General features: G+C 35.7%; 4 protein-coding genes across 4 annotated transcripts in view; 1 reads left to right on the top strand and 3 right to left on the bottom strand.

Moving 5' to 3' along the window:
* Window positions 1-34,216: 34,216 nt before the first annotated feature.
* Window positions 34,217-36,163, bottom strand: LOC120580925 (putative pentatricopeptide repeat-containing protein At1g12700, mitochondrial). The gene has a single exon (XM_039835247.1). It carries the CDS (start codon window positions 36,090-36,092, stop codon window positions 34,458-34,460), a length of 1,635 nt encoding a protein of 544 aa, XP_039691181.1. The 5' UTR covers window positions 36,093-36,163; the 3' UTR covers window positions 34,217-34,457.
* Window positions 36,164-46,244: 10,081 nt separating this feature from the next.
* Window positions 46,245-52,584, bottom strand: LOC120576066 (protein Rf1, mitochondrial). Its single transcript, XM_039827031.1, has 2 exons — window positions 50,813-52,584; window positions 46,245-48,091 (listed from the first exon to the last, which is right to left on the bottom strand). The coding sequence occupies exons 1-2, from the start codon at window positions 52,444-52,446 to the stop codon at window positions 46,381-46,383; spliced, it is 3,345 nt and encodes a 1,114-aa protein (XP_039682965.1). The 5' UTR covers window positions 52,447-52,584; the 3' UTR covers window positions 46,245-46,380.
* Window positions 52,585-60,998: 8,414 nt separating this feature from the next.
* Window positions 60,999-69,010, bottom strand: LOC120576065 (uncharacterized). The gene is made up of 6 exons (XM_039827030.1): window positions 68,792-69,010; window positions 67,433-68,443; window positions 67,123-67,189; window positions 66,526-66,783; window positions 65,350-66,048; window positions 60,999-63,598 (listed from the first exon to the last, which is right to left on the bottom strand). The coding sequence occupies exons 1-6, from the start codon at window positions 69,008-69,010 to the stop codon at window positions 60,999-61,001; spliced, it is 4,854 nt and encodes a 1,617-aa protein (XP_039682964.1).
* Window positions 69,011-71,753: 2,743 nt separating this feature from the next.
* The window catches only part of LOC112418112 (uncharacterized), a 669-nt gene continuing 333 nt past the window's right edge, over window positions 71,754-72,089 (top strand). The window contains exon 1 of the mRNA XM_024774344.2: window positions 71,754-72,089. This exon is cut by the window's right edge and continues 333 nt beyond it. Within this exon, the coding sequence (XP_024630112.2) occupies window positions 71,754-72,089 (336 nt within the window).

Here is a 72,089-nt window from a genome sequence, read left to right as displayed (position 1 = left end):
TCCGATGAGAACTGAGCTTGGATCCGTCGTTGCCACCGCAGATCCGATCATAACACGTTTACAGGACTGAAAGAAGAAAAGGCGGCAGCAGTGACGACGGCGGTGATCGGTGAGAGAAGTTACAACGGCGGCGGTGGCTGGAGAACCGGCGTTGAACATAGAGAAGGATGGCCGAGAGAGATGGTGAGAGAAGGAAAGAAAATTAAAAAAATGAAAAAAAGATGTATAAAGCTACAGTGATATATGGTGTCTGTATTGTGTTTGGATTTTTGTGTACTTCTATCATTTATAATATGTTAAGGTTTTACCGTTTATACAGGCCCCTTTTTTTGGCCATTTGAAGTCTAGAAACAGAAACATAAAAAAGAATAATCCAATAGCTCATTTCAGAAGCAATCGTTTTTCCACCACTGCAGGTGCACTAATATTTGATAAAATAATAAATCATGATATGAAAATTGATAAGATTTTAGTTGTTCAATTTGCTTCATCAAACTCACTTTCTCGCGTAAAAAACAGTTTTGGAGGGCCCAGCTAGTCTTTTGGCTCTGTTTGGATAACTTAAAACTAACGGAGCGGAATGGAACGGAACGGGATGGAATGGAACGGAATAAAGATTCCATTCCACTGTTTGGATACTTTACGACGGAATCTAGTTAATTTCCCATTCCATTGTTTGGAAAATCAACGGAACGGAATGAGTTATAAATATTTTATTCCAATTTTACCCTTTATTTAAAAAATGTCAATAAATGGAATTTTCAACTCAATTCAATCAATATTTGGTTATTTTGACATGTTAGTAGTGCCAATATACATGGTTATTTTAAACGATTACCTTCATTCACAGTCAAAGTCACATGTTCATAACAACCATTTGAGAATATTCTAACATGAGATTTGTAAACAAGCCTATTTTTTTTTTTGAAAGATAAACAAGCCTAAATTGTTTTTTCAGAAGCTATTCATGGTTAGGTGCATTCAGGAAATAATTTGAGTAACAAACATATATTGTTTTGATTGAAACCACCAAAAATTATTGGGTGCATTTATGATATTTTTCTTTTAATGAAGCCAAAGTATTCTAATGAATAATATCATGTAACAATACTGTGTTGCCTGCTCGATTGACATGGCTAAAACTAAACTCCCCAAAATTGATAAGATTAATTACATGCCGTTAACTAAGCTACCAACATAAGTCACAGGTAACTCATCTTCGTTTAGGATTCCAACCAGGTTTTTGCATTCAGGATATAATGAAACAATGGAACCAAGCACGAGTAATGAAAAATAAAAAGAAAGAAACAAAAGGGGCAAAATTGTAATTGTCTTATTAATGTGTTCCATTTCATTGGATACACCCCAAATTGGGGGGAATGGAAAATTGGATGAATGAGTGGTATATGATGGAATGGGTTCCATCACATTCCATTCCATTCCATTATTTTTTTACAAAACCAAACAATGGAACATGGCTCCATCCCACTCCATTCCATTCCATTCCATCACATACCACCAATCCAAACATATAAGTTAAACACTATAGTTAATTATCTTTTTTGAATTATCATTTTTAAACTCATTTTGTTTTTTCTAATATGGATGACAAATATGCAATAGCTACTAGGAAATCATACATATATATACTTCAATTTGCCGTTTCTTTGGGTTATGAAATTTTCCTTCATCACTATATATGGAATATTCATTCATATGCTTACATCTCATGTCATTGCACTTGCACCTGTTCAGTTCTTTATTTTGATAGTATCATCTATAAAGAAAGTAATCTGAAGGATATATATGGTGAAGGAAATACTGGAATATTTTCAATTTCTTCGTGAATTTTTTGCCAATCTGTTTATTGTTTGTTGGCATCACTTGTTTACATATTTGTGTTCCTTAATGAAAATTTGTTTTAAGATACTCTCCGTTATATTTGTATCCCTTGTAATTAACATTGCAGCAGCTGGTGTGGCCACCACGGCTGCAGTCAATAAACAGTATGAGCATGGAAGTCAGAGGGATGGTGATACCGATATGTCAAGTTATGAAACAAAATATGCTGATAGAGAAAATAATACTTTAGGATCAAACTCAGAAGGTGAACGAAAATTTGATAGATCAGAAAATAATGATAGCACAAAATCTGGTTCTGCACTAGATGCTGTTGAATATGACAATCTATGGGAGAAAATCACAATGGATAAATTGGACTTGTATGAACTTTACATTTCTATAAGAATTGTATATATTATAAGTGGTGTTTTATTGCGCCCTTATGTTAGTTGTTGCTTTAACAGGGTCCTGTTTGTTCTTTTATCAATTTTCTTAGTTAGTTTAAATTAACAAATGGAAATTCTGGGTTCTTTGTTTATATTTATATTCGTCAGCTTAGAATATGCATTTGTTTTGGCCGGTTAATGTGACATCTTTGGTGGTCCGGGAGTTGAGGGGTGACTTAGTGATTTGTTTCTAGAGTCTGGTGAGCCGATCACATTTGATTCGAGGACGAAAGTCAGTTTCTTGACTTAAGTTTTTGGCTTGTTATAGTGTCTCCTACACATTGGGGTCAATTGGTGGTGGAATCCGGATAAGTGTTGGAATAAGTCAAATTTGGGTGTTTAATAGGGCTCATAGGCGGTGATGAGATGGAGAGTTTTTAGGGATTTTGGTGTGAGTAGCAGCGATGTGTGATTGAATTTTGTTTATGTGGTCATTTGCGATGAAGTTAGAGGTTATAACTCAGTTTGGTTTATGATGGTGTGTATGAGTTTAACTTTGCTTTGGCGTTGGTCTTGTTTTTGGAGGTTTCTTTTTATTGGTGTTAATGGTAGCAATCGATTGGTTTTGTCTTTATGGGTGATTATGATGTTGAGGTGTATGAATTTTCTTTTGGGTGTTCAGCCTATATACAATGTCATTTGCTTTGTTGTTTCTATATTGACGGTCTCTATTCGTCTTGTGCAGAGACTTGGTTATTATATATATTCGTGTTCACCGAGGCTTATGACTAATAATGTTGGTTCTGGATCTACCAAAATAAAAAATAAAAAAATAATGTTGGTTATGGAATTTTTGTTGTCTTCGTCTTTCATTATTTAGTTAAAACAAAAATATGTATTTATTAGACCATCCACAATGGTGGGTGCTTCACCTATTTAGCACCACATTAAGTAGCACCCCCATTGTGAAGTATAACATATGGGTGCTTATGGAGGAGGGTGGCTATGAAAGCATCATCTCTCTCTTTAGTTTTCATGGATCCCATTTAATAAATCTTAGTAAAATGAATAAATTTTGTTAAAAATGTAATGATATAAAATTATTGGTGGGACCTATTTAATAATTTCTTTTCAGGTGCTATGTTGGAGAAAATTGGTGCTTATTAAGTAGTACCGTAAAATTGGTGATGTAGACATAGGGGACCAACTTAGGCACTAATGTGGTGTGCTCTATTGTGGATATATCTTGAATGAGTGTTGCTAACCGGTGCCCCCGAGCACTCGTTAAGGAACAATAATAATATTAATGTATCTCATTTAATTTCATTCAATTAAAGTCTAAAGTTTATCAACTTAATCAAAATAGGAAAACGTTAAATTTAATACTCTTTAGAAAGATACGCTTCCTTTCATTTGTTTTTCTTGTGAACTTTTTAGAATCCTTTTTTTTTAGTTCCCTTGCTTCCTTTCATATCTTAACAATTTCTTCACTGAAAAGCCTATACTCAAACCAATTTTTTTCCATGATTTTTTTTACGGTGAAAAAAACTATTGTTTTTTTTTTTTTTTTAATTAAAAGTTGTAGAAATAGTTAAAATAAGACAAACATTATATAGTCCAAAATAAATTTGTAATTACAAAGATAAAACATATACAATTAAAGTATGAAATACAAAATCATATTGATGGAGTTTAATGAGTATTGAATACAACCATTCCTATTTTAATTAAGTTGACCAACTTTTCACTTTAATTAAAGTAAATTAAGTGGAACCAATTAATTTTATTGTTTCTTAACCAGTGCCCCGGGAGCACCGGATATCATTATTTATCTTGAATATATTTAAGATAAAAATATGAATAAAATTTACAATACACTAATTATAATTTATTTTAGAGTTAAATATATTTTAATGCCTATTGAAAGAGCAACTCTAGCCAATTGCAAATTTAATTAATGATTGAGTGGCTACGTTGCAGATCCTCAAAGATGTGAATTCCAGTCTCTTTGTTTTTTTTTTTTTCATATTATTTTTAGTCATTTTGTCCTTATAAACTATTAATTTAGATGTAGTGAGTTTCGTCGGAGATTTATCCTTTATATTTTTAGCGATGTTGAATATGTGATTCTATTTAACTAACATACTCTATCAATTTAAATGTGTAAATAACGTTTCTTTTGTCAACAAAAATAATATCAAGAAAACAATATGCAATAAAAGACACAAATCCAGGTAAAAGAAATTGGGTAAATAATCATAAAAAAATGACAAACCAGCCTTCTATTAACAAGCAATATTTAAAAACAACAGATTTTGTTGCACACAAAATAAGTATGATAACTATAATATTAACAGAACATAAAGTGTCGCGATGCATATGTAACACAAAATATTATTTATATATGAAAATTCAGTTCAAATGGTTCTCTCTTACTCTGATCTTAACTTGGCAGGGCACCCAAATAATTTGTGATACACGAACACGATGCACTTATTACACTCAAACTCGAATCTTTTTCTAAACTCGAATCTTTGGCATGATGCCGTTCCTGCATGACCTCTTCCTTTGTTTAACAAGGTATCGATAGAGATCGTCTAACAAATCTTCCGCCTCCAATAGTTTGGTGCACAGTTCTAGGGTATTGTCTTCTACATCCTCATAAAACCCTCCTGCAACGTCTAGAGTGGGTAACAATATGAGAATTAAACATGTAAATATTGAGTTCTCCAATTGAAATCATCAATAATATACTACCTCAACACAATGTTCTTCAATTTCATGTTTCAACATGAGAACATATTCACTACTAAATCGATAATATTTGAAGAAGCTAAGTTGCAAAATCTGTCCATGTCATTTGCACACCAACAACGCGAAAGAACAAATTTGCAACATGGTATGGCTCTCTACTTTTCACACAACCAGCTGAAGCAAACCAACAAGTTGTTTTTTCGGTAAATTCTTGCTATAAGTTACTAGGGAGGTTATTCTTGTAAGATGGTGAGGGTGGTAATGGGTGAGGAGGAAGTGTTTGGGTATATTGGAAGAGTCGGGCAACGTCTAATGTTTTAGCCTTTGCTTGGACTTCTTTATTTGACCGAATTCAAACAAGTATGAATCTTTCTACGAATGGAGTTTTCGATTTGAAAGCCTCAAGAAATTGTTTTTTTAGCAGAAGGATGGAGGAATCGGAGATGCATCTTTTTTTGCATTGTGAGATGGGTATGGCAAATATGGTGATGAGTTGACTACAAGTTAAATATATAACCCTTCATAACCTATTTGTGCATTTGGATTGTTGGTCAAATGAGACGACCTCTAAGAATCTAACTCATGACTTTTAGTTAAGTTGGAATGCTACGGTTTGGAAGGAGATGAATGATTTTTTCAACAATGGAACTATTCAGGTATATGAATTGGTGCAGAATATCAAGGTGCTTTCGTTGTATTGGAGCTTGAGTTGGTTAAAATTTCCCCGTTTTTCTTTTATGAGTGGTGTTGAAATCCTTAAATTGCTTAGCGAGGTAGGAGGTTGGGTGACTAGCTATTGGCGTTTACTTAGATTATTTCGGGTTTTTATATCGCGGTTATAGAGTTGATGGCCTGTTCCCAGCAGCTGCAGTGTTTTCTGCTTTCGGTGTGACCGTTTTTGGTGAATTAATGCCTTAGGCTAGCTGTGTTGTTTGTTTTAGTGGTGGTTTAATGCTTTCTCTTTTTTCTGTTTGGTGTGTTATCCCTGTATTGCCTCGGTGCTGAGGTTCTGTTTTGCATTCGTTGGCACCAACTTCATGTTCTTGAGGGCTTTGGAAACTTTCAATAATATTGGTTGTTAAAAAAAATTTAACATATTTTTAAAGGAGACCAGAAAACCATTACACATCTTTTTGAGTACATAACTAGAATCTCTCGTTTTTCCTGCAGATTTTCATGCGTTAAATATTCCGCAGGAATACGTCGAATTTTGATGAATTAGTTAAATGATTTGTTCTGCGAATTCATATACCGCAGGTAAATTTTATTTTGCTGAGGATTTTTCTACGGAACTGGTGACGAAATTTCAACGATTCCTTAGGAAATTCCGCAGGTATTGCTGCGGATTTTACTGCGGTTTTACATATGGTCTTTCCTGCAGTTTATTTATTTATTTTGTTTGTTTTTTTAATCATTGAATTTATATATTAATATGTTTTGTACAAAAAACAAATTATATATTAGTATTTAAATATTTATAATTTACTAATTTATTTTTTAATAAAAAAAGGATTTGTAATTTAAATTTATTAATTCCATATATCTTACGTATATTCTAATTACTAAAATATTTAGAGAAATTGTACCTTTTTTTATTTAAATAAATAGAATGCTTTGAGCTGCAGATTTACCAGCTATTTTTTTTGCTATTCTATAGATTTCCTGCTGATTTTCCTGCGTCATTTGCAGTGGAAGTACCTAGGGATTGTTTGCAGTAAACGGCAGGTTAACTCTTTAAAACGGACCAAACTTTAGCTGCGGATTTAATGGCATTTCGTGCGGATATATTCGCAGAAAGCTTTTGTGCGGATCCTAAAATCCTCAGGAATCAATTACACACGAAGGTATTACCTGGGAACCTGAATCCTTGGGAAAATCCGCATGAAACCGATTTCCTGCGGAATGTTGGCCGAAATCCGCAGAAAATGTCGCAGGAAAAATGTAGATTTCTTGTAGTCGTATGAATCTTCGGAAATAAGAATTAGTTTTCTGAGACTATTGGAAATTTTTTATGATACTATTCCGGATTCAATTTGATAATGATAAATCAATTTAGTGGAAAATAAAAACAAATTGGAAGTTTTACGAATTTACATTGGTTACAGGAAATGTAAATTATAGTTTTCGGGAAAATGCGTATTTGATATGGGAGTGAACTTGGTTCTAGAAATTTTGAAAGTGAGGGTGAATTTTTTTTCAGTTAAAATCCTCTCAATTTATTACTATCTCAATTTGTTATATTACCAAAGTTTTAGGGTATAAATACTCAATTTAATTTCCACGTGGGACTCGTTTCATTTCAAAATTCAAACTGCAATCTTTTTCTTGCTAATGATGTTTCAGTTGTGACACATAACTTTTACACAGAATAAAGTTTACATGCAATAAGACAACATAAGAAACAAGTTATGAAATAAACTATACACAAGACAAGACAATTGTTTGACTATTACTTTTTCCACTGTCTTAAGTTCTCGCGAGCGTATAAAATTACAAAATAGCCCTTATACATAGATTATTGAAACACCTAAAGCTATTTTATTAGAAATGTAAAGCTATACAATTGGTACAAGATGGGGGAGGGGGAGGGGGGAGGCCTTGATGGTCAACATTGCCCCCAAACAAACCAACCTTGCACCCAGACAGACCGTGCTTCTTTGCAGCGTGTTGCCCTCCCCGTTGATCGGTCTTATAAACCCTGAGTTTACAAAAATAGCCTCTTTTTATGAAAGGTCAGCGATGGAAACACATTGTGCATAGAAGAAAGAGAGGAGAGGGTGTGAAGAAGTGTGAAGGTTTGGAGGCTATTTATAGGATTTCTTTAAGCATAGGTTATATCTACACTTAATGCTAAGTCAAATTAAAAACGTGTTTCAAATGAGTTTTACCAGTCATTAATATTGGTAAAAACCTTTAAAAACGTGTTTCTTGTTGTGAAGACCACCGTCCAATCAAACAAACACATTCCGAATTATATAATCCGGAATACTCCCATGGTTTTTGGATTATGTAATCGGAATTTTTACAATATTGGGCCCAAGTGAAGGAAGCTGCACAACTTTTGTGGGGTGAGGGACACTCAGATTATACAATCTGAAACATGATTTTTTTCATGTGGTTAACATTGCACCGATAATTTCTGTGGTCCAGGACGCCCAAGGACCTCTATAAATAGGTTTCTCTATGTTCATAATCAAAACCACACAAAAAAAAAAAACCATGGAAAACTCTGTCTTTGATCCGAACACCAAGCTAGCCGTAGTTTACTACAATAGGGGAAACCATCCCCATCTATTCATGATTCGCAATGATGTCACCCTCTCCGGGTTGAAGAGTTAGCTGAATAAAATCAACCTCGAACTCAACTATAGAGACACACGGAGGGTAGATGGTGTTGTGTATCGTCGTTCATCGACCAACTCAGCTAGGGGTGTGCGGTTCACCCGGATGAAGCTCATGAATGACGACAACGTGAAAACTATGTTCATTTAAATGCTAATATAATCCGAAATTCAACTCAATTTTAAAACGTCTAAGTCAAGTTCGGATTATATAATCCGGATTCACATAGGGTGTAAGTGAAATTCGGATTACGTAATCCGAAATGCTTCAACATATGATTCTTTTGTATGGACCACAATGCACCAACAGTTTATATGCTCCACAATGTCCAGAGACCTCTATAAATAAGTGTTATACCCTGATTTTGGACCTAAAAATACTCATTCAAATTTATTTTCTACTACTGATAATTGTCAATTTACTGTTGTTTTACTCTGAACCTTTACTTTGTTTCATCTGCATCTTTTACTGTCTCTGTCTCAAAGTATTTTCAATTGTGATTTTGTCTGTGATTTTCTTGCATAAAACCATCCAAAGTGTCCTTTCTTGTGTTACAAGTCATTTGAAAACTCTCTGAATCATTGCTTTGTTTTCGTGCATTTTAATTCAAATATTTGCAAAAATCATACAAGAAGGGTATTTTGGTCATTTCCTGCAGTGGAACCCATTTTAGTCCCTGTGTTTGTCTCTGAGTCTTTTCAACTTGTTTTACAAATCACTGTTGAGTCTTTGTTTAAAAACCATTTCAAAAATTGCATTTGAGTCAGTTTAGACCCAAGGGGCATTTTGGTCTTTTCCCATCAAAATTTCAACAGAGAGGTATTTTAAAATACCTCATTTTTGTAATTGGTTCATTTTAGTCCTTTTGTTGGTTTTATTTTAGGTTTCACTTTACTTTTTTTCCAATTTACCAATTTTAATTCAATTTTATTTTTAATTGCATTCTGGTCCCTCAAACAAGTTTCCAGAATTGCACTTTAGTCTAAAACTTTTTAAAATTGCATTTTTAGTCCATTATTATTAATTGCAGTTTAGTCCTCAATTTTACTTTTTTGCAGAAAGGTCCCTAGGTTACAACAAGTCCAAGGCCGAGCCATACAAGCACAGGTGTCACCATTTCACTGGTCCAAAGGCACACTTGGCAGCTTATAAATAGTGCACAATGTCAGAGATCCATTCATTACGTGCCACATCACAAACAGAGAAGGATATTCTCTCTCTTGTCAGTTAGGATCAAAACAGAAAAATCACCAATAACTTTCCAGAACCAAATTTCATCAGAAATTGCATCAATTCTCAGAGATTCATGGTGATCTTCATCATTGAATCGTTTTCTGCAATTCAAGTGCGAATTCATCACCAAGTGGTGACAAACTCAAGCACGATCACAGAGCTTTTTTTGAAAAGAAGAAAGAAAAAAGATGAAGAATCTAAACCGGTAAAGAAGAAGAAATCAAATCATTGAAAGAATCACCGATTTATTTTCAGTTCCGGGCATCAAATCATCAAACAGAACGAGAATCAAGTGTTTCCGAAGAATCTTGCTCGAAATCTCCGATTGAAACTAGAGGTAACATACTCAAAATTTCTTTTTCTTCCTTTTCTTTCAAAACACATCAACACAGACAAATCAACGTAGATCTTGGAATTCCTAAAAAGTTTCATTCAAAAAAATAAAAACCTAAAATTTTCTTCGAAAAACCGTAAGGTTTTTTTTTCCAGATCTACGTTGATTTAAGCCTTGCCTGCAAATTTCAGTGGTGGATTCATACTCAGGGGTAGAAGGCGAGTGGATTGAAGTAGTTTTGGTTGAATTCTGGAATTTTTGAACGTCGGAATCTGCAGATCTCGCCGGAGAAGATGAAGATTTCGGTGGACCTTGAAGGTTCCGACCAGATCTTCATCCTCTCCGGCCGCCTTTCTCAGAAACCGGCGAGGGAGGGAGAAGAGAGAAGTGAGAGCTTCTCTCACTAGAATTAGTGAGGAGAGAGAGAGGGAAGTGAAAAATGAAGTTCGACTGGTCCCTCCCCATTTTATAAGCAACTGAACCGGACCGGTCCAGCTTTGGTTCACCATCCTTCATTCCTGGCCGTTGGATCTAGGGTTTGATCCAGGGGATCAATCCTGTGGTTCCCGTGCGTCCGGACCTTTTAGGCTTGGGCTTGGGCTTTTTCCTTTTGGTTTTCTTTGTTTTTTGCTATTTTCTTGCTATGCACACCCCTGTTTCTTGCTATGTGAACCTCCTGCTTGCTTTATTTTTTTCATAAAATTCCTAAAATTTTTCTATGTGTTTCTTGGTACATTTTTGATATTTTTGTGATATTTTTGCATGTTAAGAAATTGATAAAATGTGTGTGTTAGTTCTTGATTAGTTTTTTTTCTTTTTAAGTTGATTCTTGGGAATTTTTGCCACATTTTTGTTCATAATATTTTGATATATGATATGAGTGATTGATATACAATTTTGTGATGAATATGCCTCTGATCATGTGTTTGTTTTACTGTTTTAGATGTGATTTTTTAGTTTCTTGTGTTTCAAGTAATGTGTTTCCTTTTATATTTTGGTTATTGTCGTCATTTTGCCGTTTTATCTCATATTCAATTGCTTACTTTTTTTCTTACCATTTTATGCCTTATACTACTAACCATTCCATTTCATGTTTCATCCATTTCATGAGCACCTTATCACTTTATCTTCATTTTTGTAGTTTAGGGATTTTATCTTTTCAATTTCTATGTCAAATGGACATGTAATTTTAGGTAGTTTAATTTCCTTTTAATTTCTTGCAAGACCATAGCATGTAAACTAGGGCAATGTAAAGGACAATGGACTCTCTATAATGATGTACACCGACACGCACACACGTTGTATGTTTACCGCTTAGATGTATGTTTAGGAAGCGTAATACTTAGAAAAAATATCATTTTTCCGGAAATAACTCCATAACTCAAATCTTTCCTAATAAACCTTGGAGTCAAAACTCCATTGTATTTTCCTTTATTTTCTTAATCAAAATTCAAATGAATCTTAATTTCTACTTAGACATTTTTTCGTTAATAATTGAACCAACAATTCACTATCTTTTCCTCTCATGCCTTTATGGCCTCTTTCTCTTCAAAACCATTTTCAAAAACTAAAATCAATTGAAACACACCAAAAATACTTTTGATAGAGAACTACATTGAATTTTGATCCCTTAAAAGGGTATGTAGGCAAGAGGTCAAAACCTCTCCAAGTCCAATAAAATAAAATCTCAAAACATTTCCTCCCTCCATGCTTAACCTAAATAAACTCTCTTTTTCAATAAATAAGCATAAAAGTAAAGCGTAGACATAAAGCTAGGAAAGCGGTTCCTATAGAATACTATAGTCGTTACGGGTGCCTAACACCTTCCCGTAACGAAAACGACCCCCGAACTTAGAATTTCTAAGGGTTTTTCTTCTCAATTTCACCCTTCCCAAGAAAAAATAGAGAATATCAAAGATTGAAAGGTTCAAGCCTAATTAATGACTTAATACCCCCAAAATCGAGATAACAGAAATGGCGACTTCACTGGGGACGATTTGTAGCGGGTCACACCTAGTTTTTCCGTTTTATGTTTACGCTTTACCTTATTGTTTATACATGTGAATATTTGTTGTTTTCATTTAACGTGTGGGGTGAGAATATCAAAGTCCTATACCCGGGCTGAGTGAACTTATGAATAGGTAGAGATATAATCGACAATTCGATCCGAGGGTTGCCTCGTGTATTGGGTTATGCGATCAATCTCACATAGCTGAGGCATTTTGGAGGCGATGTTGTCGGCGTGTGTTGTCATGCTTAGGCACTTTGCTTTCAATTGTTCGACGATGCTATGGACCGTAGTTACAAACCCATCTCTGGCCTTTTTAGGACGTAGTGCAGTGGCTAAATTGAGTGTTGTCTCAAGTTTTAGTCGTCACGCGATACTACACTCAAGCTAGACCTTCTTGCGAATAATCATGGAACGGACGTTGTCATGTGCCACCATGATATACGTAAGAGAGGTTGCAGTTTGGGAACTTCATTAGAACCTTGGTTACTATTATCCAAAGCCTTAGTTTTTACCGGACACCGTGTCCACCCATGGCTCCTTGACCTTAAATCTCAACCCACCTTGTTTTCCCCATAATTGAAAAACAATCATGCATACATGCATTCATGCATAATTTTTTTTCATGCATTCATCGAAGGACTAGGCAAATTAAAAACTTTGTAAACATTACAGGTATGAAGAAGACTAAATCCTACAAATTCAAGGAGGTTAATTTGGTTAGTTTGAGAGAATTGGCACTCAAGGTTAAGAATCAAACAGGCTTCCGACTCCGATATGGTGGTTTGCTTACTATTCTCCGGACCAATCTTGAAGAGAAGCTAGTGCACACTCTAGTGCAATTCTATGACCCGAGTTTCCGTTGCTTCACTTTCCCGGATTTCCAGTTAGTCCCTACTCTTGAGGCTTATTCTTACTTGTTAGATTCACCTATAGCTGAGAAGACGCCTTTCACCGGTCCCGGGACTTCTCTTACTCCTTTGGTTATTGCTAAAGACCTCTATCTCAAGACTTCCGATGTCTCCAATCATCTTACTACCAAGTCACATCCGAGGGTTCACTTCAAAGTATCTACTTGAGCGGGATAATCTCAAAACCACTTGTCAAGACACACTCGAGGCTATTCTTGCATTACTTCTCTATGGGCTCATTCTCTTTCCGAATCTCGACAACTTTGTGGATATGAATGCTATTGAGATCTTCCATTCCAAGAATCCGGTTCCTACTTTGCTAGCTGACACATACCATGCTATCCATGACCGAGCTCTCAAGGGTCGTGGGTATATCCTTTGCTGCGTACCTCTCCTATATAGGTGGTTTATTTCTCACCTTCCGAGTTCTTTCCATGACAACTCGGAGAATTGGTCTTGCTCACAACGGATTATGGCCCTCACTCCTAATGAGGTGGTCTGGCTCACTCCCGCCGCTCAGGTTAAAGAAATCATTACCGGTTGTGGGGATTTTCTCAATGTACCTCTTCTTGGTACCCGTGGGGGAATCAACTACAATCCTGAACTTGCTATGAGACAGTTTGGGTTCCCAATGAAGGCAAAGCCCATTAATCTTGCTACATCTCCTTAATTCTTCTACTATTCGAATGCCCCCACCGGACAAAGGGAGGCTTTCATAGACGCTTGGTCCAAAGTTCGTAGGAAGAATGTGAAACATTTGGGTGTGAGATCCGGTATTGCTCATGAGGCCTATACTCAGTGGGTAATAGATCGAGCTGAAGAGATTGGTATGCCCTACCCTGCTATGAGATATGTGTCTGCATCTGCTCCATCTATACCTTTACCTCTACCTCCCACAACTCAGGAGATGTATCAGGAGCATCTAGCCATGGAGAGTCGTGAGAAGCAGATGTGGAAAGCCCGATACAATGAAGCTGAGAATCTAATCATGACATTGGATGGTAAGGATGAGCAAAAAACTCATGAAAACCTGATGTTGAAGAAGGAGTTGGCTAAGGTCCGGAGGGAACTTGAAGAAAAAGATGAGTTGCTTATGCGGGACTCCAAGAGAGCTAGAGGACGACATGATTTCTACGCTAGATACTGCGGTTCAGATTCAGAGTCCGAGTCCGAGGACCATCCCACCTCTTTCTATGCTTGAGGATTTCACTTGTCTGTTCTGTTAAAGTTTCAAAGTCTTCCCTTGGCTTAGTACTTCAAAGGGATTCACCTTATAAAAATTCCGCTTAGTTTTGATTGTTTACAAAGTTCCTAATTTGTCTAAAAACCCTTCGATGACAAAAAGCTTTTTTTGCATCTGCATTTGTACATATCATGCATCATATGCATCATTCATCAGTCACAAAAGGTTTCCAAGCGCTCATTGCCTCCTGGTTCTTCTGCCACAGTTTGAAAGGTGGCTCGTGCTCGAAAAGTCTACGAACCTGACAGAATCCATCGGACTAGATCATACAGAAAGAAGAATTTGGTAGCTATGGAAGAAGAAAATGCTCAGCTCCGTACCGAGTTAGCTTCTCTAAGGGAAGAATTGGCTAAGGCCAATGACACCATGACTGCTCTGCTAGCCGCCCAGGAACAATCAGCCACAGCTATCCCTATAACTACAAGTGTGATCCCAACTGCATCTACTGATGCTCGCTTCGCTATGCCAACTGGGTTTCCTTATGGACTTCCACCATTTTTCACTCCTAATACTGCAGCAGGCACTTCTGGTACTGCTAACAGTGACCCGATTCCTGGGACGAACCCTGTCTCTATCAATACCACCTTGCCTCAGACAAAGGCAACTATCACTGAGCCCATTGTGCATGCCATATCTCAAGGTGTTAACATCAACGCGCATCGCGGAAGCATCCCCGTGATTAGAACCATGGAAGAAAGGATGGAGGAACTTGCTAAAGAACTCCGTCGTGAAATCAAAGCTAACCGAGGGAACGGGGACCCTGTTAAGACTCATGATCTCTGCTTAGTACCAAAGGTGGACATCCCCAAGAAGTTCAAGGTCCCAGAGTTCGACCGATACAGTGGACTGACTTGTCCCCAGAACCACATTATCAAGTATGTCTGAAAGATGGGTAACTACTCGGACAATGATTCGCTCATGATCCACTGCTTTCAGGATAGTCTAATGGAAGACGCTGCAGAATGGTATACCAGCTTCAGCCGAGACGACATTCACACTTTCGATGAATTGGCTGCTGCTTTCAAAAGCCACTATGGGCTCAACACCAGGCTGAAACCAAACAGGGAATTTCTCATATCCCTCTCCCAAAAGAAAGATGAAAGCTTCCGCGAGTATGCACAGAGATGGAGGGGGGTAGCTGCCCGTATCACTCCCGCTCTTGACGAAGAGGAGATGACTCAGACATTCCTGAAAACTCTGAAAAAGGATTATGTCGAAAGAATGATCATTGCTGCTCCAAATAACTTCTCTGAGATGGTCACCATGGGGACTCGCCTAGAAGAAGCTGTCAGAGAAGGAATTATTGTATTCGAGAAAGTTGAATCCTCCGCAAATGCATCAAAGAGGTACGATAACGGTCATCAGAAGAAGAAAGAAACAGAAGTAGGGATGGTATCTGCCGGAGCCGGTCAATCCATGGCTACTGTTGCCCTTATTAATGCTGCCCAATTACCTCCGTCGTACCCGTATGCGCAATACTCTCAGCATCATTTCTTTCCACCATTCTATCATCAGTATCCTCTGCCATCGGGTCAACCTCAGGTACCCGTAATGCCATTGTTCAGCAAATGCAACAATAGCCACCAGCTCAACAACAACAGCAGCAACAAGCTAGACCTACCTTTCCTCCGATACCAATGCTATATGCTGAGTTACTCCCGACTCTACTTCTCAGAGGGCACTGCACAACCAGACAGGGCAAGCCTCCACCTGATCCGTTGCCTCCTAGGTTCCGTTCTGACCTCAAGTGTGATTTCCATCAAGGTGCTTTGGGTCATGATGTTGAAGGATGCTATGCTTTGAAGTACATTGTAGAAAAGCTCATAGACCAAGGAAAATTCACCTTTGAGAATAACGTCCCTCATGTCCTCGACAATCCTCTTCCAAATCACGCTGCTGTGAACATGATTGAGGTATATGAGGAAGCTCCCATACTTGATGTTCGTAACATTGCAACTCCTCTGGTGCCACTACACATCAAGCTATGCCAAGCCTCTTTGTTTGACCATGATCATGCCAGTTGCCCAGAATGCTTTCGTAATCCTTTGGGTTGCTACGTTGTTCAAATGACATCTAGAGCTTGATGAACGACAATTATTTGACTGTCAGCGATGTCTGTGTGATTGTGCCAGTCTTTCATGATCCGCCCGTTAAGAGCATGCCTTCGAAAGAGAATGTTGAGCCTCTAGTGATAAGGCTGCCCGAACCAGTACCTTATACCTCAGAAAAGGCTATCCCTTACAAGTACAATGCTACCATGATTGAGAACGGAGTAGAAGTGCCTCTGGCATCCTTGGCCATGGTGAGCAACATCGCCGAAGGAACTACAGCAGCGCTGAGAAGCGGAAGGGTTCGTCCACCGTTGTTCCAAAAGAAAGCAGCTACACCTACCACCCCACCCATTGACAAAGCAACTCTGACCGATGTTTCTCCTGTTACTAAGGATGTGAGCCGACCAAGCCAGTCTATAGAGGATTCCAATTTGGATGAGATCTTGAGGATAATCAAGAGAAGTGACTACAAGATTGTAGAACAGCTGCTGCAAACCCCGTCAAAGATATCCGTCCTGTCACTACTCCTAAGTTCCGAAACCCATATGATTACTATGTTAAAAGTGTTGGAACAAGCTTATGTTGATCATGAGGTCACCGTGGATCGATTCGGCGACATAGTAGGGAACATTACTGCTTGCAATAACCTGTGGTTCAGTGAGGATGAGCTGCCTGAAGCAGGAAAATATCACAATCTGGCTTTACATATCTCTGTGAATTGCAAGTCTGACATGCTATCAAACGTGTTGGTGGACACCGGCTCATCCTTGAATGTGATACCTAAATCGACTCTGGATCAGTTAAGCTATCGAGAGACTCCTCTGAGAATAAGTACTTTTTTGGTAAAAGCCTTTGACGGATCCCGTAAGAATGTTCTTGGGGAGATAGATCTGCCAATGACCATCGGTCCTGAAAATTTTCTGATCACATTCCAGGTCATGGATATCAATGCCTTTTATAGCTGTCTCCTGGGAAGACCATGGATACATGATGCTGGCGCAGTAACCTCTACCCTGCACCAGAAATTGAAGTTTGTAAAGAATGGGAAGCTTGTTACAGTCCATGGAGAAGAGGCATATTTGGTTAGCCAGCTGTCATCTTTCTCTTGCATTGAAGCTCGATCTGCTGAAGGAACTGCCTTTCAAGGTTTGACTATTGAAGGTACGGAGCCTAAGAAGGCTGGGGCTGCTATGGCTTCTTTAAAAGACGCTTAGAAGGCTGTCCAAGAAGGACAGGCTGCCGGCTCGGGCAAGTTGATACAACTCCGCGAGAATAAGTACAGAGAAGGTCTCGGGTTTTCCCCAACATCAGGTGTCTCCACAGGAACTTTCCATAGTGCTGGGTTTGTCAATGCAATTACTGAATAGACGACTGGATTTGGTCCTAGGCCTGTGTTTGTTATACCAGGAGGCATCGCGAGAGATTGGGATGCCATCGACATTCCTTCCATCATGCATGTTTCCGAGTGATGTGTCTTGTTGCTTAAGTTTCGTTTTTTCAAAATAACAATCCTCTTGCTCTGCCCGAAGCGAAAGTGATATTTTCTGTAAGGGCGTGTTTGTTTCAGCATCGCCGTTATTAATAAAAATCGTCGTTTCTTTCACGATTTTTATTTTTAGTGCTTTTTGCTTGGAAATAATGGTAATGCCAGAAAAAAACCAAAACATCTGTATTTTCTTAGTAATTTCAAAAATCTGCATAAAAACCTCTTTCTAAAATCATCCAACCATTTTACGCAGATTAAGCCATATTAAACCCGTTGGGCACAGTAACCCTACGATTCCTCCGAATTTTGAATTCCCGGTGTATGAAGCCGAAGATGAGGAAGGTGATGATATACCATATGAGATCACTCGACTGCTCGAGCAAGAAAGGAAAGCCATTCAGCCTCACCAGGAAGAGATTGAGCTTATCAACCTAGGTACCGAAGAGAACAAGCGAGAGATCAAGGTCGGTGCTGCTCTAGAGGAAGGGGTTAAAAAGAAGATCTTCCAGCTCCTCCGAGAATATCCGGATATTTTTGCATGGTCGTATGATGATATGCCAGGTCTAGATCCTAAGATTGTGGAACATCGGATCCCAATAAAACCTGAATGTCCTCCCGTCAGGCAGAAATTAAGAAGGACTCATCCAGATATGGCTCTCAAGATTAAGAGTGAGGTTCAAAAGCAGATTGATGCGGGTTTTCTCATGATAGTCGAGTATCCTGAATGGGTTTCTAATATTGTACCTGTGCCAAAGAAGGATGGAAAAGTCCGGATGTGTGTTGACTTCAGAGACCTGAACAAAGCCCGTCGAAAAGACAACTTCCCATTACCCCATATTGATGTGCTTGTTGACAATACTGCTCAGTCCAAGGTGTTTTCCTTCATGGATGGCTTCTCCAGTTACAATCAGATCAAAATGTCCCCTGAAGATAGAGAAAAGACGTCTTTCATCACCCCATGGGGTACTTTCTGCTACAAAGTGATGCCGTTCGGCCTAATAAATGCTGGTGCTACCTACCAAAGAGGAATGACTACTCTGTTTCATGACATGATTCATAAAGAAGTCGAAGTATAGGTGGACGATATGATTGTGAAGTCAAAAGATGAGAAGCAACATGTCGAATACTTGACAAAAATGTTCGAAACTTTGAGAAAGTACAAGCTCCGATTGAACCCTAACAAATGTACGTTCGATGTCAGATCTGGAAAGTTACTAGGCTTCATTGTCAGCCAAAAGGGCATTGAAGTCGACCCTGATAAAGTCCGGGCCATCCGAGAAATGCCAGCCCCGCAGACCGAGAAACAAGTCAGAGGTTTCCTCGGGCGATTGAATTACATCTCCCGATTCATATCTCACATGACCGCAACCTGCGGGCTGAACTTCAAGCTACTCAGGAAGAATCAGCCTATTGTATGGAACGATGAATGCCAAGGAGCTTTTGATAGCATCAAGAATTACCTACTGGAACCACCTATCCTTGTCCCACCCGTGGAAGGAAGACCTTTGATTATGTATTTGTCAGTGTTTGATGAATCTGTGGGATGCGTACTTGGTCAACAAGATGAGACTGGAAAGAAAGAACATGTTATCTACTATTTGAGCAAGAAGTTCACCGACTGTGAAACTCGTTATACGATGCTTGAAAAGACTTGTTGTGCTCTAGCCTGGGCCGCCAAATGCCTGCGTCATTATTTGGTGAATCATACGACTTGGTTGATATCCAGAATGGATCCGATAAAGTATATCTTTGAGAAACCTACTGTTACTGGAAAGATTGCACGCTGGCAAATGCTCTTGTCTGAATATGATATTGTGTTCAAAACTCAAAAGGCAATCAAAGGTAGCATTCTTGCTGATCACCTTGCCTATCAACCTCTTGATGAGTATCAGCCGACTAAGTTCGATTTCCCCGATGAGGAGATCATGTATTTGAAATCAAAAGACTGCGAAGAACCGTTGATTGGTGAAGGTCCAGATCCCAATAGCAAGTGAGGATTAGTCTTTGACGGTGCTGTCAATGCTTTTGGCAAAGGGATCGGAGCAGTCATTGTGTCCCCGCAGGGGCATCATATTCCTTTTACCGCCCGGATTCTATTCGACTGTACGAACAACATGGCTGAATACGAAGCATGTATCTTTGGGATCGAGGAAGCAATTGACATGAGAATCAAACACCTCGACATCTATGGAGATTCGGCACTTGTCATCAACCAGATAAAGGGTGAATGGGAGACCCACCATGCCAAGCTGATTCCTTACCGTGATTACGCGAGACGTTTGCTGACATAATTTACAAAGGTCGAATTGCACCATATCCCTCGGGACGAGAACCAAATGGCTGATGCTCTTGCTACTCTATCCTCCATGTTTCGAGTAAACCATTGGAATGATGTGCCAATAATCAAAGTGCAACGCCTTGAAAAACCTTCGCATGTGTTCGCTATTGGGGATGTGATCGATCAGACTGGTGAAAATGTGGTTGACAATAGACCATGGTATTACGACATCAAGCAGTTCTTGCTAAGCCGTGAGTATCCACCGGGTGCCTCCAACAGGGACAAGAAGACCCTGAGGAGATTGGCTAGTAGATTCCTGTTAGACGGAGATATTCTGTACAAGAGAAACTACGACATGGTATTGTTAAGATGTGTTGATGAACACGAAGCGGAGCAGTTAATGCATGATGTACATGACGGTACCTTCGGGACCCATGCTACAGGGCACACTATGTCAAGAAAGTTGTTACGAGCAGGTTACTACTGGATGACCATGGAGCATGATTGCTACCAGCACGCCAGAAAGTGCCATAAATGTCAAATCTATGCTGATAAGATTCATGTGCCTCCGCACGCTCTCAATGTTATTTCATCCCCATGGCCGTTCTCAATGTGGGGCATCGACATGATTGGAAGAATTGAACCGAAGGCTTCAAACGGTCATCGTTTCATTCTAGTGGCAATTGACTACTTCACCAAATGGGTTGAAGCGGCATCTTATACCAATGTAACTAAGCAAGTGGTAGCCAAGTTCATCAGGAACAACATCATCTGTCGATATGGTGTTCCCAGTAAGATCATTACCGACAATTACCAACCTGAATAACAATGTGGTGCAAGCTCTTTGTGAAGAATTCAAAATTGAGCATCATAACTCTTCTCCTTATAGGCCTCAGATGAATGGTGCAGTTGAGGAAGCCAATAAGAACATCAAGAAGATTGTTCAGAAGATGGTAACTACCTACAAAGATTGGCATGAGATGTTGCCCTATGCTTTGCATGGCTACCGTACTACAGTGCGCAGTTCAACCAGGGCAACCCCTTTCTCTCTTGTATATGGTATGGAAGCAGTTCTTCCTTTGGAAGTGGAGATCCCATCTCTCCGTGTGATCATGGAAGCAAAGTTATCCGAGGCTGAATGGTGCCAAAGCCGGTATGATCAATTGAATTTGGTTGAGGAAAAACGTATGGATGCCGTGGCTCGTGGACAGTCATATCAAGCAAGAATGAAGACTGCCTTTGACAAGAAAGTCTGTCCTCGAGAATTCAAGGAAGGTGAACTTGTATTGAAAAGGAGGATAAGCCAGCTACCCGACCCAAGGGGCAAGTGGACGCCTAACTATGAAGGTCCTTATGTTGTCAAGAAGGCCTTCTCCGGTGGTGCTTTAATTCTTACACACATGGATGGTGTAGAACTTCCAAATCCTGTGAATGCTGATATAGTCAAGAAATACTTTGCCTAGATATATGAAAAGAACAGCGTGGTAGGTCGAAAACCCGAAAGGGCGGCCTAGGCAAAAATGCGCTTCCCGGTGGATCGAAAACCTGAAAGGGAGATCCAGGCAAAATAAGGGACAAAAAAAAAATATATGAAAAAGCTCGCTGAGATTGTACGCAACTCAGGCAAGAATGAGCGTCTCGATGAGCCGAAAACCCGAAAGGGCGGTTCATGCAAAAATGAGATTGAAATAAAAGGCAAGTAACTATATCTGACAAATCACCATCCCCTTGGGGCATCTGCAGCTGTTAATGACCATCTTCATCAGAAGCTTCTGTGCTTGCGAATTCAAAGTTTCTAGGAAATGTAGTGGTTACTGTGTTCAATGTACCACCAACCAATAAAATTACCATTTTCCAAGCTTTGTAAATCCTTGGAGTCACGCCTTCGGCTGACCACCACTCTTATACATCAATTTGAGCCTGTGCTTTTGTTTGAAACTCTACTTTCTTTCTACTTTCAAAGCTATGTACAAAAAAAAAAAAAAAAACATTTTCTTTCTATCTTGATAATGACAATGCTTGAAACAAACATCTTGAAAATTGAAAAAGTTTTTGTCTATTTTGAAAGCAAACCTGAGCAACAGGGTACATTCAAACGAAACATGCATGAGCGAGCGTATGTCGATGTCTATTTCAATATGTGTTACATGTAACACCCCGTTTTCCCAACATAAAAATTTCGCATAAATAATCAGAGTTTTTCAACATAAACGGAATGTCACATTCTTTTCTTAAAATCATAAACTAAATAAATAACTATTTATCCTTTAAAATTTAAATACAAGATCTTTAATACTTCGCAGCGGAATTTATTTCAATAACTAAAACAGTCTTTGGAACGAAGGCCTCTTCATAAATGTCGCATAAAAATCCAATCTAAAAACATAGTCATAAATCTTCAAAAACAATACGTAAGGAATAGAAAAGCAATAACAAAGTTCTCATCCCGTTACGTATCAGAGCACCTAAGACACACGAGAAGGAAAGCTCACATGACATCAACTATTCTTGGTTACCTGTTAGTTACCCATTGTGGGCAAACAGAAAGGGGTGAGATTTCACAAACAATAATATTAAGCATATAATTCATCAATTACATTTAACAACATAAGCATCATCAATCATATTTAACAACTCATAGACAACATCATGTAATCATCATAATATTCATCATAGATAATAATATATCATAATTCACTTCTTTAATAGTTCATATAAAGAATCACAGCTTTAAACAATTTCATGATTTAACAACTTAACAACTCGACAACTTGATAACTTGACAACTTAACCTCTTGACTATGCAACTTAATCTTCTAATCATGCATGTGGTACCAATCTTTGAGCGTAAATAGGCCCCAGGGCATCAAGCCCTCAACTTTATTTGAGCGTAAAAAGGCTCCCAGGGCATCAAGCCCTCAACTTAATTGAGCAAAGGCTCCAGGGCATCAAGCCCCCAACAATGAAATGCTAATGCATGGACTCGACCTCTTAACATCTTAAATCGACAACCTCTTATATAATCCAATAATTTGGAACTTCATCATCTTAATCAACTTAGACCGACTCATGCAGCTTAGTTAAATAACAACAGCAACACAACAGTATACAAAAACAGCATGACATAATAATATCAAATGCAAGTCAACAACGTCTCAATTATTCACATATAATTCAAGTAATGCATATACAATTATATCATAGTATAACAACATCAAATAATAATCAACATCTTAAAACATCATATATACATATAACACTTCATCAATCATGGACAATATCGTATTCACAACATATACATTCATATACTAATTCATCAATCATATTCAATTATTCACTGTGACCTACGTGCAGTAATTTGACTATAACTCTAGTTCTATAAATCATTTTGAAGTCAAACCAACGGCATTAGAAAGCTAACATTTATACCTACAACTTTCGTGTTTACACCTAAGACCAATTCTGTACCAATAAATACCAGTTTTCATTTCAAATTCGGACAAAGTTGTGCTGAAATTCATAAAAATTCACTAAGACCTCCTTGGAGTATTTTCATCATAACTCCTAAACCAAAACTCATTTTTACGCCATACCAAATCCATTGGAAAGCTAACAAAATTATCTACAACTTTCATTTTTACACCAAAACCCAGTTCAAAACGGAAACGTGTGAAAAAGACGCAAGAACATGGAACAGGAGATGCTGTCACTGTGCAGCTCTCGGGAAAAACCAATTTTTTCACCCAAAAATCCCAATTTTGACTTCCCAATGCCTAAATTTGATTCCAAAATTTGTCTAAACATTTATATAGATCAAAAGAGACTCAAAATCATATAAAACTTGACCAAAAACATTATTTTAGAAAATCATCAATTAACCACTTTTAACCCTAATTCTCAAAAACGAAAACCTACAACATGTTAAATCTAATTTTCAGAATCAATAACTTAAGATTATTGAATGTTAGTCCCACCCTTACCTTATAGATGAAAATCGCAGCACTCCTAGGTCTTCCCCCTCCTCTCGGCTTTTTCTCCCTTTTCTCCAAAATTGATCGTACGTTATGTTTTTTCTAAACTAGGTTTCTCCTATTTATAACCCTTTTTCTATTTTATCTTATTTCTCTTTCTCCCCCAAAACTCTCTAAAATCTCATAACAAACTCTCAACTCAATCTTATTTCTATTTTCAAATATTAATCTATTAAATAACAACATAAGCCACTTAATAAATGACATAATCAAATAAATATATTTTAAACTCTTCTTAATAAATTTTAGACTCAATTAAATAATTAAATAAATCTAATAATTCAAAGAGGGCGTTACATTACAAGCAGGCTCTTCCCCAGGATAGTCTGTGGTCAATGGCAAGAATGAAAAAACAGAATGAAAATGCATGAAAATGAATAGGCTCGCTAAGTTGAAAACCCGAAAGGGCGACTTAGGCAAGAATGAGCACCCCGCTGGATTGACAACCCGAAAGGGCAGTTCAGGCAAAAATGGGGCATTGAAAAATTTATTTCCCCGGTGGATCGAAAACCCAAAAGGGCGATCCAGGCAAAAATGGAATGCAATGAAAAATAAAAAAAATGAATGAAAAATTGAGAAAATGACATGCAAAAAGCATTGACCACAGATGCAACATCCACAGTACACCCAACACTGAAATGCCCAGCGATGACGGCATTATCCCCAGCGGAGTCTTCCGAGATTCTATCCCCAGCAAGTTGTATATTCTACCCGCCCTCAGCCATGGTTCCGATGCGTCTCCCAACGACGATATCTCCAAAGATGATTTTCAAGAATGTGTGATATAGCACGAGCCACTACGTGCCCAATACTCCAATGTCTTGTCTGTCTCTGTGAAACTGTGTCTACAAATTGCCAACAGTCATGCATTACAAGCATTCATACATGCATAATCATGCATACTACGTGCCCATACATTTGATAAAACTGTTATATCATCTATGCATGTTGCATTTCCAATGTCAACATCAGTCTCAATTCAATACTTATGTCAGGTTATCTGTCAAAATCCTATGAGCCAATGATATTGGTCAATTTCTACCTTTCAAATCAAATCGACGTCAAGTCAATTTCAATCTATGTTTTGTCAAAAAACTAATCCCCAGTGAATTTGTTTCTGTTCGGTCAAGTGGCTAGTTCAAGTCCAAGAACAGCTTGTACCTGTCTATTTGTTTATGTTCGGTCAAGTGGCTAGTTCAAATCCAAGAGCAGCTTGCACCTGTCTGTTTGCCTTTGTTTCCGGTGGAGTAACCAGTTCGCATCCAAGAACAAGCTCGCACCTGTCTATTTGCCTTTGTTTTCGGTCGAGTGACCAGTTCGAATCCAAGAACAACTCGTACCTGTCTACTTTTCCATGTCCCCAGTCGAGTGACCAGTTCAGATCCAAGAACAACTCGCACCTGTCTGTTTGCCTTTATCCCCGGTCAAGTGTCCAGTTCAATCCAAGAACAGCTTGTACCCGTCAATTTGCTTCTAGTTTCCTGTCTACCCTGTTATCTGTTATCTTGCCAATGTCTACTAGTCCCGCAATGGAGACGACATCTTTTGTTAGTTCCAACTCTCGTTTGTCTTGCATTCATAATCAAAATGTTGCATGGCATTCATGATATTTGAAAATGTGCAAGCGTATTTTTACGTCCAAAAAACAGTGCAAATGTTGATATTTAAGTGTCTTCGTCCCGTCAAGCCAAAGACTCCGTCTCTTGACCCTCCGGACAAAGAAACTTAAATAGGGGCAGCTGTTATACCCTGATTTTGGACCTAAAAATACTCATTCAAATTTATTTTCTACTACTGATAATTGTCAATTTACTGTTGTTTTACTCTGAACCTTTACTTTGTTTCATCTGCATCTTTTACTGTCTCTGTCTCAAAGTATTTTCAATTGTAATTTTGTCTGTGATTTTCTTGCATAAAACCATCCAAAGTGTCCTTACTTGTGTTACAAGTCATTTGAAAACTCTCTGAATCATTGCTTTGTTTTCTTGCATTTTAATTCAAATATTTGCAAAAATCATACAAGAAGGGTATTTTGGTCATTTCCTGCAGTGGAACCCAATTTAGTCTCTTGTTTGTCTCTGAGTCTTTTCAACTTGTTTTAAAAATCATTGTTGAGTCTTTGTTTAAAAACCATTTCAAAAATTGCATCTGAGTCAGTTTGAGTCAGTTTAGTCCCTAGGGGCATTTTGGTCTTTTCCCATCAAAATTTCGACAGAGAGGTATTTTAAAATACCTCATTTTGTAATTGGTTCATTTTAGTCCTTTTGTTGGTTTTATTTTAGGTTTCACTTTACTTTTTTTCCAATTTACCAATTTTAATTCAATTTTATTTTTAATTGCATTCCGGTCCCTCAAACAAGTTTCCAGAATTGCACTTTAGTCCAAAACTTTTTAAAATTGCATTTTTAGTCCATTATTATTAATTGCAGTTTAGTCCTCAATTTTACTTTTTTGCAGAAAGGTCCCTAGGTTACAACAAGTCCAAGGCCGAGCCATACAAGCACAGGTGTCACCATTTCACTGGTCCAAAGGCACACTTGGCAGCTTATAAATAGTGCACAGTGTCAGAGATCCATTCATTATGTGCCACATCACAAACAGAGAAGGATCTTCTCTCTCTTGTCAGTTAGGATCAAAACAGAAAAATCACCAAGAACAATTCACAAACCCTAACTTTCCAGAACCAAATTTCATCAGAAATTGCATCAATTCTCCGAGATTCATGGTGAATCTTCATCATTGAATCGTTTTTTCTCTGCAATTCAAGTGCGAATTCATCACCAAGTGGTGACAAACTCAAGCACGATCACAGAGCTTTTTTTGAGAAGAAGAAAGAAAAAAGATGAAGAATCTGAACCGGTAAAGAAGAAGAAATCAAATCATTGAAAGAATCACCAATTTATTTTCGGTTCCGGGCATCAAATCATCAAACAGAACGAGAATCAAGTGTTTCCGAAGAATCTTGCTCGAAATCTCCGATTGAAACCAGAGGTAACATACTCAAAATTTCTTTTTCTTCCTTTTCTTTCAAAACACATCAACACATACAAATCAACGTAGATCTTGGAATTCCTAAACAGTTTCATTCAAAAAAATAAAAACCTAAAATTTTCTTCGAAAAACCGTAAGGTTTTTTTTCCAGATCTACGTTGATTTAAGCCTTGCCTGCAAATTTCAGTGGTGGATTCATACTAAGGGGTAGAAGGCGAGTGGATTGAAGTAGTTTTGGTTGAATTCTGGAATTTTTGAACGTCGGAATCTGCAGATCTCGCCGGAGAAGATGAAGATTCCGGCGGACCTTGAAGGTTCCGGCCAGATCTTCATCCTCTCCGGCCGCCTTTCTCAGAAACCGGCGAGGGAGGGAGAAGAGAGAAGTGAGAGCTTCTCTCACTAGAATTAGTGAGGAGAGAGAGAGGGAAGTGAAAAATGAAGTTCGACCGGTCCCTCCCCATTTTATAAGCAACTGAACTGGACCGGTCCAGCTTTGGTTCACCATCCTTCATTCCTGGCCGTTGGATCTAGGGTTTGATCCAGGGGATCAATCCTGTGGTTCCCGTGCGTCCGGACCTTTTAGGCTTGGGCTTGGGCTTTTTCCTTTTGGTTTTCTTTGTCTTTTGCTATTTTCTTGCTATGCACACCCCTGTTTCTTGCTATATGAACCTCCTGCTTGCTTTATTTTTTTCATAAAATTCCTAAAAATTTTCTATGTGTTTCTTGGTACATTTTTGATATTTTTGTGATATTTTTGCATGTTAAGAAATTGATAAAATGTGTGTGTTAGTTCTTGATTAGTTTTTTTCTTTTTAAGTTGATTCTTGGGAATTTTTGCCACATTTTTGTTCATAATATTTTGATATATGATATGAGTGATTGATATACAATTTTGTGATGAATATGCCTCTGATCATGTGTTTGTTTTACTGTTTTAGATGTGATTTTTTAGTTTCTTGTGTTTCAAGTAATGTGTTTCCTTTTATATTTTGGTTATTGTCGTCATTTTGCCGTTTTATCTCATATTCAATTGCTTACTTTTTTTCTTACCATTTTATGCCTTATACTACTAACCATTCCATTTCATGTTTCATCCATTTCATGAGCACCTTATCACTTTATCTTCATTTTTGTAGTTTAGGCATTTTATCTTTTCAATTTCTATGTCAAATGGACTTGTAATTTTAGGTAGTTTAATTTCCTTTTAATTTCTTGCAAGACCATAGCATGTAAACTAGGGCAATGTAAAGGACAATGGACTCTCTATAATGATGTACACCGACACAAGCACCGACACGCACACACGTTGTATGTTTACCGCTTAGATGTATGTTTAGGAAGCGTAATACTTAGAAAAAATATCATTTTTCCGGAAATAACTCCATAACTCAAATCTTTCCTAATAAACCTTGGAGTCAAAACTCCATTGTATTTTCCTTTATTTTCTTAATCAAAATTCAAATGAATCTTAATTTCTACTTAGACATTTTTTCGTTAATAATTGAACCAACAATTCACTATCTTTTCCTCTCATGCCTTTACGGCCTCTTTCTCTTCAAAACCATTTTCAAAAACTAAAATCAATTGAAACACACCAAAAATACTTTTGATAGAGAACTACATTGAATTTTGATCCCTTAAAAGGGTATGTAGGCAAGAGGTCAAAACCTCTCCAAGTCCAATAAAATAAAATCTCAAAACATTTCCTCCCTCCATGCTTAACCTAAATAAACTCTCTTTTTCAATAAATAAGCATAAAAGTAAAGCGTAGACATAAAGCTAGGAAAGCGGTTCCTATAGAATACTATAGTCGTTACGGGTGCCTAACACCTTCCCGTAACGAAAACGACCCCCGAACTTAGAATTTCTAAGGGTTTTTTCTCAATTTCACCCTTCCCAAGAAAAAATAGAGAATATCAAAGATTGAAAGGTTCAAGCCTAATTAATGATTTGATACCCCAAAATTGAGATAACAATAAGTCTTTCCGATTTTCATCTTAATTTCCAGCAAAAAGACACAAACACACCAAAGAATCCATGGAAATTTTTGTCATAGTGTTGAGGATCTTTATGCTATTTGAAGTAGATAGCTATCTATTTAACGACAGAATGAAGATCTTCAACATGCTTTTAAAAATAGATATATCTTGCTGCCGGAAACCATGAAATTTTTTGTCATTGTGATAAGGAGCAACCTAATGTTGTCGCAAATAGATAGCTCTCTATTTGACAACATTATGTAGATCTTCAGCATGCTATCAAAAATGTTGCTCTATATTTGAATGTCAAGAGGTTTGCTATGAGCTAGATCTTGTTGTCTTAGCGATAGAAATATCTCAGTTGGCAATGCAACAAGATCTATCTCAAAACAACCTTCTTGAAACACCTTGTCATTCATCGTTATGTTTCAGATCTAAATCCGAAAAGGTTTTTATGAGCTCGATCCAATTGGCCTTCCGACATTAATATGTCAGTTGATAGGCCATCTGAATCAAGGTCAAAAGCACCTCTTTGAACACCATCCTCCATTAATATTATGTTGTTTATGTTATTTTAAGATGGTTACTTGTTTTTTTGATGCATTTATTTTACTTATTTTCTATGTCATATTCCATGAAAATACTCCAAAAACACATCTGGTGCTGTTTGTATTATATAATTTGGAATGTTTTTGTCATTTTGGATTATATAATCTGGACAACCTCAGTTATTTTTGGACAATGCGTTTCACCAGAGGTTTGGCCGGTTAGTGGAGCCTTTAATGCTTTTTGGACAGTTAGCACCACAAACACGTTTTTATTTACTATACTTAAGACCTAGGACTTGTTTTAGGCTATAAATAGGTTTGCATATTCAACAATCTCCTTCATTCTTCACTTCACCTCTTCTCTTAAAAAGAATTAGTTTTTTAGGAATGTTTGTGGTATCATGGTCCTTGTTGACCGTTCATATAACCCTTGAAATTGTTTTGCAGCTTATGCGCGGGTTATATAATGTTCAAGAGAGACCTTTGACATCATAGAAAACACTAAAAATCACATTTCAAAAGTGTCCGGATTTCGTTTTCCGAAAAAACGCTAGCAATCTTGTTCAGATTACATAATCCAAACCATGGGTATTTTTGGTTTGTATGCAGGGCGCACGAGAAACAGACAGGGTGGAAAAGTAATAGTCCAATTGTTTTCACTATTATGCTAATTAGTAGCATATATGTAGAATATCTCTAAGATTAAATTTTGAACAAAATTATAATACAATAATATAGTTTATGGTAGAGTTAAAAACGTTTTAATCCCTATAAAATTTCAATATTTCATCTTTAGTCTTTGTAAAAAAAGTGTTTAACATTAGATTTTAGTCTTTGCATTTAATTAGTCTGCTAAATTATTTGAATAATTTGTCTCATGCATGTATAGAATGTTATCAAAAGTTTCTCAATAAAAAATAAAGGTTAAAGTGCACTTTTCCCCCCTAACTTTCAAAAACATGCAATTTTGGCCCCCTAAGTACCAAAACCACAATTTAGCCCCCCTAAGATTTAGCCCCATTGCAACTTTGGTCCTTTTGACCACTTTTGACCTAGTCAACGCTGATTTGGCATGGCACATGTGTATTTTTTAATTTTATTTTATTTTAAAAGTCACATAATCATTTATTAAATTAAAAAAAATGAAAAAAGAAATTGAAAAATAAAATAAAAAAAATCAGAATTTAAAAAAAAATAATAGAAAAGGAAAATAAAAAAGGAATAAACGATTATTCTTCTTTCCATAATTCTTTCCATGAAAAATAATGACACATGAATTTCTTCTTAAAAAAACACCCAGAATTTCTTCTTTCCTAAATCCAATTCAATCCATTTCATATATCAAAAAACATAACAATCAAACATGATTTCAATTCATCAAAAAACATAACAATCAAAAATGATTTCAATTCCAAATCTAGTGTGTAAAGGCATAAATAGCAGTTGAAATATAAACCACAACAACAGAAGAAACAAGAATAGCCATAACAGCAACAACGTAACATAGCTGCAGATTTACTCCCACAAGTCAACATCCACAATCTTATCTCAATAACATTCACCATCGAAATTAAAGCATAAAAAACAAACACCCCATAACAGATCAGAAAGCAACGATTCTCCAAGCTTCTTTACAACGTCGATGCCGGTGTCGCAAGAGGAGCGATTCTCCAAGCTTCTTTGACCCTGTTCGATTTATGGTTTTCATCCCTTGCTTGAAATCTTGAAACCAATTCTCTAATTGGTTTTAATTTTCATATCGAATCGATTCAAAAAGAAGAACAAAAAGATTGAAAATTCAAGAAGGATTGAATTGGATTGGATTGAATTTTGAGGCTAGGTTATTGCATCTTGTTTTCCATGATTCATCTTGTTTTTTGTTATCTTTTCAATCTATGGAGTTCTGAATTTTTCCATGATTATTTATTTCTCATCTTTCCATGAATCACATTTTTTTTTTCTCTTTTTTCTTTTCCTTTTCTATTTCTTTCCTTTTCTTTCTCCACGACTCTTTCTTCTTTTCATGAATCATGTTTCTTTTTTCATTTTCCTTTTCTATTATTTTTTTAAAAAAAATAATGATTTTTTTTTATTTTTCAATTTCTTTTTTCATTTTTTTAATTTAATAAATGATTATGTGGCTTTTAAAAAATACACATGTGGCATGCCAAATCAGCGTTAACTAGGTCAAAAGGACCAAAGTTGCAATGGGGCTAAATCTTAGGGGGGCTAAATTGTGGTTTTGGTACTTAGGGAGCAAAAATTGCAAATTTTTGAAAGTTAGGGGGGAAAAAGTGCACTTTAGCTTAAATTTATTTCTATAAACTTGTATGAATAAACATGATCCTTCATTGCTCAAAAAAAAAAAAGGTTAATAGTGTTTTTCACCCCCGTAATATATGTATGTCATTTCTGATTTTCGCCCCTATAAAATATTCGGTTTGATTTGCACCCTCGTAAAACTTTTAATTTCCGTAAAACACCCCTAATAGGCCATTTTTGGAATTTTTTTCAAAAAATTTTGGTTTTTGAATGGCCTATTAAGGGTGTTTTCCGAAAAATAAAAATTTTACGAGGGTGCAAATCAAACCGAAAATTTTATAGGGGTGAAAACCGGAAATGAAATATATTACAGGGGTGAAAAACACAGTTAACCCAAAAAAAATAACATGATCCTTCAAAAAAAGGAAATATAATATGAAAAAAAAAAAAAAAAAAAACTTGTAGATTCCCACTTGTAATATGAATATTCCTTGGTTTACCCCCCCCCCCAAGATGTGAGAGAGAGAGAGAGAGAGAGAGAGAGAGAGAGAGAGAGAGAGAGAGAGAGAGAGAGAGAGAGAGAGAGAGAGAGAGAGAGAGAGAGAGAGAGAGAGAGAGAGAGAGAGAGAGAGAGACGAAGAGAGAATAGGGAGGGGGAGGGGGGAGAGAGAGAGAGAGAGAGAGATGAGAAGAAAAAGATAGTAACTTTTAAAATAAAAACAATCTCAAGAAATCTCATCTTTTCATGAAAGACTTTTTCTTGTTAAAATTACACTACAAAATCCCACAAAATCCATCAAAATCCAATTTATTAAACAATCCTTCGAAATTTGAATGACTTTGAATACCACAAGACTTTTTTTAAATGATGAAAAGTCTTGATTGAATACCTCAAGACTTTTTTAAAATGACAAAGAGTCTTGATTGAATACCACTAGACTTTTTTTAAATTCCAAAAAGTCTTGATTGAATACCACAAGACTTTTTCATAATTAAAAAGTCTTTTAAAATCCCATAGAAGGGTGAGGTTGGGACCAAAACAGAAGGGAACCTAACAGAAGGGACCAAAAGGGATCAAACGTTAAGTTTTACAAAGTCTTGATTGAATACCACACTTAACGTTTTGTTGTTAAAACTAACGGAAACCTAACAGAAGGGACCAAAACGAGACTAAAAAAAAAATTAAAATCCTCAAACAATCTTTTTTTTAGTTAAGGGACCAAAGCGATACCAATTAAATAGTTAAGGGACCAAAAGAGCATTTAAGCCTTGAATATAATATCATCCTTTTTGTAATTTGGGATAAGGTTAGGGTTTGAATGATCATCTTAAAAGACTTTTTAGTCTTGATCCAATAAATGTATTCTTACACACCCACTCCACTATGAGGTAGTTTTGACACTTTCTCTTTTTCTTTCATTTAGATCATTTGAACTATGCATATGATTGGCTTTATGATTCAAAAACTTAACTTATAATCAAATGTGATTCAACATTTTCTTTTTGTTGACAAAATACATGATTTTCACTTGAAAATTTCAAAAATAAGAAAACTATAATTATTCAATTTCGCCCTCCAATTCTTTTTTTTCCTTTCATACATGTAGTCTGGTGGCTAGAATTCACCTTTTTCAAGGTAAATAAGTGGAGTGTCCGGAGTTCGAACCCCGGCCTCTGTATATAACAATGCAGGTCTCTTGCCAATTGATGTGCTTAACAGGGAGCAGTTGATGTGCATACCCTATACAAATTCAAGATAGTACTGAAATAAGACATTGTATCCTTCTATTCAATACCAACAGCAGAAACACGCCTCATCAATAACAAGAGACCACTTTATGAAGTGCGTACATATCTCTCTCAGTGACCGAAATTAATGAAAATTCGCAGCTACCAAGAATTTCTAAAATGTCAAAAATTAACATCCCATGACCAAAACCAAAACATCCCACTTCAAGCTAAGGACTTATACATTGAAACAGAGAAGACAACACCTTATAAAGAACACATCCCTCGAAAAATTATGCATTTCAACATTCCTTTTGACATCAATCCATTCAATGCATAATAGTAGGCCAGCAGCAACTAACACACTTAACCTTTGCTTACCATTCCTGAACAGAAATCCACCCTTCATTTCCTGCATAATCTTTAAATTCTTAATACTCTAGCCATGTTAGTAAGCAAGAAGCAGTGTGCATCAATGTTCTCTACTTACTTCATCCAAAACAAGTATGCTATGGATGTTGTCCAAAAATGATTTGTCTAAATGAACTAATTCCTTATATATGTATTCTTCATTCTTCCGTAAAAGTATATTCAAGGTTATCAATAGAACACACATACCTGAAATGATTTCCAGCCCTTCAAAAAGCTCCAATTATTTGGCCAACAATAACTTCAAAGAATATATCAACAATTGTCGCCTTATGGAAAAATTAGATGGTACAAACACAAGGTTGAATACTTACATTTTCCCTTGATGTGGAAACAATGTAAGAAAAATGCAATAAAAAAAACAAATGTTTCTTCCATCTAAATGGGGTCAACTGCATGAACCATTTAAAACTCAGGACTTCAGAATGACCAATGAATGAAAAAAATCATACAACAATATGAAGAAAATTGACTGCACATTGGAAATAAAATATAACTAAGTCAATAATCAAAACAATCAACCATTTCGATCATTATAATAACAAAATGAAAATAATGTGACATGATTTTCAACTAAAACTACACCATTCTCATCACAAAATGAACATAGCTACATTTCTCTTAAAGTAGACCGCGAGCAATCATTTCACGTAGAATTTTCTCTGCCTTATCATTCTCATCATTTTTAAAGAGAGCACGGATAATTGTTTCATAAGTTACAGCATCTGGAATGCAACCATTGTCTTCCATTTTTGACAGCAGGGTCACAGCTTCATCAAATAAGCCCTCTAAACAAAGACCATTGATCATAATAGTATATGTCCAGAGTGTTACCTTATAGCCTTTAATCAAAAGATCCTGAAAAATCACTTGTGCATTCTCAAGTCTTCCTTCTTTGCATAGTCCATCGATAAGTATATTGTATGTGTTAATATTGGGTTGAATGCCCTGATCTTTAATTTTCTTGACCAATGCAATTGCCTTGTCAACTTGATGGTTTTTACATAAAGCGTGTAAGAAGGAATTGTAAGTGATCACATCGGCAGGTTGACCTCTATCATGCATCTGATCAAGAAGCTCCCATGCATGAGAGATTCTCCCTGATTTGCACAAAGCATCAATAAGAGAACTGTAAGTTACCTTATCAGGAGCAATTCCTCTGCAACACATGTCATTAAAGAGATTTAAGGCTTCATCAACCATTTTAATCTTACATAAACCATTAATAATGATATTGTAGCTGCAAACATTAGGTGTCATTCTCCTTTTTCCTATGACGTTGAATACATTCTTTGCCTTATTCACTTCATTAGCTAGGCAATAACCATCCATTAATGTATTATATGTAACAGCATCAGGTTCCACGCCTTCTTTCATCATCACAGCTATCACATTTTTAGCTTCTTTGATCTTTCCTTCCTTACAAAGAGCATCAACCAATATATTAAAAGTATAAACATCTGGGTGGATGTTTGTCAATAGCATTTCATGGAACAAACAAAATGCTTCTTTCAGTTGACCAACAATGCAAAATCCATATATTAGAGAGCTCAAAGTAACAACATCAGGAGAAACTTTCTTTACAATCATTTGAGAATATAACTCATAAGCCTCAGTCACCAATTTCTCTTTACACAAACTATCAATGATTGTGCTATACATTACAACATTAGTGTTAACCAATTTCCCATCAATCTTTCTCAACACTTGTAAGGCTTTGGTTGTTTTTCCCAATTTACACAAGCCATTGATCAAGGTCCCATAGCTAACTTGGTCCAAGTGGAATCCAAGTGAAATCACATGATCGTGAAAGTGCAGAGCCTCCTTGACCTTACCATTAACACACAAACCATTGATAAGAGTATTAAAGGTAATGGTATTCGGCTGAAACCCAACCTTGAGAATCTTCCCGAATAGAGAAAAGGCAAAATCCATTTCCCAAAGATGGCAGTAACAATTAATGAGAATATTGAAAGTAACAATATCAGGTGTAATTCCATGAAATTCCAATTGATGAAAAAGGGAAATAGCAGTAGGGTAATGATTGTTGTTAGACTTAACAAGGGAACCTAATATCTTGTTAAATTCAATAATCGATGGAGTGGGATTCATATGAAGCATATGATTGAATGAAGAAACAACATTATCAAGATTATTTGAATTGAATGAAGAGTGAGAGTATAATCTTATTCTTAAGAAGGGAAAAAGAGAAATGGGATTGGTAGAAGATCGAAACCTGGCGCAGCATGAAGACATTTGGGCGTGAGTGAGCGGCACTTGCTTGCTTGGTAAGCGGTAGAAGAAGACGCAAGCTGTTGTTGTTGGTGATTGATTGATAGTCAGAGCTTCAACGGAAATTGAGTAAATAGTCAATTTCCCCTTTGAAATGGTAAGTTTCATCACTTATCCTCCTGAAATTAACAAAACTTCAATTACCACACAACGTTAGTCAATTTACCCCCTCCGTCAAATTTTTCTGTTAGTGAACATGACGTTTTGCAAATACCCCCTGAAGTTTTGCAATTATGTGCAAAATGCCCCCCAAACTTAAAAATTTATATTTTTTTTTCTTAAAAACAAACAATTAATAGTTAAATATTAAAGCTAACTATTAATTTTGGAGTTTGGAAAAACTACATACATATATACATCAAAATAGAAAAAAATATGTATTTTTAAAGTGACAATAATTGTTATTTCTAATAGACAAATTATTATTTTTAGAGGTTTATAAACAAATTAATAATCAGATTTAAATTTATATTTTCTCCTTCACTACCTTAGTCTTTTAACTCCTCCAACTCCTTCAACAATTTGCTCAAACCATTTAAACTACACAACCCCCAATATTAATCTACAAATCATCTCATTATTGTCACTTTAAAAAATACATATTTTTCCCCATTTTGGAGCCTATTTTGATGTATATATGCATGTAGTTTTCCCAAATTCCAAAATTAATAGTTAGTTTTAATATTTAACTATTAATTGTTTGTTTTTAATAAAAAAAATAATATAAATTTTTAAGTTTGGAGGGCATTTTGCACATAAGTGCAAAACTTCTGGGGGTATTTGCAAAACGTCATGTTCACTAACAGAAAAATTTAACGGAAGGGGTAAATTGACTAACGTTGTGAAATTTCAGGGGGTAATTGAAATTTTGTTAATTTCAGAGGGGTAATTGATGAAACTTACAATTTCAGGAGGGAAATTGAATATTTACTCAACGGAAATTATAGATTTTTCCCCAATTCAATTTCTATTTTTTTTTTTTTTTTTTAGGAATATGCAACAATTTCCTTTTTGCGGAAAGTGAAACAAACAAACAAATATTAAACAAGGTGTAAAGTGGAAATTTAAAGACAAATGTTTAGTGGGTTTAGCTAAAGTAATAGTGCTACTCCCTCCGTCCCAAATTGTATGACGTTTTGAGCATTTCACACATATTAAGAAATGTAATTAATATTGTGTGGGAACGAGATATTATGAGTTGTTTTACAAAATTGTCCTCAATAAATGATATGGAAAAGATAAATGAAGGAATTGGAAGAAGAGAGAGTAATAAATAGTTAAGATATAATATGAAAAGTAACATTAATTTTTCATTGGTATTGTAAAGCAACATACAATTTGGGACAAATATTTTTTCTAAAGTGACATATAATTTGGGACGGAGGGAGTATTATATAGAGAGTCATTTCATACTTGTTAAGAAAAATATATTAGTGAAGGATAGAAGAAAAAAAAAAGTCAAGTGTTAATTTAGAGTGATGAAATTAGTATTAATTAAAGTTATAATTTAAAAAAAATAATTAATATTGCATTGTAAAGTAAAATGGATCAGTTATTGTAAAACAATACTCCCTCCGTCCCAAATTGTATGATGTTTTGGGCATTTCACACATATTAAGAAATGTAATTAATATCGTGTGAAGAGATATTATGAGTTGTTTTACAAAATAGTCCTTAGTAAATAATATGGGAAAGATAAATGAAAGAAATGAAAGAAGAGAGAGTAATAAATAATTAAGGTTATAATAGAAAAAGTAGCATTAATATTGCATTGGTAGCGACATATAATTTGGGACAAATTTTTTTCTCTAAAGCGACATACAATTTGAGACGGAGGGAGTATTTTTTTAACAAAATCGCTCACTTTCATTCTTTATTGTTAATCCCTTAATATATTTTATGTTATTTTTTGGATCAAATTTATTATTTTACCGTCTTTGACTAATATTAATATTAATTAAAAAAAATTAACTTTTATATTTTGGATAATCAAAAACCGATTCAAACTAAACAATGTATATTTGTATCAGATTAGATTGATTTTTGTATATAGTCTTCCAAACATAACTGCATTTGATTTTTATTTTCGATCGGATGAGTTTTTACCTCAAAATTGATCTAAATTCCATCACGAACACCCGTATATAATGTTTGTAGAATAAAGATGTAAGAAATATTTATTCATGTTTCTCAAAAGTTTATTAAATTTTTTTCCTATGTATCAAATATTTTCGAGAAAGATATTTTTTATAAAGGTTAACAAATGAAGGGGCTTTGATAATCCAGAGATCGACCAGTTTGTTCAAGTATTGTTCCATCTAGGAATCGAACTCGGGTTCTCCCAAACGATTCGTGTAACACTCTAATCGTTATTTTAATATTTTTGATTATGTGGAGTCTTATATATGATTTTTAGTGATTTATGTGGTGTGTTTATTTAATTATATGGTTTATGTTATTAATAATTAGAATAAGTGGGAAAGATAATTAATTAGAGTTTTAGGGGTTATGTTATGATTAATAGAATTAAGGGGGGGGGGGAGTTAATTGCTAATTAGGGGAGTTACATTTTGCGAGTTAAAGAAAGGAAAAACCAGAGAAACTATTTTACGTAGAAACAAGACTTTTGGGAGAAAAGAGAGAGAAGAGCAAGTAGAGCCAAGGATCTTTTGTTGTGAATTTTTCTTCTGCAAAACTAAGGTAAGGGTGAAGTTTACTGCAATTGTATTGATTTTGAATTCTGATTTTGAGTTTGACAGGTTTTGGTAGAAATTGGGAATTCTAGGTTTATGTTGAATTAGTGGATTTGAGTGCATAGATTGATGTTTTGGGGTTAGAAATAGGTTCTAAGTGTGAACAACATTTCATTTCAAATCTGTAAACTAATTTGGGGAGTGAAAATGAGAAAAATGGGATTTTTGGGAAAAACCTGCATTCTGCCCGTACAGAAGTTCATCACTCGCCTCGCGAGTAGCCTATGCTCGCCATAGCGAGTGAGCAACTTCATGGCTCGCCTCGCGAGTGAGATGGCTCGCCATGGCGAGTACCTGCGAGGAAAACTGGATTTTTGAAGTGTTGTTATAAGCCGTAACTTGGATAGTTTTAAGTGCCTAGATGTTTTTGGAGAGGTCTGGGACAATTTTTCAGATTAAAAGGATGATTAGAGAACTTAAAAATGAAGATTTAGTGAGAAAAATGTCAAAACTCCCGAGAGCACCATATTTCTGTTCGGCTCGAGTTCGCCTCGAACTCGCCATGGCGAGTGCCCTGTTTCTTGAGCTCGCCATAGCGAGCAGATGTGCTCGCGAGGCGAGCTGCCCATAATTTTGTTGGATTGATTTTTGTTGTGAATGGTTGATTTGTCTTCTTGATTAAAGCATGGCTTTTATGATTGGTGTACTTTTCTGGATGTTATAAATTGGTGGTAATGAATGGATGATGGCTGGATGTATGCTTTTATTTAATTAAGTTATACATGAATATTGTAAATTGGGGAGGTGAGTCATATACATATATATGCATAGGTTGGATTGTATGTAGATATACTCAAGTGGGTCAGTTGCATAAGCATAACAGTGGGAGAGCTTCGGCTCTGGAACGCCTTGTCGTTCAAAGTGGTGGAGTACTAGTTGCTCAAAGTGGTGTTAGTGGTGAGGATTTATGTCATGAAAATGAATGCTTTAACCATTCTACAGCGGTGAGGGCTACGGTCCTGATTTCGATACCACATGCATGGGTGTTGTTAGCGGAGTTTTAGTGGAGTGGTGATGAGTTGCATGAGTCGTTGAGTGGGTTATTAATTACCGTTGTTGATGATGTTTGAAAATAATGAGATTTATATACTGTTGATGAATTATATGATAGGGTGTTAGATTCGATTGATGCATTCTTTATCTATATTATTGTTGTGAATCTCACCCCTTCTACTTAAAAACGTTGCCCTTCCTATGGGTAACTTGCAGGTGATCCTGAGTAGTTGGTGGTGGCTCAAAGTGTCTAGGGCTCTGATTACATGTGATGGGATTTTATTTGTTTAATTTCTTCCTATGTATCAAATTTTGAATATTGTTGTTGTAGCCCTACTGGTGTTGGAATTTATGATATTTAGACTTTCATGCCAAGAATTTATTATGGAGTTTATGACAGTTGTGGATTGTTGTTGGTGATAAAATTTCCGCTGCAGATTTAATGAAAATTTGAAGGATGTTTATTTAAATGAATTTTAATTATATCCTATTTAAGATGATTATTATGAATGCGATGTGACATGCCGTTTGAGGTTTTACTCTGATGTTGAAAAATTATTATTTAATTGATTTTGGAAAACGGGGTGTTACAATTCATCATTTGGTGAACCTCATTAACAGGTTGAACATAATCACTTGAGCTATGAAAAATGTTTTATTTTCAAGGCAAAGCGTGGAATTTTTTTTTTCGTTCTAGAAGGATGAATAAATTCATGTGTACAAATTGACAAAAAAAAAAAAAATCATGTGTAACTAGTCATAACTTTCTCTCTTCAAGTAAATCTCATAAAGTAAAAGTTAACAAACACCCTATTAATTAAGAGGAAATTTAAAAATTAAATAATAGGTTTGACAATAAAATATTAAACATTAATTTTTTTATACAATTAAATGAGATGAGGTTGTCACGACCCAAAATTCACAATAGTGATCGGCGCACGAACTAGAACATCCTAGTCAGGCAAGTCTATTAACGACACTTGGCACACTATAATTTAAACAATTTTTAAATTGATTTTCACTTAAAATGATACCCACTGAAATTTCGACATAGTACCCTCTGTATTTTGAATATTTTCCAAGATATGAATCATGTCTATAAACTTGTATTATCAGCCAGAATCTCAAAGTGACATAACTAGATGTTTGTACAACTCAAAACAAAACATTTCTAAACTACCAATAGGCTCAAAGGAGTGACATTGATGGATTTTTAACCACGCTAGAAGCTTTCTACTATGCAATTGACTTTGCAACATCACCGTAGTTTTCAAAACACCATTCTTAAAACACATGTCTAAAACCATATTTTGCAACATAACGAAACTTATGTCAAAATATATATCACCAAAACTCAATTGAAAATTTACTAATTATAATCATAAGTAAATCCAAATTCAAATCTAAATCCAATCTAAATGGAGTACATATTAATATCAAAATCTTCGAAAACACAATCCCTAATGTTCTTTATCCAATATACCCCTTTAAATAACCAAAACAAAGCAAAGTCTGCTTGCTAATCTCCAAAAACAGTAAGAATTTCCCTGTTTCCAAGCCATATCACTCCTTTACAACCAAGGTAGTCAGGAACGAGTCCCAGCACGTAGGATCGCACGATCTTACGTGCCACAGCACTTCGACCGTGCTTCGATCCTACTTACGAACCATGTTTTCTCTTTTTGCTCTGTTTCCTCTGTTTTTTGCCGTTTTTTCCTCTAATATCTCTGTTTTTATGCTTGGCTCCCCTGTTTTTCCTCTATTTTCCCTATATATTTATCTCAATTCTATCGACAACCTATCGATCCTACTTACGAACCGTGTTACGTTCCTCGTGTTTACGTTCTTTCACCGGCCGACCGATCCTACGTAGGAACTCGTTCCTGACTACATTGTTTACAACTACAACTGCCAAACTATCCCGTTCAATTCAATCACTATATTGTGCTTCTTCAATTCCAACGAAGCTATCACTTTTTGGTGTTCTAACTGCTCAAAGCCATAACAGTGTTGGTGGTGCAGTAAAAAGTGCTACTGCATAACGACACTACCAGCGCTATTCTTAACCATCAACACAGATTCATTACTTTTCTAGACACAAATTCTGGAAACACAGACAGGTCCACTCCACAGACAGCATAACCACACTACCAAGCACAGTATCAAAATCACGTATGTCTAGTATTTCATGCTAGGCTTGCTATTAGCTATCAGAAAAGTTTTGCACCTCAATTAAGAAAGCTATCAAATGCTTCCAAATTAGGGAATAACTTATTTCTATAAAATATCCAATTAGGTTCATAACTGTTTTCAACTTATTTCCATAAGCTCTGCATAATAACTTATCAAAACAACTTTTAACCTCTATGAAAACAATTTGACTTAAGTTTATTTTTTGTTATAGAAATAGTTTATACATAAGCACTTATATGATAAGTGCTTATATTAAGTTGTTTATCCAAACAAATATAAAAGAAGATTTTCAGAAGAGTGACAGTCACATGAGTAAAGTGGGGAAGGAAAGGAAGTAAGACCTATAGACGAGATTGTAAAACTGGCAGGGGGTGAAAGAAATATTGTCTCACAACACTATGTAATTGCAACTGAGGCTGAGAAATATGGACCAACAATGCGAGATGGATCAACCTTCCTCTTCTTCTTAAATTGTTGTTAAAATATAAGAAGATTCAATTCAAACTCAAAGAAAGAAAGGGTTACTAATTGTATGCATATTTGTAAAATCCTTCAAGATATTAATAGCTTCATTATGATCTTGAAGGGGGATGAGACCTCCAATAGACAGAGCGATTCAGTGACAGTTTTCATAGTTGTGACATAATTAGTAATCAAATTGACATTTTGATCTTATGATATTCTTAGTCATATATGTTTCTGTTTTTGAGTAGAAATTGACGATGGAATATACAACTTGAAATCCATGTAGACTAATAAAAATATGAAGTGTCAACTCATCTACAAAGATCCAAACATGATACTGATATTACCTCTAAAGTTGTTTGTAATCCTTCTAGCTCTACCTTATTTCAAAATTGTCAAAGCCTCAAGTAATTCAAAGGTCCATCATCCTCACCACATCTTTCTAAGCCATGCTTAACTTCTTCAACTCGAAGGTCCATCCACCTCATAAAAACTCAACCAAGTTTTACCGTTCAAGAGATAAGGAGGAACTTAATGCGATGTAATCAAGCCAACTGCAAGACTTTCATCATAAAATAAGTTTGTTATGTTGAGAGCAAAGCAAAATTTCAACTGAAAAAGCACATACTGATCAATCAAGTAATTCATCATCAATTAATTAAGGCTTTAATATGTGTTTCGTCCCTGCAATTAGGGCTCATTTAAAAATCGGTCCTTGTAATCGCTAATCTTGGCAAACTACCCTCCCAAAGTTTAATCATTTAAAATTTGGTCCCTGAGCCCAGTTAATCACTGCCACGTCACTGATTAGCTGACGTGGCAGTTATGATTAACTTATTTCATGTGAACGAACCAAAATACCCCTGAAATATTTACAAAAATTACCAATATACCCTCAAATTCATCTTCTCCACTTCTTCCTCCTCACATAAACCTTCATCTCTTAACTCCCAGAACAACTTGAACAACAACAAACACCACCACCACCAACATGGCGGCGTGAACAGTCCCACCGTCGATCCTCTTTTCGCCGCCGTCAAATAAGTGACCACACCAAACCAAATACATGTTCCTTTTCAACCATCATGGAAGAAATGAAATCCCTAACGATCCTTGTTTTCCCAATAGCCATAGGCCCATAACAGCTCTTATTTTCTATTCTCGTTCCATGGTGTCCATGATGTTCCTTGGCTACCTAGGAGAACTTGAACTTGCAATCGGTTCACTGGTATACATGGTGTCCGTTCTCTCCGGCCTCTCTGTTCACAAACCTTTGGAGCAAACGTCCTAAACTCCATCATTAACCCTTCAACGTTGTATCCTCTTCTTATAGCTATGTTCCATTCCCATTTACTTCATGTGGCTTATGACAGTGATCAAATTGCGACAACAACACAATGACTTGAAATTACAACAACATAAATTTCAAATTAAAAATAGGGAAAAACTAATTTGGGGAATCAAGGTTTGTAGTTGGGATGCAATTATCATTACCCACAAAGCTCTCTAACTGTTAAGTCATGGGTTAGTTCAAATTGCAGGAAAAAAAAATTGATTTGGTTTTGGGACATGAGATTACATGTGTGAAATGATTTTGATGGAATAAAACTGCCCTCATGTGTGAATTGATTTGGTTTTGGGACGTGAATTGAGGGAACCGCAAGATCTCAACCTTCCTCCTTCTGGGTTGGTTGAAATTGTGAACAAAGTTTTGATTTTTATTGGTTGATGAATAATGGATTTGTTATTTGAAGCTCATAATGTTTTACTCATAGGAAATTAATGTTTGTTTATATTTAATCCTAGGTTATTAATTCATGGATGTTGAATATGTTTATGGGAGAAGAAGAGTTGCAAATCAAACAAGAGAAGGGGAAATGAACAATTAGATTGGAGGAAGAAGCATTCACGTTTGGCTAAGACCTTTAGGGGTATTTTCGTCTGTTCATGTCCATAATTGTTGAGTCCCACTGCCACGTCAGCTAATCAGTGACGTGGCAGTAATTAACTAGGTTCAGGGACCAAATTTTAAATGATTAAACTTTGGGAGGGTAGTTTGCCAGGATTAGTGATTACAAGGACCAATTTTTAAATGAGCCCTAATTGCAGGGACGAAACACATATTAAAGCCATTAATTAATAGTAAAAAAAAAAAAACTTGTAGCACAGCTTAAATCAATCCTATCAGTAAACCTGGAGCACTAACTGAATATTATTTTGTTAGAAATTTCATCTGGTTTCTAGACAACCGGATTGTCCTATTATTGAAAACCACAAAACCTGTCAAACCATCCTACTTTCTCATTTGGAACAAGGTAGTGATAACAGAACCAGAATGTTTATATCAAGAGTAAAAAGCCCTAATTTAGTATATGATCAGATGACTCTTTTTGAGTCATAATTGTGTTAGAAATAACAAAAGAATGCACATATTTTCTGATAAAGATTCTAAAACTTAAGTAGTTTTTGCATTAACTTCCAAAGAGATTCTAATTTCTTTATAAACCACAATTTCAGGCTTCTTGTATTTTAGGTTAAATTAGTTAGAGCTGTAAAAGGGAAAGACATGTAAGGTCAGAAAAATATCACACACAAAATGAGACTAAATCCTCCACCAACCAGAGGCATACCAATATTCAGACAATGCATTACGAAAATGAACTTTGCTATTATTCAATTAGACTATGCTCCTGTTCTTCAGTCTTTGACAACCTTTTTAATTCCAAGGTCCATTCTAATATGTAAACTCAACAAGATTGAGTGTTCCAAGTTCCGATAATCTAACTGAACCAACAGATACATGCCAAATAAACATAAAAAAAAAATAAGGGAAGAAAAAACAAATTATACCAGACACAAAGTGTCCAAAAAGGTAACATCTAATCTTTTGATTTGCATCTCTAGATTAAATTCATTCATTAAATAGTGAGGAGGTTGTTGATTGTCATCCGCTCGGCCAAATGAATTTCTATAGTTATTGTATAACAGGAAAACAGGGAATTCTAAGATCTATTATTTAATCTATTGATAGCAGAGCAGAAAATACAGATTACAATCCCTATATAGGGAAGCTTAACCTACAGTCACTATTGAGTTAACCTACAACCTAGTTGTCAGTGTCAACTGGACAGAGGTGGCTAATTAACTTTAACCACACTGGCAGAACTGGAACAAACAGCTGAAGCTTCTAGAGCTCAGCAGAAGGTTCTAGAATCTTAGAGTACAAACTATGTCAGTAAAAATATTTGTAATTGTCAAAATTCCTTACACATTGTTATATTACTATCGTATGACTACACCAATGAGTCATGCACCTTATACCAAATTCAAGATAGCACAAAATATGAAAGTGTATCAGACCCATCCTACCAACATCAAAGAAGAAGAAAAAAGAGGACCCCATCCAACTTTTCGAACGACAGTGGCACAACTTGTACGTGACTCAACCATATAAAACTATACAAGTCTAAAACACAAAAATATATCACATATCACGATTTTATGAATTGTATCACACACGACCACCAGCCAAAGAACACAAAGAATAACCATAATAGTTTCTATTTGGTCTGTGAGTTAAAACGCAGAATAACCAATGAATGAAAAAAAAAGTACAACGATATGAAGAAAAAATGACAATACAATGGAAAGGAAAAATATTTCAAAAATAAAAACACGATTTCAAATTAGAACTAAGGTGATATTGAGGTCATTGTGTAGTTGATCATCATTTGCATATGTAACCATTAAAGCAAACATGAAAATGAATAACTAAGATTCAATCGTTGTCATCAAAATTCAAAAGTAACCTAATAAGTAACAAGAAATAATCTTAACTAATACTTTTCTTACAGTAGACCGCGAGCAATCATTTCACGTAGAAGTTTCTCTGCCTTATCATTCTCATCATTTTTAAAGAGAGCACGGATAATTGTTTCATAAGTTACAGCATCTGGAATGCAACCATTGTCTTCCATTTTTGACAGCAGGGTCACAGCTTCATCAAATAAGCCCTCTAAACAAAGACCATTGATCATAATAGTATATGTCCAAACAGTTAAATTATAGCCTTTAATCAAAAGATCCTGAAAAATCACTTGTGCATTCTCAAGTCTTCCTTCTTTGCATAGTCCATCGATAAGTATATTGTATGTGTTAATATTTGGTTGAATGCCTTGGTCTTTAATTTTCTTGACCAATGCAATTGCCTTGTCAACTTGATGGTTTTTACATAAAGCATGTAAGAAGGAGGTGTATGTGATTACATCGGCAGGTTGACCTCTATCATGCATCTGATCAAGAAGCTCCCATGCATGAGAGATTCTCCCTGATTTGCACAAAGCATCAATAAGAGAACTGTAAGTTACCCTATTAGGTTCACAATGCATATCTTTAAAGAAATTCAAGGCTTCATCAACCATTTTAATCTTACATAAACCATTAATAATGATATTGTAGCTGCGAACATTAGGTGTCATTCTCCTTTTTCCTATGACGTTGAATACATTCTTTGCCTTATTCACTTCATTAGCTAGGCAATACCCATCCATTAATGTATTATATGTAACAACAGTAGGCTCCACGCCTTCTTTCATCATCACAGCTATCACATTTTTAGCTTCTTTGATCTTTCCTTCCTTACAGAGAGCATCAACCAATATATTAAAAGTATAAACATTTGGGTGGATGTTTGTCAATAGCATTTCATGGAACAAACAAAATGCTTCTTTCAGTTGACCAACAATGCAAAATCCATATATTAGAGAGCTCAAAGTAACAACATCAGGAGAAATTTTCTTTACAATCATTTGAGAATATAACTCATAAGCCTCAGTCACCAATTTCTCTTTACACAAACTATCAATGATTGTGCTATACATTACAACATCAGTGTTAACCAATTTCCCATCAATCTTTCTCAACACTTGTAAGGCTTCGGTTGTTTTTCCCTTTTTACACAAGCCATTGATCAAGGTCCCATAGCTAACTTGGTCCAAGTGGAATCCAAGTGAAATCACATGATCGTGAAAGTGCAGAGCCTCCTTGACCTTACCATTAACACACAAACCTTTGATAAGAGTATTAAAGGTAATGGTATCCGGCTGAAACCCAACCTTAAGAATCTTCCCGAATAGAGAAAAGGCAAAATCCATTTCCCGAAGATGGCAGTAACAATTAATGAGAATATTGAAAGTAAAAATATCAGGTGTAATTCCATGAAATTCCAATTGATGAAAAAGGGAAATAGCAGTAGGGTAATGATTGTTGTTAGACTTAACAAGGGAACCTAATATCTTGTTAAATTCAATAATCGATGGAGTGGGATTCATATGAAGCATATGATTGAATGAAGAAACAACATTATCAAGATTATTTGAATTGAATGAAGAGTGAGAGTATAATCTTATTCTTAAGAAGGGAAAAAGAGAAATGGGATTGGTAGAAGATCGAAACCTGGCGCAGCATGAAGACATTTGGGCGTGAGTGAGCGGCACTTGCTTGCTTGGTAAGCGGTAGAAGAAGACGCAAGCTGTTGTTGTTGGTGATTGATAGTCGGAGCTTCAACGGAAATTATAGATTTTTCCCCAATTCAATTTCTATTTCTATTAAACAAGGCTGAAAGTAGAAATTTAAAGACAAATGTTTAGTGGCTTTAGCTAAACTAGTAGAGCTCATTTCATATATATTAACAAAAATGTATTAGTGAACGAAAGAAAAAAGTTTTAAGTGTTGATATATTTATCATTATCATAAATGCAAAAAAAAATCTGTTGAAATATGAGTGATAAAATTAGTATTAAGTAGAGTTATAATTGGAAAAAAAATAATTAATATTGCATTGTAAAGTAAAATTGATCAGTTATTGTAAAACAATACTCGTTCAGTCTCAAATTGTATGATGTTTTGGTCATTTCACACATATTAAGAAATGTAATTAATTTAAACATATCCCGCAAGTATTTATGTCAGTATATAAGCTCAAATCCGTCAATTTAAACATATCCTAAAGCTTGCTGGCCAAAGGTGCAAATCAGACCTTCATTACTAATATCACTTAACACTTAAAAATCTTCTTTTGGACTTAACAAGAGCAGCTAAACACGAAAAATTTAGCATATGATCAGATGATTCTTTGAGTCATAATTGTGTTAGAAATAACAAAAGAATGCACATATTTGCCTAATAAAGATTCTAAAACTTGAGCAGTTTTTACATTAATTTCCAAAGAGATTCTAATTTCTTTATAAACCACATTTTCAGGTTTCTTATATTATGGTCAGAAAAATGAGACTAAATCCTCCACCAATCAGAGGCATAACAATATTCAGATAATGCATCACTGTGTACGAAAATGAATTTAGCTATCTTTCCAATCAACTATCAGTCTTCGACAACATTTTTAATTCCAAGGTCCATTCTACCAAAGACAAGGGGTCTGTTTGGGAAACTAAAAAAAGAGCTTTTAGCTTTTAGCTTATAGCTTATAAGCTCGTTTGAAAAAAAAAAGCTCTGTTTGGTAACACTTTTTCACCATGAGCTTATAGCTTATTTCACGAGCTTATAAGCTATTTTTAAGAAGCTATTCCAAGTAGCGTTTGAGCTTATAGCTTATAGCTTCTCACTTTTTCTTCCAATTTTATCCTTATTATTTCATTTAAATTGTATTTTTATCCATTATCATTTTTATAATAAGCTACGTAATAAAGACTACTATCCCTTTATTTCAATTTTTGTATATATATCAGCTGGCCTTTTTTATTTTTTTGAAAAAATATATACCTTCGTTTTTTTTTTTTTTTTACGAAACAAAATACTATTATTCTATTAGTGTTACTTTTTATTTTTATTTTTTTGAGGTAAGTGTTATTTTATTTATTCTCTGTTATTAGTATTACTCTATTAGTGCTACCTTTTTTTTTGTTTTTGAGGTAAATGTTATTTTCTTTATAAAGTAGAAACACTTAAATGATAATAAATATAAGAAAAATTTTAGTGAATAAAATTTAATTTAATTTATAATACATAGGATATATTAAATTAATAAATTTAAAGTATTTTTTTAAAGAAAAATTAGTTTACAAAATTACAAATACTTAAATTAATGATATAATTTTTATTATGAATTAAGAATACCCTTTATGTCATTTTACATTTATCAGCTAGTTAAACCGCTATTTTTACCAAACACTTCAGTTAACTTATCAGCTAAAAGCTACCAGCTAGCTTATAAGCTAAAAGCTATCAGCTAGCTTATCAGCTATCCGCTATTTTTACCAAACAGAGCCAAGGTGTCCAAAAAGGTAACATTTCATAGTGAGGAGGTTGTTGATATTCATCCACTCAACAAAAGAAATATTAAGCTAGTACAATGTGTAATGGTGGAATTAACCTCTCTCAGCCAAATGTATTTCAATAGTTATTGTTTAACAAAAAACAGAGAATTCTAAAATTTGTTATTCGATCTATTATGTTAAAATCCCTATTAGGAAAGCTTAACCTACAGTCACTATTGAGTTAACCTACATCCTAGTTGTCAGTGTCAGCTGGACAGAGGTGGCTAATTAACTTTAACCACACTGGCAGAACTGGAACAAACGGCTGCAGCTTCTAGAGCTCAGCAGAAGGTTCTAGAATCTTAGAGTACAAACTAAGTCGGTAAAAATATTTGTAATTGTCAAAATTCCATATACATTAACACATTGTTATATTGCTATTGTATGACTACACCAATGAGTCATGCACCTTATACCAAATTCAAGATAGCACAAAATATGAAAGTGTATCAGACCCATCCTACCAACATCAAAGAAGAAGAAAAAAGAGGACCCCATCCAACTTTTCGAACGACAGTTGCACAACTTGTACGTGACTCAACCATATAAAACTGTACAAGTCTAAAACACAAAAATATATCACATATCACGATTTTATGAATTGTATCACACACGACCACCAGCCAAAGATCACAAAGAATAACCATAATAGTTTCTATTTGGTCTGTGAGTTAAAACGCAGAATAACCAATCAATGAAAAAAAAAAAATACAACCATATGAAGAAAAAATGACAATACAATGGAAAGAAAAAATATTTCAAAAATAAAAACACGATTTCAAATTAGAACTAAGGTGATAGTGATGTCATTGTGTAGTTGATCATCATTTGCATAAGTAACCATTAAAGCAAACATGAAAATGAATAACTAAGATTCAATCGTTGTCATCAAAATTCAAAAGTAACCTAATAAGTAACAAGAAATAATCTTAACTAATACTTTTCTTACAGTAGACCGCGAGCAATCATTTCACGTAGAAGTTTCTCTGCCTTATCATTCTCATCATTTTTAAAGAGAGCATGGATAATTGTTGCATAAGTTACAGCATTTGGAATGCAACCATTGTCTTCCATTTTTTCCAGTAGGGTCATAGCTTCATCAAACAATCCCTCCAGACAAAGACCATTAATCATAATTGTATATGTCCAGAGTGTTACCTTATAGCCTTTAATCAAAAGATCCTGAAAAATCACTTGTGCATTCTCAAGTCTTCCTTCTTTGCATAGTCCATCGATAAGTATATTGTATGTGTTAATATTGGGTTGAATGCCCTGATCTTTAATTTTCTTGACCAATGCAATTGCCTTGTCAACTTGATGGTTTTTACATAAAGCGTGTAAGAAGGAATTGTAAGTGATCACATTTGCATGTTGACCTCTATCATGCATCTGATCAAGAAGCTCCCATGCATGAGAGATTCTCCCTGATTTGCACAAAGCATCAATAAGAGAACTGTAAGTTACCTTATCAGGAGCAATTCCTATGGACCGCATTTCATTAAAGAGACTAAAGGCTTCTTGGACCATTTTATTCTTACAGAATCCATTAATCATAGTAGTATAGCTATGAGCATTAGGAGCCACTCCCATTCGAGAAATCAGGCTTAACACATGTTTGGCTTTATTTACTTCATTAACTAGGCAATATCCATCCATTAATGAACCGTAGGTAACAACATCCGGTATCACACCTTCTTTCATCATCACAGCTATCACATTTTTAGCTTCTTTGATCTTTCCTTCCTTACATAGACCATCAACCAATATGCTGAAAGTATAAACATCTGGGAGGATGTTTGTCAATAGCATTTCATGGAACAACCCAAATGCTTCTTTCAGTCGACCAACGATGCAAAATCCATAAATTAGAGAATTGAAAGTGACAACATCGGGAGAAATTCTCTTTGTAATCATTTCAGAATATAACACATATGCCTCGGTCACCAATTTATCTTTACACAAACAATCAATGATTGTGCTATACATTACCACACCAGTGTTAACCAATTTCCCATCAATCTTTCTCAACACTTGTAAGGCTTCGGTTGTTTTTCCCAATTTACACAAGCCATTGATCAAGGTCCCATAGCTAACTTGGTCCAAGTGGAATCCAAGTGAAATCACATGATCGTGAAAGTGCAAAGCTTCCTTGACCTTACCATTAAGACACATACCTTTGATAAGTGTTGTGAGGGTTACAATATCCGGGTGAAACCCCACCTTAAGAATCTTCCCGAATAGAGAAAAGGCAAGATCCATTTCCCGAAGAAGGCAGTAACAATTAATGAGAATATTGAAAGTAACAATACTTGGTGTAATTCCATGAAATTCCAATTGATGAAAAAGGGAAATAGCAGTAGGGTAATGATTGTTGTTAGACTTAACAAGGGAACCTAATATCTTGTTAAATTCAATAATCGATGGAGTGGGATTCATATGAAGCATATGATTGAATGAAGAAACAACATTATCAAGATTATTTGAATTGAATGAAGAGTGAGAGTATAATCTTATTCTTAAGAAGGGAAAAAGAGAAATGGGATTGGTAGAAGATCGAAACCTGGCGCAGCATGAAGACATTTGGGCGTGAGTGAGCGGCACTTGCTTGCTTGGTAAGCGGTAGAAGAAGACGCAAGCTGTTGTTGTTGGTGATTGATAGTCAGAGCTTCAACGGAAATTATAGATTTTTTTAGGAATATGCTACAATTTCCTTTTTGCCGAAAGTGAAACAAACAAAAAAAATATTAAACAAGGCGTAAAGTGAAAATTTAAAGACAATGTTTAGTGGATTTAGCTAAAGTAACAGTGCTATTATATTAATAGAGCTGTCAAAACGGGCCGGCTCGTATGGGCCGGTCCGTTTAGCTCGAATAAATATAGGGTTTGAGCCTAAAATATTGAGCCCGAATTTTAATAGGGTTTTTTAGTCCGGCCCTTAAAAGCCCGGTACCCGTTAGGGCTAGCCCGAATGGGCCGCGGGTAGCCCGTTAACCCACATAATAAAAAAAAATTCTATAAATTATATATATTTTGGTCTAAAGACAAATGTTTAGTGGGTTCAGCTAAAGCAACAGTGCTACTCCCTCCGGTCTTATTTACAAGAGAAATTTAGGTCAACAAAATAAATACATCAATTTTTATTGACCCAAAATTCTCTTATAAATAGGACCGGAGGGAGTATTATATAGAGAGTCATTTCATACTTGTTAAGAAAAATATATTAGTGAAGGATAGAAAAAAAGTCTTAAGTGTTCTTATTAAGTATGGTTTAATACATCATTTGGTCCTTAACTTATTTTTGATGTTCACTTTGGTCCCTTAACTATAAAGTGTCTCAATTTGGTCCGATAGATATTATGCCATTTACTAATTTGGTCCTCTCCGTTAAAATTTTGCAAAATCTGTTAACTCCTTTCCACGTGTCAGTTAAGATTGGTGATCAACGGTTAGATTTAAAAAGCACACATAGCATATCGTGGACTCACAACTCGTGTCATCTTCTTCCCTCTCATTTTCAAACTTTCTTTCTCCATGACTCTATTTCCATGTCAGAAACAACAACAATTTCTTCGTCACCATCAACTAACAATTTTTGAATAAGAAATAGTGATATCTAAGCAACAACATAACCAAATCCAGACCCGGTATATATTACAAAACAAGAAAATAGTAAAGATCCTTACATATAATATTCAAGATTCATCTTCACATACATGTATATGAATCCTATTGACAATAGAGATTAAGAAATTAACAAAAAAAAAAAAAAATATATGTTTTCAGCATCCAACGGATCTGAGACAGACAACAGCAACACTGAGTGTAACAGCCCGATTTTTAGCTAGTTTTATTTTAATTACTTTATTGTGTGTTTTTGTGTGATTAATTGTGATTGTGTGTATTTTATTGTTATCGGATGCATTTGCATGGATTACCGTATTAGAAGGGTATTTTGGTCATTTGACGGGTAAGGTAAAATGTTAATTTTGGTGAGAATTATTTTAATAATTAGTGAGAACCCTTATTTTACTAAGTTACTAGTGTAGTGATTAGTTTTTACCGTTAGTGACCGTTGGTTATATTTTACCGTTGTTAGTAATTACCGTTGAGTGTATAGAACTTTTAGAATTATGTTAGAATGGGTTAGGCCCATTAGAATTTGAGTTGAGCCCATTAAGGGGATAACACTAGGGTTGTCTTAGAATAGTTATTCATTTCACAAAACAATTTTCATAGAGAGAAGGAGAGGTAGAGAGAGAAGAGGTGAAGAGAATAGCAAGAGGGCTCAAGGGAAGCTTTAGGAATCAAGTGGGTGACCTAGGAGCTAAATTGAAGCAAGGGTTAGAGATAATCAACTTCAAATGTAAGGGGGTTAGTGATTATCATAATCATGTGTAATTTTGCATATTCTCATGTTGTATGAAAATGAGTTGATGAACAATTCATGCTAAATTCGTGCTCTTGTTGTGATGTTATGTTTGTATGCATGAATTGATGTTAGTTGTATGATTGTTGTTGAAATTACATGTTTAAATATGTGAAGATGAAAAGTTATGAAAATAGTGCAAAATGGATGAATTTGACGTGTTGTAGTTGAATTGAGCTATGATTATTATGCAATTGATGTTGTTGATGCTAATAGATGTTATGGTTGATGAATCATTGCTTGGGTATGCATATTCATGGATTGATGATGATAATTTGAATTGTTGTTGGTGTTTTGGTGAATTTGTGAATTGATGAAATATGAGAAGTTGTTGTTGAATTATGATGGAGTGTAAAATTATATGTTATGATTGTGGTTGATTGTGGATGTTGATCTCATTTCATGACTTGGGTATGATTTATGTTGAGATGTTGTTGTGAGTTGGAAGAAATGAATTGTGGTTGTTTGACACTTAGTGTTTTGAGAAAAATTATTTTGAAACAATTCCATAACTTGTAATAATGCCACGAAACGAGTGAGTTCGATGTGTTAGAGCCTCGGGTTATGCCTCGGATCACTTTTGATGATTGAGGATTTTAAACATTCGATTTTTGACCGAAAATGGCGAAAACCCGCGGCCGAAACACGCGAAAACGCGCGTTTACGGAGCGCTGCGCCTGTAGTGGAGCGCTGGGCGCCCACTTACAGGGAGACAGCCCTGGGCGCTGCACCTCTAGCGCCAGGCGCCCATGACAGGACAACGGAAACGTTGTTCCGTGTCCGGGTGCTTGGGGGTGGTCGTGTGAGGGTCCTAGGCGATCGTTTTGAAGTGTTCTTTTGCTGTTTTCACCTACTTTTCTACTGGAACACATTTGGCTTTGTCGAAACTTCAATTTTCTAAATGGTTTGAAACTTGAGTTTGTGTTGTTTCGGTTTTCGGAAATTGTTGGAACTTAGTCTTGGTGAACAAAAGGAGTTGCAAGCTTAGTCTACAGTTCTTATGGGCTTAGACAATGCTTGTAAGGTTGGTACAATGTCTTAATCATGTCAAACTTGATTTTCGGGTGGGAATGTGGAATGTATAAACTTGGGATTTTCTCGTACGAACTTAGACTAACCTTTAAACTAATGATCGATAGTTCGTAAGTGGCCTATGCTCATACTTATATGATTGATTAAGATTGAATTGTAGGATTTGAAACTTGAATAAGTTGCCTAGCTTTAAAAATTGTCAATGTTGGCCGTTTGCCACATGATTTAGATTTTTGTCGGAAATGTTTTTTTAGCAAATTGTCTTGTGAGTTATTGAGATTATTCTTGTATGACTATGTGATAGTTGACGTTGAATGGTTATATGTTGGATATGATATTTGTCATGAGATGTTGTATGTTCTCTTACTTGGAATATGAGAATTGTTTGGAATGGTGAAACTATATGATATAGTTGATGTTGAATGACATGGTTGATTATTGATAATCATGTTGATGTGTGATGGTGAATACTATGATTTATTTGTGTGGGCATGTTTTCTTGATAATGCAATGTTGTGGAGATAATCAATATAATTGGGTGTCGTCCTATATATTGAGTTGAGATTGTGAATTGTTGTCGCATTATCGAGTTCTTACACATGTCCATGCATCATAGTCGTTGTTGCTGTAAAAGGGATGACTCTTTTACTTCGAGATTATTGTAAGGCAGAGGTGAGCCTTACATGCGATGTTGACTTGTCCATCGGAGGTGACGACCTTGTTGAGATTTGATACCACATGCATTTATGTGTCCATAAGTGCATATCATAGCATGAGTCTTATGTGAAATATGTGATTGGTGATGAATTGAGATGAATGATTATTGATGATGTATATGATCGGTGATTGTTCATGATGTATATGATTGGTGATTGTTCATGATGTATATGATTGGTGATCGTGTATGAATAACTGTGAATTGATATTTATTTATGATACAAGTAATTGGTGATTGTTCATGAAATGTGATTAATGATTATTCATGATAAACGTGATTGATGATTGTGAATGAATAATTATAAATTGATAATTGTTCATATGATTGACGAATATTAATGTGAGATATCGAGGTGTGATGTAAGTATTAATGTGTAATTATTATTGATCAAGTGCATGATGTTTAAATTGAAATATTCATGTTAACTGTTATTTGGATTATGATAATGTAATACTTACCCCCAGTGGATCTGTTATGGACCGCCTGCCTATATGTATGGATGGGTAGACGTTGTGCAGGATTAGATGCTTGGTGAGTTCTTGTGCTTGGTGGATATCTGGAGCTTTCTCCGATATCGGTGTTTAGATGTTTAGTCGGCTCTGATCTAGGCTTAGTTGTGTCAGTCTAGATTAACTTTTACTTTGGTTTTTGTTATGTTTGGAGATTACCCGTTTGTTGGGATTTTTGAGATGCATCTATGTTGATGTAATTTATTTATTCTTAACATGTATAATTGAATTTACTCTGGTTTATATTCCGCTGCGACTGTTGAGGTTTATATACATGTTTATTGGTTTTTGAATTTTGAATGTGGCGTAGCCTCTATTTCTTGAATAAATGTATTATTCGCATGTTTAATTGCTTTAATAGAAGTAGGGTGTTACACTGAGCATCAAAACGGAAACAAGAATAGATCCAACGCTGGTGAGAAAAACGACGAAGGGTGGCGTTGGAGAAGGATTCAAGTTTGCTGAAAGCGGAGCGGTCGACGAGTTCTGTCCATGGACGGCCTTGTGCGAGGCCGTTGCAGAGTGATTCAGAGAGTTTGTTGATGAGGACGCGGACGGCGGGAGAGTTTTCTGAAACGTCAGATCCGGTGCCGAAAATGGTGCATCTGGTGGTGGTTGATGGTGGAGGGACGGTGGTGACATGGAGAACGGGTGGTGCAGAGGACATTGTTTATTGTAACAGTTTGGAGAAATTAAGTTTTAGAGAGATAAAGTGGTTTTGTGATTTTGTGTATTGAGATTGAAGGAGTTTTTGGTTTTTAGAGAAGGTGAATTTATTGCTTAATGGTTGTTGATGGCGATGATGGAATTCTTGTTGTTTCTGTCGATGGAAATAGTCATAGACAAAAAGAAAGTTGTTGCTGAATTTTTTATTTTTATTTTTTGTTTTGGGTATGAAGTTGGAAGATGAAGAGGGAAGAAGATGACAGGAGATGTTATCATCTGTTGTGAGTCCGCTGTATGCTATGTGGGCTTTTTAAATTCAACCGTTGATCACCAATCTTAACTGACACGTGGAAATGAATTAACAGATTTTACAAAATTTTAACGGAGAGGACCAAAATACTAAACGGCACAAGATTTATGGGACCAACTTGATACACTTTTTAGTTAAAGGACCAAAGTGAAAACCAAAAATAAGTTAAGGGACCAAATGATGTATTAAGCCTATTAAGTATTGATATATTTATCATTATCATAAATGCAAAATAGAATATGTTGAATTTAGAGTGATGAAATTAATATTAATTAAAGTTATAATTGGAAAAAATAATTAATATTGCATTGTAAAGTAAAACGGATCAGTTATTGTAGGACAATACTCTCTCCGTCCCAAATTGTATGACATTTTGGACATTTCACACATATTAAGAAATGTAATTAATATTGTTTGAAGAGATATTATGAGTTGTTTTACAAAATCGTCCTTAGTAAATAATATGGGAAAGATAACTGAAAGAATTGAAAGAAGAGAGGGTAATAAATAGTTAAGGTTATAATAGAAAAAGTAGCATTAATATTGCATTGGTATTTTAAAGCGACATATAATTTGGGACAATTTTTTTTTCCTAAAGCGACATACAATTTGAGATGGAGGGAGTATTTTTTAACAAAATCGCTCACTTTCATTCATTATTGTTAATCCTTAATATATTTTATGTTATTTTTTGGATCAAATTTATTATTTTACCGTCTTTGACTAATATTAATATTAATTAAAAAAAATTAACTTTTATATTTTGGATAATCAAAAACCGATTCAAACTAAACCATGTATATTTGTATCAGATTAGATCAATTTTTGTATATAGTCTTCCAAACATAACTGCATTTGATTTTTATTTTTGATCGGATGAGTTTTTACCTCAAAATTGATCTAAATTGCATCACGAACACCCCTATATAATGTTTGTAGAATAAAGATGTAAGAAATATTTATTCATGTTTCTAAATTGTTAATGGTAGTCCTACAGATGAATTTCAACTTCACACGGGCCTGCGTCAGGGGGATCCCCTGTCACCTTTTTTGTTCCTTATTGCGGCGGAGGGGCTTCACATTTTGATGAAAGCCATGGTTGATAACCAACTGTTTACAGGGTACTCGGCTGGGGCGGCCAACTCGGTAGTTCTTTCTCATCTCCAATTTGCTGACGACACTCTGCTGTTAGGCCAAAAAAGTTGGGCTAATGTTGAAGTAGATAAAATAGTCACAAGGAAGGGGGGGTTTGAATTGTGACCCTTTAAAAATTAATCCTGCCACTTAAAAGTTATTCTCAAGTTGATAACTTGGAATGGTTAAGTTAACAGACAGACTTCAGAACGTTCTGAAGTATTAGTATAAACACAATTTGAATAATTAAATGTGTTTGTGTGTGTTGTGTTTACTGTAAGTAAATAGTAAAGAAAAGAGAAGAAGAACACACAGAAATTTATAGTGGTTCACCCAATGTGGGTTAGTCCACTCCTCACAATCTTGTGAGATTTTCCACTATGATGCTTGAGATAACTTCTCAAATCCTGCACCTTACAACCTTGTTCACCTGAACAATTACAACAACTGTATTCTCTTAGCCTCAGCAGGCTTACACCTTTCTTGCTAAGTTACCCACTTAGACTTTACACCTTTCTGCTCAAACTAACACTTTAGTACCCCTAAAGCTAGATGAGACTTTCTTTACAATTTGTATGGAGGTTGAATGATATAGATCAGACAAGAGAAGAATGGAGGTTGAGATTTATCTTTGAAAAGATATGAGAGATATTGATTTACACTTTTGAAGACTTCTTGGAATCTTTGTGATGATCAATATTTTTGCTAAAGCTTCAAACACTTCTTATGTTGTTTTCTTGTATGCTTTGCAAACGTGTGTTGTATGCTGAGGTCTTGATCTCTATTTATAGAGTTCTTGAGCCTTTGTAGCCGTTGGAGAGTGACCACTGGTCTTATGCCACGTGTTCTGGGACCCACCAACTTTAACTTGAAATTCTGGGCAAACTGAGATACTTCAGAATGTTGTTGAATACTTCAGAATGTTGTTGTGTTCTTCATGATCTTCATCTGAGTTCATGTGGATGAACGGTCAGATATGCATCTGGGTTTTTGCAGATGAATGTATCATGAATTTCTGGGTTATACTTGAAGATTGTTCTTGGACATACTTCAGAATGTTCCTGTAGCAGATCTTCTTTGAAATCTGTCTTGGAACGCGTGCAGGATATCATAAAGTGGTGCTGTCACTTCACTTCCATGCTTTAGGGGATTTGGTTTGCTTTGTACAGTACCAACTCCCTTATGTGTCGAGATCTTGATGAATCAGATCTGATCTTGCTTTTGACTTTGCCTCTTGCTTTCCAACTGCTGTACTGTTCACGTCAGAAAAAGCATGGAGCAGGAACGAACATTCTGAACTCAGGGGACTTCAGAATGTTTCTTTTGTTTCACTTAGGATGATTTGTAAGACTTGTAAATGATGTAATCAAATCCTAATAGTGAAGCATTTATGAAGTGCAGCATGGAAAACATCTGGGATGATATTCTTAATGGAATATTCCTAATGTTTTGTACTTCAAATGTTCATAGTCTTAAATGAACATTGAAGATGCCCTTTTTGACTTTAATCAAATAAATGCTCTTATTCTTTGATTGATCTTAGTCTTGTACTTTTCTGGGCTTTCATTTAAGTCACGTGAACCTTGCATGTTCTTTATTTAGTTCATGAGTATCTGGGCTTGGTTCTTGATGTTCATCATGAACAACTTTCTGAACTATGTCCAACCTTCTGAACTCTTTTTAACTTTCTGAACTCTGACTGAGTTCTTAAGTCTTTATGTCCTTTGATTCTTTGTTTCTTGGTATAAATTGAGACTTGTTCCTGTCTTAGTTAACCACTCAAGAGCACAAGTTAAATACCAACAAATTAATCAAAGTCCATTAATTTCCTTAATCATCAAGGTTTGTTATCTTTAAAATTAATTAGGGATTTTGCCTCAACAATCTCCCCCTTTTTGATGATGACAAACCTATGATTTAGGATTATGGATTTTGATTATATATATGAGAGGTTTCAGAGCTAAAAATGTATTTTTTTATGCTCCCCCTCATTTTTATAATTCATGCAGTGAGTTTTTAAAAGCTTTATAAAGCTCCCCCTCACTTTTATAATTCAAGGCATAAATAAAACATGCACATTTGAACCAAATTCATTTTCATTCATTAAATCATTCAGAACAAGTACATGACTTATATGGTTCAAAAACAAAAAAGGAATTATAAATGCATATGTGATCAAGCAAAAAAAATGGAATGAAGTTTTAAGAACTTCTCCAACAAGATTTGATCACTGACCTACTTAGGGCCTAAACCTAGAAACTTAAAGACATAATTATCCTAAAGCTTCTCCCCTTTTTGTCATCTGCAAAAAGATAAGGAGGTACAAGACACAGAGAACTAAGGGGTGGAATCCCCAGAGTCAGAGGAGGGTTCAGAGTCAAATACGCTAGGATCTTCAAAAATAGGAGGGTCAAGAGCCAGACCAGGAGCATGAACATCAATGGTCCATTTGGCTAGCACACAGGCAATCTTATGAGTCTTGGTGGAGACTCTAAGAGCTCTGGCAGCCATTTTCTCAGCTTTGGATGGTTTGACAGAGGGAGCATGAGCAGATGCTTCAGCCTTTTCCTTAGAAGGACCATCTTTGGTAACAAAGGTATCCAAAGATTCAAAAAGGTCAGGAATGTTAGGCAGCTTGCTAGTGGTTTTGTTTGTGATTGGAGAAGGCAGTACACTTGGAGTGAGCAAAGGAGAAACAAAGAATTTTCCAACTTCTGATTCCATTGTAGAAGTGGAGAAATTCAGATTTTGATTTTGAGGAGTTTGTTGAGCCATGAGGTGAACTTCATCAGAGGGAAGTGATCCTGATGCTTGAGGGATAGGATCAGCTGACATCTCATTCTCTTGAGGCAAGCTAGGTTCAGCAGATGCATTTGTCTGAACATTCTGAACTGTGATTGCAGGCTTTTCTTGAAGTTCCTGAATCATTTCATGAGCTTGCACTTCCTCATTGTTTTCAGGCTGTGCATCTTGGTACACATTCAAATCTGTGCTTGGATCTTCCACATTTAGATCAAAGCCAGTTTGATTTTCAGCTTGCTCAAACTCTTGAGGATCCATTTCATCATGTCCCTCACTCATTCTTTGAGAGACAAGAATTTCAGCCACATCCTGCATGTCTTGATCATTTTCCTGAGATCCTTCTTCCACAGCATAAGCAACTTCTTGAGCAGTTTGCTCAGTATTTTCTTCAACTTCATTAACTTTCTGAAGTTGTTCAGTAGGAGGAGTATCAACATTCTGAACTTCAGCAGCAGCAGTTGAGTCAACATTCTGAAGTTCCTCTTCAGAGATTGCAGCAACTTGGGGTTCATCTTGAGTTGGTTCTTCTTCTGTTTCCTGAGAGACATCTTCTTCTTCTTCTTCTTGCAACTTGTCTTGACCAGCAACATCTTCTTCTTTCTCAGACTCTTCAACATTCTGATCTTCTGCATTTTGCTGAAGGATTTCCTTTGCATTTTCAGCAATATCTTGGAAAAGATTTACATCAGAGGGTTCACCATCCTTTGGTGGGGAATCAGCCATTTCATCATCAGACTCTTCTTTTTCAGGAGAGTTTTCTTCCTCTTGTCTTTGAATGCTTGAAAGATTCCTGACTTTTTCAAGCTTTCTCTTCTTACTTGGCTTCTTAACATTCTGAACTGAGTGTCTTTTGACAGAGCTAGTTGTTTGAGAAGACACAGGAGTAGGCATGTTGGAGGTGGTTATGTGGAGTTGAGCTAGAGTTTTTGATGTGAATCTCATGAAGGAGTAATCACCATCTTCTCCTCCAAGATTAACGTTAGCAGCTCTTAGTATGGAAGTGATATGTATACCATAAGCAAGGGCAACATTTGATTGTTTGGGGTTCAAACATGAATCAGTCATGTGTTGAAGAATGATGTAACAAAGGTTCAACCTTTTCTTTGTGATCATATGATACATGATACACAAATCTGTATCAGTGACTACTTCAAAAGTGCCACTTCTAGGAAGCAGAGTGTGTCTAATCATGTTGTGAAGGATTTTAGGAACATCTTTCAGATTTGTGGAGTTGAAAGGGAGGTCAGGTTTGGTGTACTCAACTATGAGTTTGTTATGACTGACTTTCATCTCATGAAACCAGGAAGGAAAGAAAAGTTCATTACCTTCATTTGGAATTCTTAAAGCTTTTGAAAGAAAATCCTTGGTGATTTTGATTTCAACGCCTTTGACAGTGGAGATAAGGATCTTTTCCTTCTTCTTTTCTTTGATTTTCATTGAGCTGTAGAACTCTCTCACCAGATTCTCAAAGGTGAGATCTTGAAGTGACACAAAGTATGACCAATCCTGAGAATCAGTGTATTCTCGTAGATTCCAGTTTTTCTTCTTTAGATCTGCAAAGTCAAAGTATTTTGCTTTGCTCACTGGTCTCTGAGATTGTTTAGCTTCCTTCTCAGCTTTCCTTAAAGATGCAATTAGTTTGACATCTTTTCCCTTGCCATGCTTCTTGGGTGGAGTTGTTTCTTTCTCTTCTTCCTCTTCTAATGAGTCCTTCTCAGATGTTTCAGATGCAGGAGGGGTTTCAATCACTTGAGTCTTTCCTTTCTTCTTCTTAGACTCAGCCTTTGAAGTTTTTATGAACTCAGAGAGAGTTTCATCACCATCATCTTTTTCTAATGAGTCTGTGAGGTCAATATGAGAAATTGTTTTGGTTTTGGAAGTTGAGGATCCAGACCTAAGTCTTGAGGATTTTCTTGTTGCCTTAGGTTTGATAGCTTTCTTTGGTTTGGATAGTTTAGTGGTTTTGGTGACTGGGATAATTTCATCAGGGAGTACGGTATGAACATGAGTTTCGTTTAGAGGGGATGAGTTTGATTCATCAGCAACGGTTTGGAATGATGATTCAGATTGATCAATGGGTGTTGAATCATCTTCAGATGGTGGACAAGTTGTTTTGGTTCGTGCCATTGAAGAACCTTAAGCAAAAACAGAGTTTTGGAAAAATGGAGAGAGAAAGGAGATAAAGTGAAATTAGAAGTGTGAGAGGTTTAGTAGAGAGTGATGATTAGTCTTATAGAGAAGACGTGAGAGAGTGGGAAAGGGAAGTGAGTGGTTGGAGACAGTTTTATGGGGAAAGAAAAAATGAAGACTGTAAAAAAGGAAAGAGAAAATAAAGTAGCCGTTGAAGAGGGAAGGTGAAGAGACGGTTTGGACAGTTTTTACTGTCTAGTAGTTATTGTCCAAGATAAAAACTGCTTTTGAGACAGCATTAAATGTTTAGAGATATGGAAGGATTACTTTAAATAATCATTTTTTTTAAAAATGAATTATTTAATTTGTTCAAAAGGACAGTTCTGAACATTTTTATCAGATGCGAACATTCTGAACTTGTGTGAACATTCTGAACTTTTGCAAACATTCTGAACTTTGTTTGAACTTTCTGATACGAATCAGATAGCATCAAGGGGGTTGGTTTATGGCCCTTAGTGCTTCAGTAATCAACTTTTGTTGGGATTTTTCATGATTAACAATTTTTCTTTAATAAAATTGAATCTATCCTCAACCAATGGTTTTGTAAAAATGTCAGCTAATTGATTTTCTGTATCAACAAAGCTTAATGCAATATCCTTTTTCTGAACATGGTCTCTAATGAAATGATGTTTAATTTCAATGTGTTTAGACCTAGAATGCTGAATTGGATTTTTAGAAAGATTTATAGCACTTGTGTTATCACACAAAATAGGAACATTTTTGTACCTTAGTGAATAATCTTCCATTTGATTTCTGATCCATAAGACTTGAGAGCAACAATTTGCTGCAGATACATACTCAGCTTCAGTTGTGGAGAGTGCAATGGTGTTTTGCTTTCTGCAAGACCAACCAATTAATGCTTGTCCCAAGAATTGACAGGTGCCACTTGTACTCTTCCTCTCAACTTTGTCTCCAGCATAATCAGCATCACAATAAGCTACAAGATCAAAACTAGAACCTTTTCTATACCAAAGGCCAAGATCAGTAGTACCTACTAGATATCTAAAAATCCTTTTAACTGCAGTTAAATGGGATTCTTTTGCACAAGTTTGAAATCTAGCACATAAACCTACTGCAAACACTATGTCAGGTCTGCTAGCAGTTAAATACAATAATGATCCTATCATGCCTCTATATTCTTTTTCAGAAATAGATTTTCCACTCTCATCCCTATCTAAACTTGAAGATGGATGCATGGGGGTGACCATGATTTTTGCCTCATTCATTTTGTATTTCTTAAGAATGTCTTTGACATACTTTTCTTAACTTATAAAAATTCCATTTGGATGTTGCTTGATTTGTAAACCAAGGAAAAAACCAAGTTCACCCATCATGCTCATCTCAAATTCACTTTGCATGAGATTGGAAAAGTCTTCACACATTTTTATTTTTGTAGCACCAAAAATAATATCATCTACATAAACTTGGACAATCAGTAAGTCTGAGTTATGAGTTTTTCTGAAAAGTGTGGTATCTATTTTTCCTCTTGAAAAACCATTTTCAATCAAGAATGTGCTAAGTCTATCATACCAAGCTCTAGGAGCTTGCTTAAGACCATAAAGTGCTTTAGTTAGTTTAAAAACATGATTTGGGTTCTCTTTATTTATGAAGCCAGGAGGTTGACTTACATAAACTTCTTCATTTAGAAAACCATTTAGAAATGCACTTTTCACATCCATTTGAAAAAGTTTAATACTTTTATGTGCAGCATAAGCAAGAAGTATTCTAATGGCTTCTAACCTTGCTACTGGTGCAAAAGTCTCATCATAGTCAATACCTTCTTGTTGATTGTAACCTTGAGCTACTAGCCTTGCTTTGTTTCTGACAACCTTACCTTCTTCATCAAGCTTGTTCTTGAAAACCCATCTTGTTCCAATGATGGTTTTGCTTTGATTATTTGGAACTAAATTCCAAACTTTGTTTCTTTCAAACTGAGAAAGTTCTTCCTTCATGGCTTCAATCCATGAGTCATCAATGATGGCTTCATTGATTGACTTAGGTTCGAATTGAGAAATCATTGCCATGTTGTTATCTTGAAAGGACAATCTGGTTCTTATACCATCAGTTGTGCTTCCAATGATTTGTTCTGCAGGATGATCTCCTACCATTCTCCAACTTCTAGGAGGACTCTGAAGTGATGGATCTTGATTATTCTGATCATCTTCCTTATCTACTGTACTTACAGTGTCTTGATTTGAAACATTCTGAAGTACTGGTTCTTCAGTTTCTTCACTCTCTTTGAGTTGAGAATGTTCATCATATTCATCAAATATGACATGCATACTGATTTCAACTGTCTGGGTTTTTAGATTGTATACTCTATAACCTTTGGAAGTTGTAGAGTATCCTAAAAAGATAGCTTTATCTGATTTAGGATCAAACTTACCCAATTTTTCTTTATTGTTCAGAATGTAGCAATAGCATCCAAATATGTGAAAATAAGATATGCTAGGTTTGATATTTTTCCAGAGTTCATATGGGGTTTTATTGAGAACCTTTCTTATTGAAACTCTATTCAAAATGTAGCAAGATGTGTTAATGGCTTCTGCCCAAAAATAATCTTCAACATTTGATTCATTTAACATGGTTCTAGCCATTTCTTGTAAAGTTCTATTTTTCCTTTCAACAACTCCATTTTGTTGTCGAGTTCTTGCACAAGAAAAATTATGTTTAATACCCTTTTCATCAAAGAATGTTTTGAAAGATGCATTTTCAAATTCACCTCCATGATCACTCCTAACTGTTATGATATTTGAACTTTTTTCATTTTGAACTCTTATACAGAAGTTTTGAAATGCTTCAAAAGATTCATCTTTATGTTTTAAAAATAGAACCCATGTAAATCTGGAAAAGTCATCAACAATAACAAAACCATATCTTTTGCCAGTTAGACTTGCAGTTTGAACTGGACCAAAGAGATCAATGTGAAGAAGTTCCAAAGGTTTCTGAGTTGAAATAAATTCAATTGTTTTGAAACTACTTTTGACTTGTTTTCCTTTAACACAAGCTTCACAGATCTTGTCCTTTTCAAAGCTAATCTTTGGCAAACCTCTAACTAGATCAAGTTGAGAAAGTTTAGCAATGGTTTTCATACTTATATGACCAGCTCTTTTGTGCCAAATCCATTTATCTATTTCAAGAGAAATAAAACATGATTCAGCTGGCATATCATTTAGATCTAGAACATATAAGTTCTTTTTCCTTGATCCAGAAAAGAAAAGTTTGTTAGAGGAGGTTTGTCTTATTTCACATATGTTAGGTTTAAATATAACTTCAAATCCACTATCACACAATTGACTTATGCTAAGTAGATTGTGTTTCAAACCTTCTACATACTGAACATTTTCTATCTTAGCAGAGTTAAATTTACCTATAGTACCTTTTCCTCTAATTTTACCTTTGTCATTGTTTCCAAATGTCACAAGTCCTCCATCCTTCTTTTCAAAGGTTAGAAAACAATTCCTGTCACCTGTCATGTGTCTAGAACAGCCACTATCCAAGTACCATGGCTTTGTTCTTGCACCTTGAGGCAAGACCTACATTTGACAAGACAAAAACTTTAGGTACCCATGTAATGTTGGGTCCTTGAGGGTTAGTTCTTCTAAGAGATCTTTTCTGAATGTAACTTTCTGTCTTGTATGATCAGATTTGTTACAGCAGGAACATATCATCTTAGCCTTCTCAGCCTTTTGTGAACTTTCTGATCTATTAAGATGAGAATGTTCTGAACTAAGATTAATCTTATTTTTTCTAATAAACTTCTTCTTATGATAACATACAGATACATCATGTCCTAATCTATCACAGTAAGAACATTGTAACTTCATTTCAGTCTTTTGAGGTACAAAGTTTTTAATGAGATTCTTGTTTGGATCTTTGAATCCTAAACCAGATTTCTCAGCACTTTTGCTTTGAGATCCCAAAATATTTTGAAATGTTTCTGTAGACTTTATGAAGCATGTGAGATCATTTTTCAGTTTCTCAACTTCATTTTTTAAAAGAATGTTTTCCTTTTGTACCTCAGAAGGTTTGGAATAAATGTTCTTTTGCCTTTTGTTTAATTCTCTTTGTTGTTCAGACATTTTAAAATGAGAGTCCTGCAAAGTCTGTATGGTTTTTCTAGATTCATCATATTTATTTTGAAGTTTTTCCTTTTCTATTTTTAGTTCAGAAAGTTCCTTGATTAATGACTGACATCTATTAGTTAAGAAGTTTGAATCATATAAAAGGCTATCAAGTTTACTTTCAAGGTCTTTATATAAAGGATGAGTTTTGTAGACAATTACCTCTTCTTCATCATCTGTTTGAGCCATCAAACTTAAGTTGGCTTCCTCATCTTCTTGTGATTCTGTTTCTTCCATGTCATCCCAGGTGATCATAGCTTTCTTCTTGAAAGGTGGTTTTCTTTGCACCTTTTTAATGTCAGGACATTCACTTTTGTAGTGTCCAGTTTTGTTGCAGCCAAAACAAGTGACCTGACTTTTGTCAGTTTCAGTTCTGTTGTTGTTGCTTGTGTTGGGAAATTTCTTCCTGATTTGATTTCTTCTCATCATCATTCTTTGTATCCTTTTTGAGATTAGTGCTAGTTCATCTTCAGCTTCTTCTTCATGAACTTCTTCTATTTCTTGTGTTTCTTGCACATCATCTTCAGTTACTGATGAGGTTTGCTGAGAGGCTTTCAAGGCAAGTGACTTTACCTTCTTTACTGGTTTGTCTCCTTGAAGTACAACTTCATGAGCTCTCAGTGAACCAATGAGATCTTCCAGGTTCATAGATTTCAAATCTTTGGCCTGAGTGATTGCAGTGACCATAGGTCTCCACATACTTGGAAGACATCTCAATATTTTTCTGATTCTCTCATGAGTGGAATATGCTTTTCCAAGAGATCTCATTTCATTTACTATTGTAGTAAATCTGGCATACATCTCATCAATGGTTTCATTTTCACTCATTTCAAAGACTTCAAACTTTCTGACTCCAATGTCAATTCTGGTTTCTTTGACATGAGATGTACCTTCATGATGTACTTTCAAGGTATCCCATACCTCTTTAGCATTTTTGCATTCATCAACTCTTTCACTTTCTTCCATGGTTAGTGCACATGATAGAAAGAGTCTAGCTTTAGAGTTTAGCAATACCTGAGCCTTTTCATCTGTTGACCATGCACTCTTAACTTTGATGATCCCTTCTTTGGTTAGTGGAACAAAGTCTCCATCTGTGATTACTGTCCACATGTCATTGTCCTGAGATCTGAGAAAGAGTTCCATCTTGCCTTTCCAGAAGTAGTAGTTTGAGCCATCAAAAAGTGGTGGTCTGTTTGATGATCCTCCTTCAGCTATGTATTTGACTTTAGACATACTTCCTGAATCTTTTCTCTAACACTTGTTTTAAGTGTTCAAACCCTTAGAGCCGTGCTCTGATACCAATTGAAGTAGATAAAATAGTCACAAGGAAGGGGGGGTTTGAATTGTGACCCTTTAAAAATTAATCCTGCCACTTAAAAGTTATTCTCAAGTTGATAACTTGGAATTGTTAAGTTAACAGACAGACTTCAGAACATTCTGAAGTATTAGTATAAACACAATTTGAATAATTAAATGTGTTTGTGTGTGTTGTGTTTACTGTAAGTAAATAGTAAAGAAAAGAGAAGAAGAACACACAGAAATTTATAGTGGTTCACCCAATGTGGGTTAGTCCACTCCTCACAATCTTGTGAGATTTTCCACTGTGATGCTTGAGATAACTTCTCAAATCCTGCACCTTACAACCTTGTTCACCTGAACAATTACAACAATTGTATTCTCTTAGCCTCAGCAGGCTTACACCTTTCTTGCTAAGTTACCCACTTAGACTTTACACCTTTCTGCTCAAACTAACACTTTAGTACCCCTAAAGCTAGATGAGACTTTCTTTACAATTTGTATGGAGGTTGAATGATATAGATCAAACAAGAGAAGAATGGAGGTTGAGATTTATCTTTGAAAAGATATGAGAGATATTGATTTACACTTTTGAAGACTTCTTGGAATCTTTGTGATGATCAATATTTTTGCTAAAGCTTCAAACACTTCTTATGTTGTTTTCTTGTATGCTTTGCAAAGGTGTGTTGTATGCTGAGGTCTTGATTTCTATTTATAGAGTTCTTGAGCCTTTGTAGCCGTTGGAGAGTGACCACTGGTTTTATGCCACGTGTTCTGGGACCCACCAACTTTAACTTGAAATTCTGGGCAAACTGAGATACTTCAGAATGTTGTTCGAATACTTCAGAATGTTGTTGAATACTTCAGAATGTTGTTGTGTTCTTCATGATCTTCGTCTGAGTTCATGTGGATGAACGGCCAGATATGCATCTGGGTTTTTGCAGATGAATGTATCATGAATTTCTAGGTTATACTTGAAGATTGTTCTTGGACATACTTCAGAATGTTCCTGTAGCAGATCTTCTTTGAAATCTGTCTTGGAATGTGTGCAGGATATCATAAAGTGGTGCTGTCACTTCACTTCCATGCTTTAGGGGATTTGGTTTGCTTTGTACAGTACCAACTCCCTTATGTGTCGAGATCTTGATGAATCAGATCTGATCTTGCTTTTGACTTTGCCTCTTGCTTTCCAACTGCTGTACTGTTCACGTCAGAAAAAGCATGGAGCAGGAACGAACATTCTGAACTCAGGGGACTTCAGAATGTTTCTTTTGTTTCACTTAGGATGATTTGTAAGACTTGTAAATGATGTAATCAAATCCTAATAGTGAAGCATTTATGAAGTGCAGCATGGAAAACATCTGGGATGATATTCTTAATGGAATATTCCTAATGTTTTGTACTTCAAATGTTCATAGTTTTAAATGAACATTGAAGATGCCCTTTTTGACTTTAATCAAATAAATGCTCTTATTCTTTGATTGATCTTAGTCTTGTACTTTTCTGGGCTTTCATTTAAGTCACGTGAACCTTGCATGTTCTTTATTTAGTTCATGAGTATCTGGGCTTGGTTCTTGATGTTCATCATGAACAACTTTCTGAACTCTGTCCAACCTTCTGAACTCTTTTTAACTTTCTGAACTCTGACTGAGTTCTTAAGTCTTTATGTCCTTTGATTCTTTGTTTCTTGGTATAAATTGAGACTTGTTCCTGTCTTAGTTAACCACTCAAGAGCACAAGTTAAATACCAACAAATTAATCAAAGTCCATTAATTTCCTTAATCATCAAGGTTTGTTATCTTTAAAATTAATTAGGGATTTTGCCTCAACAAATGTTTGTGCTCTTCGGGCGACTCTTGTCATCTTTGAGTTGATGTCGGGTTTGAAAGTGAATTTTAATAAAAGCTTGTTGGTGAGAATTAATATTTATGATTCTTGGTTGAGTGAGGCGGCCTCGGTGTTAAGTTGTAAAGTGGGTAAGGTTCCTTTATTGTACCTAGGTTTGCCTATTGGGGGTAATCCGCGGAGACTTTTGTTTTGGGACCTTGTTGTAAATTGTATTAAATCTAGACTGTCGGGGTGGAAAAGCCGGTTTCTCTCGTTTGGTGGTCGCTTGATCCTCCTGAAATCAGTTTTGACTTCGCTGCCTGTCTATGCTCTTTCCTTCTTTAAAGCTCCAACAGGTATAATCTCTTCCATTGAATCTTTGTTGAATAATTTTTTTTTTTTTTGGGGGGGGGGGGGGGGGGGGGATTGAGGACCGTAGGAAAATTACTTGAATAGATTGGAATACTGTATGTTCTAAAAAGGAGTTTGGAGGGTTGGGGGTCAGGAAGTTGAAGGAGTTTAATGTTGCATTGCTAGGGAAATGGTGTTGGGGGATGTTAGTGGATAGAGAAGGATTGTGGTATCATGTTTTAGTCGCCCGTTATGGCGAAATAGGTGGGAGGTTGGAGGTGGGGAGCTGGAGTTGTTCTTCTTGGTGGCGGGAGGTAGGGAGGATTTGTGAGGGTGTTGGCGATGTAGGGGGTGGTAGGTTTGTCGATAGTGTGTTAAGGAAGGTGGGGATGGTGTTGATACGTTGTTTTGGTCTCATAGGTGGTTTGGTGATGTTCCTTTTAGTGAGCGGTTTCGTAGGTTGTTTGACTTTGCTAAGAACAAAACCATTTCGGTGCCGAATATGTTCTCTCTTGGCCTGGAGCAAGGAGGGGAAGGGTGGAGATGGAGACGTAGGTTGTGGGCTGGGGAGGAGAATTTATTAGAGGAGCTTAGGGCTTTACTGCTGGATGTTTCTTTGTTGCCTAATGTTTCAGACAGATGGTTGTGGTTACCTGACCCTTCGGGGGGTTATGCTGTCCGAGGAGCTTATGATCTTTTAACAGAGGGTGCCAATCCTCTTATAGAAGACGCTTTGGACCTAGTTTGGCATCATCAGGTCCCCTTGAAGGTCTCGATTTTTGCTTGGAGACTTCTTCGGGATCGTTTACCTACAAAAGCAAATTTGGCAGCTCGTGGT

Source organism: Medicago truncatula, chromosome 6 (genome assembly GCF_003473485.1).
Source record: "Medicago truncatula cultivar Jemalong A17 chromosome 6, MtrunA17r5.0-ANR, whole genome shotgun sequence".
NCBI classification, from domain to species: Eukaryota; Viridiplantae; Streptophyta; class Magnoliopsida; order Fabales; family Fabaceae; genus Medicago; species Medicago truncatula.
This window is presented reverse-complemented; position numbering and strand designations above follow the sequence as displayed.

What these genes read in the sequence shown, in the direction of transcription:
- LOC120580925 (XM_039835247.1), bottom strand. Translation starts at nt 36,092, where the DNA reads ATGTCTTCATGCTGCGCCAGGTTTCGATCTTCTACCAATCCCATTTCT.
- LOC120576066 (XM_039827031.1), bottom strand. Translation starts at nt 52,446, where the DNA reads ATGTCTTCATGCTGCGCCAGGTTTCGATCTTCTACCAATCCCATTTCT. An exon ending in ATTGCTCGCGGTCTACTGTA is followed by an intron (nt 48,092 to 50,812) that starts AGAAAAGTATTA and finishes TTTCCGTTGAAG; the next exon opens with CTCCGACTATCAATCACCAA.
- LOC120576065 (XM_039827030.1), bottom strand. Translation starts at nt 69,010, where the DNA reads ATGTCTAAAGTCAAATACATAGCTGAAGGAGGATCATCAAACAGACCA. An exon ending in CAACAGATGAAAAGGCTCAG is followed by an intron (nt 68,444 to 68,791) that starts GTATTGCTAAAC and finishes GCAATCACTCAG; the next exon opens with GCCAAAGATTTGAAATCTAT. An exon ending in TCTAACTGGCAAAAGATATG is followed by an intron (nt 66,049 to 66,525) that starts GTTTTGTTATTG and finishes TGAACAATAAAG; the next exon opens with AAAAATTGGGTAAGTTTGAT.